Raw genomic sequence first — 72,089 nt, forward strand, 5'->3', positions numbered from 1 at the left:
CATGTCCACAGTATCCAGGGTGACTACACCTTACCAGGTTCACAAGTCCATATTCATCTGGGTGACACCCTCCCAGAGCCTGTATGTGTGGTCACACATCCACAGTCTCCTTGGTGTGACCCCTCCCCAGACCTGGGACCCTGGGTCACATGTCCACTGGCCCCAGGGTAACCCCACTTCCCAGACCCTCTACCTTGGGTTGCATGTCTAGAGTCTAAAGGGTGACTGACCTCCCAGACCCTGCACCTGGGTTCACACATAAACAGTCTCCAGGATGAGACCACCTCCAGACTATGTACCTGGGGTCGCATGACCACAGTGCTCAGTGTGACATCTCCTCCCAGAGCCTGCACCTAAGGTCCCATGTCCATAAGATCCAGGGTGACCCCTTCCCACACCCTGGACCAGGGTCACATTTCTACCGTCTGAAGTGTGACTCCACCTCCCAGAAACTACACGTGGGATCACACATAAAGTCTCTAGGGTAATCCCCTCTTGATCCTGTACTTGGGGTCAAATTTCTGTAGTATCCAGGGTGAATCCCTCCCAGACCACATACATGGGATCACATGTACACAGTCTCTAGTATGAGCCAACATCCAGACTCTGTACCTGAGGTCTCATGACCACAATGTCCTGTGACACCACCTCCCAGTCCCTGCACTTAGGGTAACATGTCCAGAGTCTCCAAGGTAACACCCTCCCAGACCACTCACCTGATGTAACATGTCCACAACCCCCAGAGTGACCCCACGTCCCAGATCCTGCATCTGAGATCACACATCCACAGTATGCAGGGAGAGCACCCCCCAGACCCTGAATTTTGGGTCACACATTCAGTCCTCAGGATGACCCCACCAACTAGACCCAGTAACCAGAAACATTTGCACACAATCTGCACGGTAACCCTACCTCCCAGACCCTATCCCTGGAATTTCACGTCCATAGTCTCCATGATGAACCCCTCTCAGATCATACACCTGGGATCACACACCCACAGTTTCCAGGGTGACCCCCTTTCTCCCCTGCATCGGGGGTTATATGACCACAGTCTCCACGTTCACACCCCACATCAGATCCTTTACCTGGTGTCACATGGCCAAAGTTTCCCTGATGAACCCCTTCATAGACCCGATTCATAGGGTCACATGTTCATAGTCTCCAGGGTGAACACTCTCCCAGACCCTGCACCAGGGTTCACATGTCCACAGTCTCCACAGTGACCCCACCTCCAAGACACTTCACCTGGCTTTACACATCCACAGGCTCCAGGGTCAACCTCTATCCCAGACACTGCATTTTGGGTCACCTGTCCACTTTCTCCAGGGAGAAATCACCTAACAAAACCTTCACCTGGAGTCAAATGTCCAGTCTCCTTGGTGACACCTTGCCCAGACCCTGTACCTGGGGTCACATTTCCAGTTTCCAGGGTAACCGCCTATGCCAGATCCTACACCTGGGGTCACATATCCACATTATCCATGGTGACCCCACCTCAATAGAACTTTTACCTCTGGATAGTCTCCATGGTGACCACCACTCCCAGACTTTGAATCTCTGGTCACATTTCCAGTCACCAGGGTGACACCCTCCCCCTGATCCATACTTGTGGATACAGTCCACAGACTTCAGGGTGACACTACCACATTAGTCCAAGCACTTGGGATGACACAGCCACAGTTTCCATTGTGAGCTCCCTTCCCAGAACATATGCTGGTATTACACGTCTACAGTTTCCAGGGTGACACTGTCCCAGACCCTGTATCTGAGATCGCATGTCTTCAGTCCCCAGGGTGACCTCTCCCAGGCACTATATTTGGGGTCACATATATAGTCTCTCCCATATTGCATTGTCTCAGACCCAGTACCTGGTGACACATGTCCATAGTCTCTGGGGTGCTGTCATTTCCCAGATCTTGTACCTGGGTCACATGTCCACAGTCTCAAATGTGAACCCCCACCCAGACCCTGTACCTGGGGTTAAATGTTTGCCATCTCCAGAGGACACCCTTCATACCCAGTACCTGAGGTCACAGTTACAAAATATCCAGGATGACATCCCCAAAAAGATCCTGAATCTGGTGTAATGCATGCACAGACTCCAGTGTGACCGCCCTTCCAGACCCTGCTCAGTTCAGTTCAGTCGCTCAGTCATGTCCAACTCTCTGCGACCCATGAATTGAAGCACGCCAGGCCTCCCTGTCCATCAGCAACTCCCGGACTTCACTCAAACTCACGTCCATCGAATCAGTGATGCCATCCAGCCATCTCATCCTCTGTTGTCCCCTTCTCCTCCTGCCCCAATCCCTCCCAGCATCAGAGTCTTTTCCGATGAGTCAACTCTTTGCATGAGGTGGCCAAAGTACTGGAGTTTCAGCTTTAGCATCAGTCCTTCCAAAGAAATCCCAGGGCTGATCTTCAGAATGGACTGGTTGGATCTCCTTGCAGTCCAAGTGACTCGCAAGAGTCTTCTCCAACACCACAGTTCAAAAGCATCAATTCTTTGGCGCTCAGCCTTCTTCACAGTCCAACTCACACATCCATACATGACCACAGGAAAAACCATAGCCTTGATTAGATGAACCTTTGTTGGCAAAGTAATGTCTCTACTTTTGAATATGCTACCAAGGTTGGACATAACTTTGCTTCCAAGGAGTAAGCGTCTTTTAATTTCATGGCTACAGTCACCATCTGCAGTGATTTTGGAGACCCAAAAAATAAAGTCTTACACTGTTTCCACTCTTTCCCCATCTATTTCCCATAAAGTGACTGGACCGGGTGCCATAATCTTAGTTTTCTGAATGTTGAGCTTTAAGCCAACTTTTTCACTCTCCACTTTCAATTTCGTCAAGAGGCCTTTGAGTTCCTCTTCACTTTCTGCCATAAGGGTGGTGTCATCTGCATACTTAAGGTTGTTGATATTTCTCCTGACAATCTTGATTCCAGCTTGTGTTTCTTCCATTCCAGCGTTTCTCATGATGTACTCTGTATATAAGTTAAATAAGCAGGGTCACAATATACAGCCTTGACATACTCCTTTTCCTATTTGGAACCAGTCTGTTTTTCCATGCCCAGTTCTAACTGCTGCTTCCTGACCTGCATACAGATTTCTCAAGAGGCAGGTCAGGTGGTCTGGTATTCCTATCTCTTTCAGAATTTTCCACAGTTTATTGTGATCCACACAGTCAAAGGCTTTGGCATAGTCAATACAGCAGAAATAGATGGTTTTCTGGAACTCTCTTGCTTTTTCCATGATCCAGCAGATGTTGGCAATTTGATCTCTCATTCCTCTGCCTTTTCTAAAACCAGCTTGAACATCAGGAAGTTCACAGTTCACATATTGCTGAAGCCTAGCTTGGAGAATTTTGAGCATTACTTTACTAGCGTGTGAGATGAGTGCAATTGTGCAGTAGTTTGAGCATTCTTTGGCATTACCTTTCTTTGGGATGGGAATGAAACCTGACTTTTTCCAGTCCTGTGGCCACTGCTGAGTTTTTCAAATTTGCTGGCATATTGGGTGCAGCACTTTCACGCATCATCTTTCAGGATTTGAAATAGTGCAACTGGAATTCCATCACCTCCACTAGCTTTGTTCGTAGTGATACTTTCTAAGGCCCACTTGACTTCACATTCCAGGATTTCTGGCTCTAGGTTAGTGATCACACCATCGTGATTATCTGGGTTGTGAAGATCTTTTTCGTATAGTTCTTCTGTGTCTTCTCACTACCTCTTCTTGATATCTTCTGCTTCTGTTAGGTCCATACCATTTCTGTCCTTTATTGAGCCCATTTTTGCATGAAATATTCCCTTGGTATCTCTAATTTTCTTGAAGAGACCTCTAGTCTTTCCCATTCTGTTGTTTTCCTTTATTTCTTTGCATTGATCACTGAGGAAGGCTTTCTTATCTCTTCTTGCTATTATTTGGAACTCTGCATTCAGATGCTTATATCTTTCTTTCTTTCTCCATTGCTTTTCACTTCTCTTCTTTTCACAGCTGTTTGTAAGGCCTCCCGAGGCAGCCATTTTGCTTTTTTGCATTTCTTTTCCATGGGGATGGTCTTGATCCCTGTCTCCTGTACAATATCATGAACCTCCGTCCATAGTTCATCAGCCACTCTATCTATCAGATCTGGGCCCTTAAATCTATTTCTCACTTCCACTGTATAATCATAAGGGATTTGATTTAGGTCATACCCGAATGGTCTAGTGGTTTTCCCTACTTCCTTCAATTTAAGTCTGAATTTGGCAATAAGGAGTTCATGTTCTGAGCCACAGTCAGCTCCTGGTCTTGTTTTTGTTGACTCTATAGAGCTTCTCCATCTTTGGCTGCAAAGAATATAATCCATCTGATTTCAGTGTTGACCATCTGGTGATGTCCATATGTAGAATCTTCTCTTGTGTTGTTGGAAATGGGTGTTTGCTGTGACCAGTGCATTTTCTTAGCAAAACTCTATTAGTCTTTCCCTTTCTTCATTCCATATTCCAAAGCCAAATTTGCCTGTTACTTCAGGCAAATTGACTTCCTACTCAATATGCAAGCAAATTTGGAAAACTCAGCAGTGGCCACAGGACTGGAAAAGGTCAGTTTTCATTCCAGTCCCAAAGAAAGGCAATGCCAAAGAATGCTCAAACTACCACACAATAGCTCTCATTTCACATGCTAGTAAAGTAATGCTCAAAATTCTCCAAGCCAGGCTTAAGCAATACGTGAACTGTGAACTTCCTGATGTTCAAGCTGGTTAGAAATGGCAGAGGAACAAGAGATCAAATTGCCAACATCCGCTGGATCATGTAAAAAGCAATGGAGTTTCAGAGAAACATCTATTTCTGCTGTATTGACTATGCCAAAGCCTTTGATTGTGTGGGATCACAATAAACTGTGGAAAATTCTAAAACAGATGGGAATACCAGACCACCTGATCTGCTTCTTGAGAAATCTGTATGCAGGTCAGGAAGCAACAGTTAGAACTGGGCACGGAAAAACAGACTGGTTCCAAATAAGAAAAGGAGTAAGTCAAGGCTGTATATTGTCACCTTACTTATTTAACTTATATGCAGAGTACATTCTGATACATATGTTCAATTTCCTGCTTTTGACAATCTGATTGGCTTAGATCTCTCTGGACACGTTTTAACATCAAAGTCTTTTCTCTAAGATCATCTCTCATGTGATGCAGCTTGATTTTCAGCTTATTGAAGATACTTTCCACCGTAGATAGTTGCCGGGAAAGTGTCTCCTTGTTATCTTTTAGATTAGCCACAGCGTACTTCATTTTGTCCCGCAAGCATAACCACTCGTCTCTTGCTCTCTGGAAGGCAAGTTCCAGATCTCTTTTTGGTGTCTGACCTTGATCATGATCATGTAAGGCAGCAGCCAGTCTAGAACGGTAGGATTTCACTTCCGTTTCCAATCTCTGTTTACTTTCTTTTTTCTTCTCCAGCTTAGAGTTTAGCATCATATTCTCAGCTGTCAGAGCATTAAGCTGGCCTGTATAGTGGGATATAGTTTTTGTTAACATTTCCTCATTCAGTTTTATTGCCTTTTGAATTTTTTATCATCATTCTTTATCATTCGTCTTCATTCTTTACTTTGAGAATTTCAACGTCCTCAAAATAGTTCTCTTCCTTTTCCTGGTGCTGATTTTTCAGTGCATCTATCTCCAGTCTTAGCATGGAAATTTCCTCCTGCAGCATGTGCTTTTTGTGCAACAGGTCTTTTGTTTCTTCACAACTATCATAAACCTAAGTGAAACAAAGGAGATTTTTAGCTAGTACTCAGTAAAGTGACATTCCATGATTTCTTCGGAAATGAAAGACTAACTTGTATGTTTATACAATGAAAAGACTGCACCAAGTGTGTCTCCAACAGGAACAAATAAGGTTCAATTCAATCCTCAGACTTTATACAAGCAGAAATTCCCAAAGGTTCAAAAATTTAATGGAAGACAATGAATCCATGAAAGTAAAAAAAAAAAAAAAAAAAATCCCAAGAGATTTTCAAGAAGCTCAGAACTGGAAAGGCTTCTCTCTGAACTACAACAAACCCAGAAGGCTTAAAATAAAAGATTCATAGATCTGACTACACTTAAAAATTGCATCTGATGTGGAATATTTATATAATGGAAAACTAGTAAGCCATAAAAAAGAATGAAATAATGCTATTTGCATACAGGGACAGACCTAGACATTATCACCCTAAGTGATGTATGTCAGACAAAGACAAGTATTATATCATACTGCTTATATGTTGAATCTAAAATGAACTTATTCACACAACAGAAAGAGACTCATAGACACAGAAAACAAACTTATGGTGACCACAGGGGAAAGCAGGGTAGGGGAAGGGATAAATTAGGATGTTGGGATTAACATATACACACTAGTAGATATAAAATAACCAACAGAGATATATTGTACAACATAAGGAACTACACTTAATATTCTGCAAGAAGAATCTGAAACAGAATATGTGTGTACATGTGAGCATGTGTGTGAGTGAGTGTGTATGTGTATTAGTTACTCAGTCATGTCCAACTCTTTGGGACCCCATAGACTATAGCCTGCCAGGCTTCTATGTCCATGGAATTTCCCAGGCAAGAATACTGCAATGGGTAGCCATTTCCTCCTCCAGGCTGCTGCTGCTACTGCTGCTAAGTCTCTTCAGTCGTGTCCGACTCTGTGCGACCCCATAGACTGCAGCCCACCAGGCTCCCCCATCCCTGGGAATCTCCAGGCAAGAACACTGGAGTGGGTTGCCATTTCCTTCTCCAATGCATGAAAGTGAAAAGTGAAAGTGAAGTCAATCAGTCGTGTCTGACTCTTAGCGACCACACAGACTGCAGCCTACCAGGCTCCTCTGCCCATGTGATTTTCCAGGCAAGAGTACTGGAGTGGGGTGCCATTGCCTTCTCCACCTTTTCTAGGGGATCTTCCCAACCCAAGGACTGAACCCAGGTCTCCTGCATTGCAGGCAGATTCTTTACAGTCTGAAACAGCAGGGAAGCCCCATTTATATAATATACACACACATATACATATATATCTGAATAACTGTGCTGTATATCTGAAACTAACAGAATATTGTTAATCAACTATAATTCAATAAACAACACCACCTGCTAGGTTTATAAACGCTGCATTTGATACCTCCTATACATCTACTTCACAGTAAGAGCCTTAACTCTGCATAAATAGACTAAATTTTGTGCAAAAGTTTTTCCTTGAGAATATGCTACCTTCTAACATTTTAATAGGCAATTACAAGAATTACACCTATTGACAACTGTACTAGGCACTTCTACAAACATTAATTAACTCATTAGCTGTAATGATTCTGGAAAGGAAAAGATTAAAAATATGAGTAAGCTGCAGCCTTTTCGCCAGGTCTTTGGACTCAACTAGTCTTCTTGCATCAAACCACTTGTCTCTAGTACAAACATATCAACACAAATAAGCTTCCTATTTCATTCATGGTACATACACTAATGGTAAATAAGCTAAAATTTAGAAAGCTCTTAGAAAACTATGAGATTATTTGCTGCTGCAATAACTTTCATTATCTCTCCATGTTTAAAATAATAAGATGGGGAAAATACAATGAAAAACACTTACAATCACTAAATATATATTATGCCATATCTATCACTGTTTTCAAAAGTTCCTTGTACTGAAATAGGACACTCACAGAGCAGAGTGCTCATTTTCTCACAAGTAGAAGAATCCCATCCAAAATGTGGTCTCTGAACTGCCTATAGTTTCCTCCTTACCATTAGGGGAAGTGATAAACTAACCTAACAATCAATTGAGGAAGTGAAATCATTACCAAAACCCAGAATATCTTTAATTGGTAGCGAGAGTTTCCCCCCACTCCTTGGTGTGGGGGAGGCACTTTTGTAAGTTTATTCTAAAGAAACAAGTTTTTAAAGTGTTCAAAAGTGTTTTTACAACTGATGCCACAGTTTTTACAAAATGAAAAACAGTAAATGATGTGAAAAGCTCGTTGACAGGGCATTGGTTAAAGAAATGACAGTGGAGCCAAGAATGGACTCTGATTCAGACACTGAAGGTGACAACGTGCATGGAGTGACCAACACATTCACTCCAAAGCAGAGGGACTTGGTCGGGTAACGCAGTCAATGGTGGACCATACATGGTCTTCCTTGCCTAAACCACAATCAGGGTGCCGGCTCCTCTGAGATAGTCAGAAAAGATTTGAGTTTGATTCCTATGGAAAATATTAAAGGCCTCTCCTTGGATGAGGCCATCGTATGTTACTACCTGACTGCTCTAGACAAATGGATTTGAGTTACAAATACTACTTTCCTGAGCTCTTCCCGAGAGCTTTTTGTTGTGGGAATTCTGCTGCTAGGACCTCGGGGATGGGACACAGTCGAAGTTTGAGAGGGACATCGGGTGTGGAAGCAAATTCCTCTGCTGTGAGATGCCATTCGAGAACTCTGCAGAAGGAAGGACAACCAACTTCAAGAGTGTCTGGTTTCTACCAACTGCTAGAAAAAAATTCCTGCACCTCTCAAGGACATCCGTTAACACCTGTCCTTGAGGACTCCACTGTGAGGGAGAACGCAGCTGGGAAAGCTGGAGCCAGCTCTGAGCTGTTCATGGGGCAGGTGGACTGGAGGGCTGATGGGCACAGAGGGAGGTGGGTCCACGACCCTCAGCCGCCTGCCAGATTGAAGGCCAGAGGCAAGTTGATGTAAAATTAGGCACGATCTTCCCTCCCACTGCCCCTTCTCTTCTAGACCTATTCACTCATGAATGGTCCATCAAGGCTGAAGGATTGGTTGCCTGAGGTGAGCTGAGAGCTTAACCTCCAGTTTCTACACCATTCTCAACCCTGTGATTTCTCAGGATCTATTGTGTGAGCTACTGACGTGACCTCTTCCTACCTCTGCTCAAAAAAGTGCATCCAGCATGTCAGGATCATACAATTCTTATTTCTGGCCTTGTTACTTTGGGAACATTGAATTTCTTTTCTTTTGTTTTTAACAATTAACCTAAAATTTCCTATAACACTAAACAAAATGACACTAAATAAATGGTATTTTTTTTAAAGGGGGATATTATAAATAATATTGATTTGGTGAATCTTTGATTCACCAAAGATTACTCTATCCAATTCAGATTATTTCTCTCAGTCTTCACTTTCACTTCTACTGCTTGGAAAGTGAGTTCTAGGTGCTATTTCACTTCAACTTCTTTACTATATTGGTCTTCTTTTCTTCTTAAATGCTCCCTCATTTTTTCATAAAACAACTCAGCATTTCTTCTATTCTCTTCTTCTTGCTTTAAGGTGAATCTGCAAAATTTAAAACTCTTCTTAGAAAATCATGATATTATTCACTGTTTTAATAACTTTTGTTCCCTCTTCACAATTTTTAAAATAGTAAACATGGGGGGAATACAATGAAAAACACTTAATAATGGTCACTGTTTTCAGACAGAGGGTTAAGAATAAAACTGCATAAATTCTGTCCTCATTTTCTCTTGTGAAAAATGGCTACTTCATAAATCTGTCGATGGGAATGTAAAGTAATATAAACCTTCCTAAGAATAGTTTAGAAATATAGATCACAGACCATTTTTAAGTTCTCATACTTTGACCAAATTATACGATATTATTAAAGAAAATGTATTTAAAATAATTAGAAAGGTAGAAATGAATTTATAGAAAAGGTGTTCCTTGCAGTATTAAATAGAGTGCAGAAAAGTGAAAAACAACTGAAAGTCAATTTGGTAAATATTTAATGGGGTTTCCATTATGGTGGACTTCTGTATGCTCATGAAAATGATGATTTGGAAAAATATACATTAAGTTATTGGAAGCATTCACTGTTAAGAAAATGCTATATTATTTCAAAGAATTTCACATTCCACAATACTACTAAAACTTTCTCCTCTGTAAAATCCTAGAGGATATTAGTCCTTATAACATGTCTATGTCTCTGCAGTATTAAAGGAAACAATAATTCAAATATTTCTTTAAAAGCGAGGTGTACAGTACCTCAAGCTGCTGAGCTCTCGTTCCCTCTCCACTTTCTGATGCTCTAACTGTGATTTCACTTCTTTGGTTTCTGACAGCTCTTTTTGTAGCCCATGAACCTTACTTTTCATTCTGTAAAATTCTCCTCTAAGTAGTTCACAGTGGCTTCTTTGAAAATCTACTAATCTTTCATGCAAAAGAATTGTATCCTGAATTTTCAACAAGCCAACAGAACCTGCATGATGAATAAAACAAAGATAGAAACAAACAAAAATTTATATGAGTAATTTTTGAGTATAAAGGACTGTGCAATTCACGTTCACTCATCCACGCACTGAACAAGTATTAAGGGTCTATAATGTGGAAGATATTCTAAAGCTCTGCAAATAAAACAGATGCCCCTGGGTTTTGTTTAGCTTGAAGTCTAGTAGAAGACAAAGACAAATAAAATAATTATGAGCTCAGATAGATACTCTAAGAAAAGAGAGTTCTATGATCACATAACAGAACTGGGTCCAGGAAAGATTTCCCTGGGGAAGAGATGTCACACTGAGAAATGAAGGATGAACAGGAAGTAGTAAGTAGAGTAGGAAGAACAACCCTGTGGACAGTCTCCAGCTGCCATTATGTTTTTACCCAAGACAGAGTGAACAGCTACTGATTTACCTTCCTGAGTGGAGTGAGCAAAAACAACGCCGACAAAATATATTAAACAATGATTTTCATGACAAAGGACTTCAGGGAATGAAAGACAATGATCCTGGAAACACATGAGGTTAGCCTAAGGAATGCCCCAGCTCACTGCCTTGAGAGAATTTCCAGGCCCCAACACAGGGAGAAGGAATGGAAGCTGAGTTAGCCAGACTCCCTGACAGGAGGTGATGAAGCTGACAGTCTGGTGAACCAAAGTGGGCAGAGAACACAGATTAGAACCGCAGAGAGGAGAGAGTGGAAGAGAGAGAAAAAGGACCCTGGAGATCTGAGGAGGAGCCCCTCGGGTATTCAGTAGAGGAACGAACAGAGCCCATCTGGGAGACCTGAGACCCAGGTCTCACCTGAGACCAGGGAGAAACCATCTGAAAAGACTATAGGAACCTGTGACTGGTGCTCACTCAGTCCCAGGAATTCTATCGATTCTCATGAGCTAGGCTGGAAAATTCCTAAGGCAGGAAATAATCAGTCCTAGCCCCAGAGCCCCTCTGGATGCACCTATCGAATCATGAGAAGCAAGAGCCACAGAAGGATCTCTGGAAAACTCTCAATATTTGGAAACTAAATCACATGGATCTAAATAACCCTTGGATCAAAAAGGTAATGAAAAGAGAAAGTACAAAGTATTTTGAACTGAAGGAAAATGAAATCGTTAAGACTAGAAGATATTTTAGGGAACTGACAAGCTGATTCTAGAATTCATGTAGAAAGAAGGGTGAAAACTAAAACCAGATTGAACCACACAATTGTGACCTTTAATCACGCAGCAAAGAGAGGCAACAGTTGGGCTTGAAGCAAGGGGGTAGCATGATGAGACCTGAATGTTTAAAAATAGGCAATAATTACAGTTGCTGTGCAGACCGAGGTTCTGCCAGGTGGAGTGGCACGGAAAGAAGTTCTGAGATTATTTCAGTTACTCTAGGAGGAAAATGATGCTGACCTGACCATGGGTGAAGGCATAGGAAAGAAGAAGAGTCAACAGAAGGTACAGTGAGTGAGAGTATCGTAGGCCTGTGGCTCAGAGTATACACTGACTTTCATGTCCTTTTAATGCAAATCAAACTTATGAGATGCACAGCACTGTAGCATATCCCTGGCTCTAGAGCAGTACTGACAAGGTGTGCATATATCACTACTCTATACACAGACAGGCTTTCCATTAACACTTACACTGCGGTCCTACCTTTACACCCCACGTTGAGAAGTTTTATTTGCAAAGTGGAATTCGTAGAGTAAAGCAAGTCACCATCCTCAGAAACAGTCTCAGACGACTGAGTAAATCATCCAGTTCATTCACATAATTAATTTGTTCTTTGACTTACACAGAGGTGCCTGGTAGGCTGCAGTCCATGAGGTCGCTAAGAGTCGGACACGGCTGAGCGACTTCACTTTGACTTTTCACTTTCATGCATTGGAGAAGGAAATTGCAGCCCACTCCAGTGTTCTTGCCTGTAGAAACCCAGGGACAGGGGAGTCTGATGGGTTGCCATTCATGGGGTCGCACAGAGTCGGACACGACTGAAGTGACTTAGCAGCTTAGCAGACCTACACGTAAACAATACTGTTTTACAATGTCCTTAAAATCTGTATAAATACACCAAGTGTACAGAGGTGATAAATCTCCATATCAAAACAAAATCAGACATTTCTTAAAAGAAGAGATTTTTATCAAAAGGATAACTTTATCAACAGTGTTTCTAAATGACGTGTTCAAAGTAAACTTCTCTACAACAAAGGAAGACTTTCTATTTTACCACTATTCCTTTGACAAAGTATTTTCGACAAGGACAATATTTTTGAAAGTTCTCCTTTTTTTTTTTTTTAATATACCTTCTTCTTTTCATAAAGTGTTTTCCTTGCAGGCCTAAAAGAACAAATGATTCTTTTCAGGCTAATATTAAATATTCAAAAATACAAACAATACCTAAACTTTTCTTTTTTATATAACTGTTTGCTTTGGCAAGTAATTGTCTATAAAGGATGCAGAAATAAATAAGAGCAGCATTAAAGGACACAGAAAATATGTCAGTAATATTAATAAAGTATTAAAGTTAGATCCAAGGAAAAGTAAAAACATAAAGTTACTTGTGTTGTGTGATAGGAAACAGTATACCAGTGTTTTTGGCACCTGTTCTTTTCCGTAAGAACTAACTTTTATGGCAATATGACCTATCTGGGAGGTATTCCTTCAGTCCTTCTAAGAAAGAAATCTATTTGAATAACCAAAATATTAGCTTTTTGAGGACGTCCTATGCTTTGGCCATGCATTATTAGAAGCACCTGACATGTCCTAAAGGCATTTTCATCCCCACAGTCATTCTGGGATATAGGTATAGGAAGAAATGGAGCACACAAAGGCTGAGGAACTTGCCCAAGCCCACTCAGTATGTCACCAACAGACCAAGAATTCAAAGCCAGGAAGTCTGGCTTCAACACTGCTCTTTCAAAATATGCTGATAAAGTAATATTGAAAAGTCTTTCTAAGTAATACGATAGCAAATGAATCTATAGTATTATTTCAGGTCTAGTTATAGCTATAAATAATGATTTCTGAATCTTAAAACATATTTCTCAAAAATTAAAAAGACTTCAGAGGTAGGCAAGCCTGCAAATCTACTGTCAATAAAGTTTTGTTTTCTGTAAAGAAATTTATCAATAGGCATTCATTCACCCATTCTACTGTTTCTTCATGCATCTGACATACATGTATTGACCACACATTATGTGTTAATGACACACTTAGTAAAGGAAGCACGGGTATTGTCATTTAGATCTTTATCATACAAAAGGAATAATTTGTGAAAGATCGTTAATAATGTTTTTCTATTGAATATAAACAAAATCTTTCCCTTTTCCCTGGAATCTATAAACAACTATGAAGTTAATATGATGTGATGTTTCAGAGCACTTTACAAAATCATAGCTACTCATCATGCTACTGTCAACTAGAATCAAGGAATGACCATATCCTTATCAGTATGGCCTAAGTGTTTGTAAATTAACAATTATGTAATTTTTGAAAATCTATATATGATAGAATTAACTTAAGCAACCATCTGCATATTCCATTACATAGAAATATTACACTTCAGAACCAATGAACAAGCCCTTACCATAAAACTACACATGAACAGAAGTAGTATGTACAATTAGTTCACTGTAATTGTTTAAAGATAATGTCATACAGTCAATAAGCTTTCTAGTATTGGAAATGCAAACAAGACTAAACTAAATAAACACGCCCTCTGCTGGCTCATTTCCAATAGCATGTTGCTGCTACTGCTAAGTCACTTCAGTCGTGTCCGACTCTGTGCGACCCCATAGGTGGCAGCCCACCAGGCTCCCTCTTCCCTGGGATTCTCCAGGCAAGAACACTGGAGTGGGTTGCCATTTCCTTCTCCAATGCATGAAAGTGAAAAGTGAAAGTAAAGTCGCTCAGTAGTATCCGACTCCTAGAGACCCCATGGACTGCAGCCTACCAGGCTCCTCTGTCCATGGGATTTGCCAGGCAAGGGTACTGGAGTGGGTTGCCATTGCCTTCTCCCTCCAATACCATACATACTCTAAAATCTCCCTTCTTAGCATAAAACAAGTAACAACTGTGAACTCCACATTCCTCTTCAGTTACCATCCAGTTCTTCATTGCCTGTCCCAATAACATTCCCTACTGAATGTTTACGTGTATTCATTACAGTCCAGCTTCCAAGGGGACTATTTACTGAAATGACTTCCTGGCCAAAGGCACTGGCCCTCACCTTAACCTTTCAGCAGCGTTAGTCCACTAGAGTTGCGCAATCTCTTGTCTAGTCCTGAGCACTGTATAATGCTGCTCTATTTCCAGAAGAAGTATTCAGTGCTAATATTTCTTCCCCTATAAACAAGGAATCTGGAGAATGTACCTGTCATCAACTTGATCCACTTCCCTTAAAATGATGTCATCATTCACGTGCAGCAGAGCACCAGTCATGTCTTTTCAAATATTGGTGCCATCACACGTTCTTCCAGTGTCCATTTGTCATCATTCTTTTTCTTTACTTTCTTCCTGTGCAAACCAGGATCTCTACTTTAAAAAGTCCACAAAAAAGCCAATGTTTTCTAATAATTCAACTGATAAAGAATAAAAAACAACCAATTCTTATAAAATTCCAACTCTTACCCATCTTAAGTCATTGATTAATTCACAAGACAGTTATAGAGTACCAACCATATTCAAGAAAACAAATTCTTCCTTCAAACACAGATATGATTATGATACAATATGATATATAAAACTTGACATATGAAAGTGATAAGTGAAATAAGGAAGGATTTGCAGAAGTGAAGAGAGGAGGTCATGAGAAACAGAAAAGGGAGAAAATGATTCTACTTGGAGATTCGAATGTGAGCACAAACATCAGGCACAGGGCATCTGGGTTTTTTCCGAGGAACCTGGAAGGAAGAGCACAAAATACATGGAAGAAAATAGAGAGATGCATCTGGAAAGACACTGAGAAGAACCTCAAGGGCTACACTGAAAACCTGGAGTCTACTGGCTAAGTGCCTTGACTCTTAGACATGGGAGTCCTAAGTAGATTTACACTATATTTTTCATTTTGCTTCTAAATATAATAATGGTGAATTTAGGGACTTCCCTGGTGGTCCAGTGCTTAGGAGTCCACCTACCAATAAAGGGGGAAGGTGTTCCATTCCTGGTCAGGGAAGATCCCACATGCCATGGTGCAACTAAACTATGCTACACAGCTACTGAAGCTAGTACCCTAGAGCCCACACTCAGCATCAAGAGAAGCCACCACACTGAGAAGCCCAAGCACTGTGGCGGCAAAGACCCAGCAGAGCCAAAAATAAATGAAAAAGAGAATTGACAGAAAAAAGCCACACTTAATTCAGGTGGTATTTTAAATGACATGAGGCACATATACCATGAAAGAAGAAACCAAGGAGATATTTGGCCAGGGGAGGAGAGCTCACTTTTAAACCACCCGCATGATGTGGTGACAGCAGCATCATGGCTGAAAGACTGATGCCTCATTGGTTCTCCCGCCACCAACAGCAATGTGGCCTCCCTCCATGGATATACTCAAAGTGCTAGGAGAGAAAAACCTGTCAGCCAAGAGTACTCTTTCTAGAAAAGTTGTCTTTCAGAAATAAAAGAGAAATAAAAACTGTCCCACACAAAGCAAACCTGATGGAGTTCATCGCCACTAGTCCCGCCTCATGAGAAATGCTGAAAGAAGTCCTCAAACTGAAATGAAAGGATGTTCATTAGTGACAAAACAAATTTAAATATACAACACACTGATTAAGGCAAATATGCAGTCAAATCCAGAATACTCTAATATGTAACATTGTGGTATGTTAACAAAGGAACTCTAGTAATAAGGCTAAACGACAAGAGTATTAAAAATAACTGTATCTCTTGTAAAACATAAAATCTGTACATCACAAACATTAGCTCAAGTTAGAAATTATTTTATAGGAACATAACAAGGGACGTGCTGTTAAATAGTGATATAGGATTACCTATCAGAATGCTCATTCTGCACAGCAGGAAACTACTGGTTGCTGTTTCCTCCACTCTTTCTCTGCTGAAACAATCTACTCTCATCAGCAGCATCACATATGTTCTCTGATATTTCCACTTCACTACTTTTGTGTTTCTTTTCTTCTTCAACCTTTAATGGAAGTTGGACACTAAGAATAATTGCTATGTATTGATTATAAAGACCTTTGTTTCCAATTTTATTATTTGACTCAGTGCTCACCCTGAATTTAAGTGATAAAAACATTTTTGTGTTTATTTTAATTTTATCACTTACAAGTCATTGAAATTTTTGTAAAATCTGCTCCTTTCTGTTTGAGGAAAAGATAAAATTCCCCAAATTTTCAAAAATGGCTTTCTTAATAAGATGCAATTATTCATATTCAGTCTTACCCATCTGGCTGGCAGAGACAGTGAAATAAAAAGACAAGGACACAAAATCTGTCCTCTTTGGTCTTTACTACCTGGATTTTCCATTAAACAGCCGGATATAGATGTGACACCTTCGCACCTCAGAAAGGAAACAATCTTCTCTCTGCATTAAAGCTATTCTTTCCCCTCTGTCTTTTACATTTTTTTTTTCACTTGGATCTGCGAGATAGCAAAAAGTGACGGTGTTCACTAAATTAAATGAACCAGAGTTTACCAAAACACAAGGAGCAGAATGAAACTGAGGATTTGTTAGTTAATGTGGAATTCTGGAATATAAGTAATGCTTCCCAATTCCACATTCAATAACCATCAAACCTTACAGCTAGAGCATATAGAAATAATTACCTAGTATTGTCCCACTATTTACCAAAAACAGCAATAAAAAAAAAAAGTGTTCAAGGTTTTGTTTAAGGCCCTAAACTGGCACTCCCTAGCATTTTATGGCACCAAAAGAGATGATACAATTCTGGAACGTTGAATGTTTTATATTACCAAATGAATTCATCAGATTAATCAGATAAGTTAAAAGCATGACTTTCACACAGTAACTCAATGCCTTAGTTGGGCATAGGGCTCATCTCCTTTTTTTTTTTTAAACAGGAGAATACATAGAGTTTTTTTTGTTTGTTTGTTTGTTTTTGTTTGTTTTGTATTTCTGTCTGTTGTTCAAACTCAGTCAAAGCACCTCTTACACAAAACAGCAAACAAATAGTTTTAAAAACTTATTACTGAAGAAAGAAAAATCTCACAGCATCTCAGAACTCAGTCTTCTCCTTTGTAGATAAACAGTTATTTTTTTTTCTTTTTTGCTCAGGGTTTATATTACCTATTGGCTTCCCTGGTGGCTCAAATATTAAAGAATCCACCTGCAATGGGGAAAACCTGAGTTCGATCCCTGGGTTAGGACGATCCTCTGGAGAAGGGAACAGCTAGCTGCTCTGGTATTCTTTCTGGCCTGGGGAATTCCACGGGCAGAGGAGCCTGGCAGGCTATAGTCCAAGGGTTTGAAAAAAGTTGGACATGACTGAGCTACTATCACACACACACACGCACACTTGTACACACTATCTATGTAACAAAATCACACATGTCAAAACTTTCTACATTTTAGTAAACAACATAATGGAAAGGTCTGTCTCAAAAGAAACATCTGCGAGTGCTGATTAAGGCATATGTGGGAGCACATGTGTTTGTTATTAAAAAGATCCTGAAGCAGCCATGCTGGAAATCTAAGTTCCCAGCAATTGTGGAAAGCAGAGAAGATCACACATATTCAACCACAATGAAGAGATTAGAGGGAACACATGTTCATGTCCCATCTATCAGTCAATGCTTTCTTCCCATCCTATGGAAATATAACTTATATTTAACCCAACAGCTTTAAAGGGGAAAAAAAAAAGACACAAAACCTTAGCTGATTATTCTTCTTAAGCAATATCCTTGGTGCTTATTCTAGCTCAGAAGACCACATGGTACATAGCTAAATGAGTTTCCCAGTCCATATGAAGACTGACAGAGAAGAATTAGGTATGAGAATTGATTGAGGACAAAAGCCATGAAAATAGTTTCCTGAATTCCTGTTATTGAGATAATAATCAATTTCTACATAATTACTGTTGGGAAGCATAGTACAAAATAGCCGTATTAGGAGAAAGTCCTTGGGAAAATGGTGAAGGGCCAGAAGTACCCAGCTTTATGTACTGCAGACAGAAAAACATCTCCTGCCTTTGGTTATTCTTGGCACCAGGATTTAATAATAAATAGAGATGTTACTTGAGAAAACAGGTTGTGGGATAAGCACATGAGTCACTTAGAGTGCGCTGTCCTTGAAATGTTTTTACTGATTATGTGTTAACCCCGTATGCACTCTGCTGGCCATATATTTTAAGCTCTTTGTTCCTGCTTCTATAAAAAGGCTTGACTGGGGAAATAAACTTGTCAGTCCTTGCAAGAGACTGTCCAAGTGTCATTCTTTCAGGTTCATCATTTCCAAGTCCGGGGAGAAAATCCCCAACAAGTGGTGCCATGAACAGGGACTTGAAAGGAAGGCTGAACAAAGAGACAAGCCCCTGCAGAAAGAGGTAAGCAGGATGGGACACATAGCAGTAAAATTCCTTTCATTTCTATAATGCATCATTTTTTGAAACAAAACAGTGTTAATGTTTCAAGAGATCAGTTGAATGACTGCTATATTTTACTGGAACAATTCATGGTTCCCAGAAGAGGGGACACTCAATCTAGACATATAGAAAAGGGTTAAAAATAATGTTTTGCGAGCATATCAGCAAGGGTTACATGGTCACTTATACAGGCTATCATAAAACAAATTAAGGGCATAATGTTGATTTGGAAGTAAAAACTATTCAACCTTTACATGAATATGAGCTTAAAGAACAAGATATACAAGGTGCTTTGAAATATAAGAATGTTATGCTCAATCAGACACAATCCTTAGAAAAACAACTTAGAGACATATATATACAGGATGTGTCAAAACTGAAGCCACTTAGAACGGAGATCATTTAATTCAACGGAAAGCCCAAATCTGAGGTTTTTCCTTCTGCTCCGCCTGTAACAGCAATTGCGAACTTTGCTCATACTAACCGCTTCACTCCTCCTCGGGAGATGCCTGCTTGTGCTTTTGATTTCCCAATACAATTTGATCAACCCATCCAAGGTCAAAATTCTTGGGATGGTATAGATTTTGGCATGTTGTCTAATTTTAAGAAAGCATGTACTCTGTATGGACCTATTTCTCCTTACTGTATAGAATTTCTCAGAGGATGGGCTGACCATTGGATGCCATATGATTTTTTTCAAGTAGCAAAGATGGCTTTAAATCCTCAACAATTACTGCAATGGAAAATATGGATTAGTGATGAGGCCCAACAGCTGATGATTGACCAGCACTCTCATGGTAACCCTGCCAATTTAACTTATGATATACTGACTAGAACAAGGACTATGACTGATGTAATGGTGCAATTAGCTAATATTACCCTTGAGATGTTGCATTTCATTAAAGAAACTGCCTGCAGGGCATGGGCAAAGGTTGATAGCGCTAACTCTGATGGTTCATTTGTTAAGATTATTCAAGGACATGAGGAGGAATATTCTCAATTTATAGGAAAATTAAAGGATGCAATTGAAAAATCTATTAAGGATGTGACTTTACAAAATATTATTTTAAAACAACTTGCTTTTTTTTTTTTTTTAACAACTTGCTTTTGAAAACGCTAATGAGGAATGTCAATCCATGCTTAGACCAATTCGAGAGACTAACTCTTTTATGGAATATTTGAAAGCATGTAGGGATATCAGATATATGTCCCATAGAGCAAAATTGGTGGCATTGGAAACCTTTAATGTACAAAAAGCTGCTAATGCCAAATGTTTTAACTGTGGGAAGCCCAACCATATGAAAAAACAATGCCACATACCAACACAGACCAGAAAAAAAATAATAATACTTCTAATAAGAAGAAACCCCCAAGAATATGTCCAAGATGTAAAAAGGGGTTCCACTGGCTGAATGAATGTCATTCTAAATTTGATAAGGATGGAAACACCTTGAACCCCAGTGCACAACAAAAACAACAGGGAAACTAATAAAGGGACCATCCTCTAGCCCCACTACAAAAGGAGGACCTAATGTTATGACACTACAAGCAGCTATAACTAAGAGTGCTTGCATTGATATACCTAGTCCCTATGATATGGAACTAATAGAATTATACAACCCCCAGAAAATTCCCACTGGATATAACAGCCCAATTCCACCCAGGACAATGGGACTGATTTGGGGACGTTATAGCTGCACAATGAGAGGTTTAATGGTATTGACCAGTGTTATGGACGAAGATTATGAAGGGGAATACATGCTACAGTAAATGTTATGAAAATGGGAAATATATACTTATAAAAAGGGGAAAGTTTTGCACAATTATTACTTTTACCATATGTCAAACCAATGAAGGCATCTGATAAAGTTCGGCAGGGAGGCTTTGGCAGTACCAACCTTACTGCTGCACTATCCGCCTTATTAAAGGAACATCAGAAACTCATGCTTACTTTACCATACAGGGAAAGAATTTCACAGGCATATTAGATACCGGAGCTAACATTTCAATCATTAGAGCTGCAGAATGGCCCCTTGATTGGGGTAAGGTTATGGCTCCTTCTAGACTATTAGGAGTGGGTGAAACTGATGCCACACAAACTTTTCTCAGTGCATCCTATTTACAAGTGTATGGCCCTAATCAAATTGTAACTTATCTTAAACCATATATTACTAATATCCCAATCAATTTATGGGGATGGGATTTTCTTGAACAAACGAAAGCCACAATTTCTTTAAATGAACCTTTTAATGGGGGCCATTGAGTTAACACTGCTGCCTCTCGATTGGGAATCTGATACCCCAGTATGGACACCTCAATGGCCCCTAACTAAAGAAAAATTGGCAACTCTTATGCAATTAGTTAATGAATAATTACAAAAAGCTCATATAGAACCTTCATTTCCCCCATGGAATTCCCCTGTATTTGTAATAAAAAAGAAATCAGGAAAATGGCGAATGTTGATAGATTTAAGACATGTTAATAATACCATGTTACCTAGGGAGCCCTTACAACCCGGATCGCCCTCCCCTTCTATGGTACCAAAAGGATGGTCTGTAGTTATTATTGACTTACAAGACTGCTTTTTTACTATACCTTTGCACCCTAAAGATAGAAAATGTTTTGCCTTTTCAGTTCCTTCTATAAATCACATGGCTCCTATTAAAAGATTTCAATGGAATGTGCTACCTCAGGGAATGATGAACTCCCCTACCATTTGCCAATATCTCATATCTGTTTTATTACAACCCATTAGAAATAAGTATCCTACTGCATTTATAATTCATTATATGGATGATATACTTCTCTCTATGGAATCTGAACTCTGTTTACAACAGCTATACAATGAAGTTACTACTACTCTTCAAAATCATGGCCTGCTTGTAGCACCAGATAAAATTCAATGGAAAGCACCCTTTAATTATTTAGGACATGTTATGGAAGAATCTAAAATCAAACCTCAAAAAGCTCAAATTTCTGTGCAATCTCTATGCACGCTGAATGATTTTCAAAAATTGCTAGGAGATATTAATTGGCTGTGGCCATCTGTCGGCATCCCCACCTATGCCTTACCAAATCTATTAAAATTTTAGAGGGATCCCCTGACCCTAATAGCCCTAGGCAGCTAACAAAAGAGGCCAAAGAAGAACTGGCCTTAATGGAGAAACACATTCGACAATCTTTTTCAACTTGGCTAGATTACGATCAACCAGTTTCTTTATATATATATTCCCCACTGAACATTCGCCCACTGCAATTATAGCTCAACATAGCCCAATAGAATGCGTATATTTACACACTAGTCTAAAAAAATTGTATCATATATTGAGAAAATAGGGCACTTAATTGTCAGAAAGAACCCATGTACAAACTTTGATTGGATTTGATCCATATGCAATACATGTCCCCTTGACAAAAAAAGAATTGCAAATTGCCTTACAATATAACTTGACCATGCAAATGGCATTAAATGATTTTCAGAATGTTATCTCATTTCATTTACCGAAAGGAAAATTATGGGACTTTCTACAATGTACTAAATTCATTATAACTAATATCATTGCATCCCAGCCTATTTCCAATGCACCCACCTATTTCATTGATGACAACAAGAAAGGCATAATAGGGATTGTCGGCCCTGATATCAAAGAGAAATTACCCACTACCTATTCTTCAATACAAAAAGTTGAGTTATATGCTTTATATGCTCTTTTGTCACTTCAACCATTATCCTTCAACGTATATACTGATTCCAAATACCTTGCTTCCCTTTTTCCTGATTTTGCTACAGCCTTTTTATACAACCTAGATGAAGAATTATATACTCTCTTTTCACAGACTCAAGCTTTAATTCGCTCATGTACGGAACCCTTCTTTATTGCACATATACATGCTCATTCAGGTTTACCTGGCCCTCTGGTCGCAGGAAATGGTGCTGTTGACAGGCTCATAGCTCCTATTTTCACATCTGCCAATGGTGAACATGCTAATCTTCATACCAATGCTAACAGATTGCACTCTAAATACCATATTCCTCTCACTGAAGCACGGCATATTATTAAAACCTGTGATGTCTGTGCCCCTCTGCACTTATGAACTACGATTTCAGGAGTTAAACCCCAGGGGCAACAGCCTAATTCCCTTTGGCAATCTGATTTCACTCACTGCTCCTTAGGAAACTTTTCTTTACTTTTTGTCTCAGTTGATACATTTTCAGGCTTTATCTGGGCAGTTCCTGTCTCTTCAGAATCCAGCAAACACGCCATTTCCACACTCTTACTCAACTTTCCCATTATGGGGATTCCTTCTGTCTTGAAAACAGACAATGGACCTACATTCACCTCACATTCATTTCGTTCATTTTTATCAGAATGGAACATAATACACATTACAGGAATACCCTATAATCCTCAGGGTCAAACTATTATTGAAAGAGCCCACCACACCCTAAAAACTCATTTATTAAAACAGAAAGGGGGAATATGGAAGAGGAGATACACTTCTTATCCCATGAACCCTCAATTACTATTATCTTTAACCCTTTATTCCCTAAATTTTTTAAACTTAACAAAAAATAATTATGATACTCATGCAGATAGACATTTTGCAGAAGACAAAAACAGCAAATTAGACATCAATACACCAATATGGTATAAGCAATTTAATCAATGGCTGCCAGGAATCTTACGACTCCTAGGTAAGGGTTATGGTCTTGTCATTGCAGATGGAGAGGAAATCTGGGTTCCCCTTCACCATGTCCATTACCGAGAGGGACCCCCAAGACTGGACTCCCTTGGGAAGTGACAAAGTTGATGCGAAGGTTCTCATCAATGACCCTGGAGGAGCCAATGAGGAAACGCCATGATCTGAATCCTTACCCAACATGGGCTCAAGTGAAAAACATGACTCGTCAGGCTGAGCAGACACTGAAGAGCAAGAGGAACATCATAACTGCTCCTGGTTTAATAGATCAAGCATTGGAGGCTTTCATAAATCTAAGACAAGTTTGTGGACTGATAAGGACATATTGCTGAATTGGTATAATGGGGGCTTATCACCCCCACGACCCAGGATTATCATCCCCATTGTGGGGCCAAAGCAATGGCACATTTGGAAAATCCCAGCAGCTTTAGAGCACTTCGCTAATGTTTATGGGACTATGAGTGTGTTTCGTCCTTCTAATTATATCTTCCTATATAATAGTACTGGCTATATTCAATAATGTGTTCACTTTCCATACTTGTTTATTGTAGGGCATTTTGATATTGACTTATTGGCCAAGATTGTCAATTGTACTGCATGTGCATTGTATACCTGCCTTAATCACACCATTTCATATCACAATGTTAGCATTGTGCTAGTTAAACAAAGATCTGAGTTATGGCTTCCTGTAAACTTAACTGAACCTTGGCCTGATTCTGTATTTCTTTCTGTATTGTTGAAAACTGGGCTTAGGTGATGTAAGCGCATCATTGGGTGGATTATTGCAGGCATCTTAAGCCTTATCTCCATTGTGACTGTAGGAACTTTGTCTGGTATGGCTTTACATAATTCTATACAAAATCATGATTTTATCACTGCTTGGCACAAGGACTCACATGATCTATGGACTCGACAAGCTTAAATAGATCAGCAATTACAAACATGAATTAATGAGTTACGAACTGTGATTATCTACTTAGGAGATCAAATGCAGCAACTGACTTTCCAAACACGTATACATTGTCACTGGAATTTTACTTCTTTTTGTCTGACTAACATGCCCTATAATACCACTGAATATCCTTGGGATAAAGTTAAGGCGCATTTGCGGGATCTCACAGATAACTCAAGTTTAGACATCAATTTGTTGAAACAACAAGTTGCTAATTTTCAGGTTAGGGTACCTAGGGAATTGTATAGCACTCAATTCTATGATACTTTAACCAAAACCCTATTGTCTCTAGACCCTAGAGCTTGGCTTTCAGGAAGCAATATTTTTATATATGTATTAATCACCCTGCTCTTTTTGTCATTGCTTATAGGATACAGACATCTTTACTCAAGACTCCATGCCTCCCACAATGGAGTCCACCTAGCAGCTGCCGTGCTTAAATTAAAAACAAAAGGAGGATATGTTGGGAAGTGTAGTCAAAATAGCCGTATTAGGAGAAAGTCCTTGGGAAAATGGTGAAAGGCCAGAAGTACCCGGCTTTGTGTACTGCGGACAGAAAAACATCTCCTGCCTTTGGTTATGCTCGGTGCCAAGATTTAATAATAAATAGAGATGTTACTTGAGACAACGGGTTGTGGGATAAGCACATGAGTCACTTAGAGTGTGCTGTCCTTGAATGTTTTTACTGATTATGTGTTAACCTCATATGTGCTCTGCTGGCCGTATACTTTAAGCTCTTTGTTCCTGCTTCTATAAAAAGGCTTGACTGCAGAAATAAACTTGTCAGTCCTTGCAACAGACTGTCTGAGTGTCATTCTTTCAGGTTCGTCGCTTCCAAGTCCCAGGGAGAAAATCCCCAACAATTACCTCTTTGGATGACACCACTTTATTCATAAATGGAAAATCAAAACAGACCACATCATCAAGAAAGAGAAAAACTGAAGCAAGAGAAAATGAGAAACTCTTTTGGAAGTTTAATTTTCTTTTTCCAGAGCCAGCAACTCTACTTGAAACATGTCTATTTCATTCTTAAACCTCTGCATATCCTTCTCTAATTCTTCATTTACATACACTTCAGATGCACTGTGACTATTAGGTGGAAAAGAATCCCCATTTTCTAATTCAGGTCCCATGCTTCTATTGTCACTAGTGCTGCAATTATCTGCATGCAGTGGCTTCTGGAACCAGTCCTGTATTGCTTTATTTTTCAGATCAGTATTTTAACAACAGCAAGGGGAACATGAATTTTTATTTGAATTCTATGTTTCATCTTACCAGAGTAGACAAGCCACAGACTAGAATGACATGCCTGTCCCGTATCTAATTTCTGACTAGTGGGATCTTGCCTCATATTTTGTGACATTTGCATATCAATCTCTTGGTCTTTCACTTCAAATATAACTACCGGCTCCCCTACTTTTTTATTTTCTGTATCATTATAAAAACTCTCCTCAATTTTCATAAACACATGTTCAATGTCTAGTTGATAATTTTCAAAGTCTACTTTATTTTCAGAGAAACAAAGCTTTGAAGATGACCGACAAGTCTATCCAAGGGACCCAGAGTTTACAGACCATGGAAAAACATTTTTGAGACTGGGTTCTTTTTGTTCAGGAAATGCTTGGAATACTAGAGAGACAGATACTCCAAATGCATCTTTTCCTCACAATCAGGTATATTATTTGTGAGATTAGGAGATATTTCCTTTTGGTTTGCTCCTTATTTAGGGTTATCACATAGTCGGTATTTTGGTATTCCTCACAAAATTTCACTGAACTTCTGCTTTAACTCATTTGTGATGGGTGTTAACTTATCTTTCCATTCTAATTTGCCTTGTTTGACACACATTTTTTCATACAGTACTACACCAGATATTGAAATTTACAGTTTTACATACCTGTGCATGGTTATTCTCATCTTCATCAAATTTTCCTTGTTCTTCCTCTGTTATCATTTCCAAGTCTAGTTCTCTTGACAAATCTGCATGTTTCGTTAAAATTACTTAGAATGTTTAGTTAGATCTCATTTAAAACAGAGATCTAAAACATTGTATAAAACAACAGATTAAATCAATCTTAATCTCCAGCTGAATATTTACTTCTTTAAGAACTACTTCCAATGACCTGAAAACTTCAACAAACCATTTAGGAAATACCAAATGTCACCAGGTTACAGGCACACAAACAGCTCAAAGATTCAGTCACAGATTGATCAAAACAGCAGTGAACAAAATAATCAGAAACCAAACAAAATACAAGATAGACATATAAAGTCACCATATATTCTCTTCTCTACTTCCTAACAGGACCTTTTAACAACATGCCAAGCATCAACTGCAACATTATTCATGGTTTACAAAATTCCTCTTCCTTTTTAGCTTTTATCAGTTCCTTCATCTGAAATGCTTCCCTATACTCTTCCGACAAATTACTTTTCATCTTTCAAGGCTCAACCTGCTTTGTGAAGTTGTCTTTGATTACTGCCATCTTTCCCCTGATAAAGAGGTACACCTTTCCTTGTAGCTCCCTTAGTACTTTAAAGATTTTCCTAGTGTACCTTTCTAGATTTTCCTAGTGATAGATATAGATCTGAACTGTAAATTATTTCTTTACATGTCTATCCTCTTGGCTCCTAGACTGCAGGGGACAAGCTCTTACAAGTCACCTTGGTATATATAGCATTTTTGTTTGTTTGTTTTTTAATTTATTTTTTTTTTATTGAAGGAGAACTACTTTACAGAATTTTGTTGTTTTCTGTCAAACCTCAACATGAATCAGCCATAGGTACAGATAGATCGCCCCTTTTGAACCTCCTTCTCATCTCCCTCCCCATCCCAACCCTCTAGGTTGATACAGAGCCCCGGTGTCTCTTATTCAATAATTATTTCTCAGGATTCTGCTCAGTACTAGACATTGGAGTTTAATGAAAAATGTAGGAAAAGGTGTCAGGGATGGCTTTTCTAGAGATAATGCCTGAGTACAGACTTACACAGTTCAAGGGAACAGAGGGCAGGAAAGGGACAGCATTTCAGGCTGTAGCAAGATTGGGAGAGGAGCACACACACCACAGGGTAGATATTTGTCCAAAGTGAAGGGATGGGACTGACGAAGGTCATGGCATCCAGTCCCATCACTTCGTGGCAAAGAAATGGGGAAACAATGAGAACAGAAACAGATTTTATTTTCTTGGGCTCCAAAATCAATGCAGATGGTGACTGCAGTCATGGAATTAAAGGACACCTGCTCCTTGGAAGAAAAGATATGACAAACTTAGTGTATTAAAAAGCAGAGACGTTACTTTGCTGACAAAGGTCCATCTAGTCAAAGCAAAGGCTTTTCCAGTAGTGATGTATGGATATGAGAGTTGGACCAAAAAGAAGATTGAGCACCAAAGAACTGATGCTTTTCAACTGTGGTGTTCAGAAAGACTCATGACAGTCCCTTGGACTGCAAGGAGATCCAACCAGTCAATCCTAAACAAAATCAGTTCTGAACATTCATTGGAAAGACTGACACTGGTGCTGAAGCTCCAGTACTTTGGCCACCAGATTCGAAGAGCTGACTCATTAGAAAAGACCCTGATGCTGGGAAAGGTTGAAGTCGGGAGGAGAAGGGAATGACAGAGGATTAGATGGTTGGATGGCATCACCGACTCCATGAACGTGAGTTGAGCAAGCACCAGGAGATGGTGAAGGACAGGGAAGCCTGGTGTGCTGCGGTCCATGGGGCCATATAGAATCAGACACGACTGAGCGACTGAATAACAGCAACAGGGACAAGCGACGAGGGCACCAGCAGCAGTTCAGAATTCTAGAGCAAAGGACTGAAAGGGCTAGAGATAGAGGGTCAGGCAGAAGTCAAATTATGAGAGCATCAACGGTGCTTTAAGAGGTCTAGACATTAATGTGACTCAGAGTGCCTCATGGTCACGTGTGCTTTTGAGATTGGTGACTCTGAAGACCACGGGAGGGAGGAACCTGAAGGACATACGAATAACCAGAGGAAGGTGAATCTGAAGGCATTAATACTGGGAATAACAAGGTGATGCAGGCCTGAACTGAGGGAGTGTTTACAGAAATATTTAGGATATAAAACTTTCAGGGTACAGTATAGAATAAATCTTTAAGAAACCAATAAATGTACAAATCCAAGGGCCCTGAAGGATAAAATAACTGCTAGCTATTTTATAAAATGTACTGACTGAGAAGAAAATGATCAACATGAATTGACTGAAGCAGCTTCTATCTATTTTTCTATTTTGTAGTTTTCCTATCTCACATCATCCAGTGTTGAAGGGACTCATGTAGGCATTTTTTTTTTAATTTGTTTTTCCTGGACCTACCAAGTTCATGGAGAGACAAGAGCAAATGACTCAGTTGTATAGATTAAAAGAAAAAAAGACAAACACGTTGAGTTTAGAGCCTGTGGTCACTATTCTAGGAGATAACTGAGAATATTCTGTAAATGCAAGGTGAAGATAGAAAAGAATAACTTACCATAGTCCTGACCATATGACTGATTAAGGGTGCTAAATTAGTTAGTATTTATGGACAACACTTTCTTAGACGTGGTTACTCAATAGACTGGGCATCCTAATAGAATCAGAATTGACTTTCTATATACTGCTTTTAAGTGATACACCACTCCTTTATACCAACTTTTCTTGTGAACTCTTAATTCATTACAAATACTAAAACAAGTTGACATACTATGTGGACACAGCTGAGAAGGAGGTACTATGTAGCAAATTTCCCATGACTCCCACTCCCACTGGGAAAGCTAATTCTAAAAAATATGAAGTCACAGAAAACACAAAAAATATTTTAGTATTTGGTATCAGAGTTGCTTTTGCAGTTATACTGAATATAATCATGACTAATTCTTATGAATTGACAGCCATATAAAAACACTGGTATGAAGTCCCATTTTGAGAAGGCAGTCTCTAGATGGCTACCTAGTCTCCCAACTAGTCCCAGAGTTCTAAATGTAATCCTGCTACCCACTCTCAGGTGTATGCTAAACACCAGCCTGAATGAACTTACATTTTCCTAACTCTCTTTGTTATTTATTGTATTACTTTGGTCAGATGGAGAACGCAAACACCTTGCTAAGAGGTATTGATTGGCTGTAGGCTGCATAAAAGGAGTCAGCACAAGGTAAACTTTGCCACAGAATCTAATTTGGAACCATCAGAAGGATGGTAAGGCCATGCCCAGGTGGCCCACAGCTGAGTGCTCTGGGCTTCTGTATTACCTTCTTTGCTTCCTCTGTTTCCTGGCAGCTCCAACTTGCATAGCTGACAGAGAGAGTAATTCCCTACCAGGAACACTGTTACAGTCTTCATCTTCATTTTATCTATTATGGTCTTCTGTCCAAATTCTGTGGATGCTGACTGACTTTTGGTCATTGAATGGGACACAAATGCACACTGACCATCAACTTTCAAATGCCTGGCTCTTTGACAAGTCTCATTATTGAGGCTCAAAGCAGCAGAAGCCCCATTTGAAAAATGTGAAAACAAAGTCTCCACTTATTAGAATGTGAGAATACAACTCTGACTAACTTGTACAAAGTCTTTCTTCAGAGAATCAGTTCCATGCCCTCCTCTCCCCTGAAACTCACTAGTCCTTCACAGCTTACAGTATCTCACAGGTCACCATCATTCATGAAGAGATGTAAACTAGTGTGTCTCATTTCTTCTACTTTTTAATTGCCTAGTATTACTGATTTTGATTCACTAAACTTCTATTACATATTCTGTATTCCATAAGAACTTTACCAATAATTATTTTTTCAACATCAGTTCAGTTCAGTTCAGTCAATCAGTCATGTCTGACTCTTTGCGACCTCATGAACTGCAGCATGCCAGGCCTCCCTGTACATCACCAACTCCTGGAGTCTACCCAAACTCATGTCCATTGTGTCAGTGATGCCATCCAACCATCTCATCCTCTGTCGTCCCCTTCTCTTCCTGCCCTCAATCTTTCCCAATATCAGGGTCTTTTCAAATGAGTCAGCTCTTTGCATTAGGTGGCCAAAATATTGGAGTTTCAGCTTCAACATCAGTCCTTCCAATGAACACCCAGGACTGATTTCTTTTAGGATGGACTGAATGGATCTCATTGTAGTCCAAGGGACTCTCAAGAGTCTTCTCCAACACTACAGTTCAAAAGCATCAATTCTTCTGCATTCAGCTTTCTTTATAGTCTAACTCTCACATCCATACATGACTATTTTTCAACATACAAATATATTATTAAGAAAATGTACATCTACCTTATTTTACACTTAATTGTGCCTTATAATACTGTGTGCTCTAGAGACCATGGTTTTAAAAACACTTTTAATGAATGTTACTACTTTAATTAATGTTACAAACCTAGACAACATTAAAAAGCAAAGACATCACTTTGCTGACAAAGGTCCATACAGCCAAAGCCATGGTCTTCAGTAGTCATGTACAGATGTGAGAGTTGGACCATAAAGAAGGCTGAGCACTGAAGAATTGATGCTTTCAAAGAGTGGTGCTAGAGAAGACATCTGAGAGTCCCTTGGACAGCAAAGAGATCAAACCAGTCAATCCTAAGAGAAATAAATGCTGAATATTCACTGGAAGGACTGATGCTGAAACTAAAGCTCCAATACTTTGGGCAACTGATGTGAAGAGCTGAATCACTGGAAATCACTGGAAAATCCCCTGATGCTGGGAAAGATTGAGGGCAGGAGGAGAAGGGGATGGCAGAGGATGAGATGGTGGGATAGCATCACTGATGCAATGGATATGAACTTGGGCAAACTCTGGGAGATGGTGAGGCACAGGGAGGCCTAGCGTGCTGCAGCCCATGGGCTCACAAAGAATTGGACTCGACTTAGCGACTGAACACTACCACCAATGACAACTTCTTTAATTACAATGAGATGGTCTTTCCTCAGATTATCAATATCTTCAGGACTGATTTTTAAGTCCTGGATAGATATCATAAACTTATATAAGACCTGATAGTCTTGTGGGTGACCAATTGTTTCCATGTGAAAATAGGATAAGTCTAGGACAACACTAGATCCAAAGAGCACAGAGCACCATGAGGGAAGAATGAACGCAATACAGAAATATTTGCTTAAAAAAAAGGAACTCTCAGGTCTAAATTTCTTCAGAGAAATCAAAGAGACAAACAAGAAATGTAAAAGTTAAACTTTAAACCCCGTGTCAACACAAGGCTTCCTTTATCATTTCACATCCAACCATGCCAATGGTTTTAAATGGTGGTTCTGTAGTGTGCCCTGAGAATCCCTGAAGTCCAAAGACGCACTGGGCCAGGGGATCCAAGAGGTCAAAACTCTTTTCACAACAACTCTAAACGTAATTGCATGCTCAATTATGTTCTGAGTGTACACAGAAGTTCTCCAGAGACAGGATATGTGATATAAGAACTCTAGTGACGAATGGAATTAGCTATTATGATTGTGTGTGCCTTTTTTAGTTTTATTTCTAGGAGTCTCTGGCTGAGGCGAGGGTTGGAGGTGGCCTGATGCACGGTCAGGATAACTGAGTGCTGCAGTGCATGCATGGGACCTGTTGAAGGAGGTGCCATTATCTTCATTACCTCCACCATAGTTTGGCCTCAGGTCAAACAACAGGGAGGGAACACAGCCCCACCCATCAACAGAAAATTGGATTAAAGATTTACAGAGCATGGCCCCGCCCATCAGAACAGGATCCAGTTTCCCTCTCAATCAGTATTTCCCATCAGGAAGTTTCAGGGCTTCCCTATAGCTCAGTTGGTAAAGAATCCATAAGCTTCTTATCCTTATCCATCAGAGGGCAAGCAGACTGAAAACTTCAATCACAGAAAACAAACCAAACTGATCACATGGACCACAGACTTGTCTAACTCAATGAAATTATGAGCAAGCCATGCCGTGATGGGCCATCTAAGAGAGTCGGGCTATGCTGGAACATTCTGACAAAACATGGTCCACTGGAGAAGGGAATGTCAAACCACTTCAGTATTCTTGCCTTGAGAACCCCATGAACAGAATGAAAAGACAAAAAGATAGGACACTGAAAGATGAACTCCCCATCAGCAGGTCAGTAGGTGTCCAATATGCTACTAGAGATTGGTGGAGAAATAAATCCAGAAAGAATGAAGAGATGGAGCCAAATCAAAAACAACACCTAGCTGTGGATGTGACTGGTGATGGGAGTCAAGTCCAAGGCTGTAAAGAGCAATACTGCATAGGAACCTGGAATGTCAGGTCCATGAATCAAGGGAAATTGAAGTGGTCAAGCAGGAGATGACAAGAGTGAACATCGACATTTTAGGAATCAGTGAGCTAAAAGGAACTGGTTTGTGGTTTAGGCAGTAAGTCGTGTCTGATGCTTCTGACCCCATGGGCTATTTGTAGCTCGCCAGACTCCTCTGGAGATAGGATTTTCCAAGCAAGAATGCTGGGATGGGTTGCCATTTCTTTCCTCAGGAGATCTTCCTGACCCAGGCATTGAACTCGGGTCTCCTGCATGGCAGGTAGATTCTTTACCAACTGAGCTACCAGGGAAGCCCCCAAATGGACTGGAATGGGTGAACTTAACTCAGATGAACATTATGTCCACTACTGTGGGCAAGAATCCCTTAGAGCAAATGGTGTAGCCATCACAGTCAACAAGAGTCCCAAATGCAGTACTTGGATGCAATCTCAAAAATGACAGAATGATCTCTGTTCATTTCCAAGGCAAACCATACAATATCACAATAATGCAAGTATATGCTCTGACCAGTAACACTGAACAAGCTGAGGTTGAACAGTTCTATGATGACCTACAAGACCTTCTAGAACTAACACCGAAAAAAGATGTTCTTTTCAATATAGGGGACTGGAATGTACAAGAAGGAATTCATGAGATACCTGGAGTAACAGTTAAATTTGGCCTTGGAGTACAAAATGAAGCAGGACAAAGGCAAACAGAGCTTTGCCAAGAGAATGTACTGGTCATAGCAAACATCCTCTTCCAACAACACAAGAGAAGACTCTACACACGGACATCACCAGACAGTCAATGATGAAATCAGACTGATTCTATTCTTTGCAGCCAAAGATGGAGACGCTCTATACAGTCAGCAAAAACAAGACCGGGAGCTGACTGTGGCTCAGATCATGAACTCCTTATTGCAAAATTCAGACTTAAATTGAAGAAAGTAGGGAAAACCATTAGACCATCCAGGTATGACCTAAATCAAATCCCTTAGGGTTATACAGTAGACATGACAAATAGATTCAAGGATTAGTTTTGATAGACAGAGTGCCTGAAGAACTATGGATGGAGATTTGTAACATTGTACAGGAGGCATTGATCAAGAACATCCCAGAGAAAAAGAAATGCAAAAAGGAAAAATGGTTGTCTGACAAGGCCTTACAAATAGCTGAGAAAAGAAGAGAAGCTAAAGGCAAGGGAGAACAGGAAAAATATACCCATTTGAATGCAGAGTTCCAAAGAATAGCAAGGAGAGATAAGAAAGCCTTTCTCAGTGGTTGATGCAAAGAAATAGAGGAAAACAACAGAATGGGAAAGACTAGAGGTCTCTTCAAGAAAATTAGAGATACCAGGGGACCATTTCATGCAAAAATGGGCACAATAAAGGAGAGAAGTAGTATGGACCTAATAGATGCAGAAGATATTAAGAAGAGGTGGTAAGAACACACACATAAAAACAATATAGAAAAGATCTTCATGATCCAGATAAGCACAATGGTGTGATCCTTTACTTAGAGCCAGACATCCTGGAATGCGAAGTCAAGTGGGCCTTACGAAGCATCACTACGAACAAAGCTAGTGGAGGTGAAGGAATTGCAGTTGAGCTACTTCAAATCCTAACAGATGATGCTATGAAAGGGCTGCACTCAATATGCCAGCAAATCTGGAAATCTCAGCAGTGCCTACAGGACTGGAAATGGTCAATTTTCATTCCAATCCCAACAAAAGGCAATGCCAAAGAATGCTCAAACTACTGCATAATTGCACTCATCTCACACGCTAGCAAAGTAATACTCAAAATTCTCCCAGCCAGGTCTCAACAGAACATGAAATGTGAACTTCCAAACTTTCAAGCTGGATTTAGAAAATGCAGAGGAACCAGAGATCAAACTGACAACATCCACTGGGTCATGGAAAAAGCAAGAGAGTTCCAGAAAAACATCTACTTCTGCTTTATTGACTACCCAAAAGCTTTTAATTGTGTGGATCACAACAAACTGGAAAATACTTAAAGAGATGGGAATACCAGACCACCTGACCTACCTCCTGAGAAATCTGTATGCAGGTCAAGAAGCAACACTTAGAACTGGACATGGAACAACAGACTGATTCCAAATAGGGAAAGGAGTATGTCGAGGCTGTATATTGTCACCCTGCTTATTTAACTTATACACAGAGTACATCATGCAAAATTCTGGGCTGGATGAAGCACAAGCTGAAATCAAGATATCCAGAAGAAATATCAATAACCATAGATATGCAGATGACACCACCTTTATAGCAGAAATCGAAGAAGAACTAAAGAGCCTTTGGATGAAAGTGAAAGAGGAGAGTGGAAAGATTGGTTTAAAACTCAACATTCAGAAAACTCAGATCATGGCATCCGGTCCCATCCCTTCATGCAAATAGATGGGGAAAGAATGGAAACAGTGACAGACTTTATTTGGGGGGGCTCCAAAATCATTGCAGATGGTGACTGCACCCATGAAATTAAAAGATGTTTGCTGCTTGGAAGAAAAGCTATGACCATCCTTGACAGCATATTAAAAAGCAGAGACATTACTTAGCCAACATCAGTCTGTCTCGTCCAAACTATGGTTTTTCCAGTAGTCATGTATGAATGTGAGAGTTGGACTGTACAGAAAGCTGCACACCTAAGAATTGATGGTTTTGAATTGTAGTGTTGGAGAAGGCTCTTGAGAGTCCCTTGGACTGCAAGGATCTCCAACCACTCCATCCGAAGGGAACTCAGTCCTGAATATTAATTGAAAGGACTGATGCTGAAGCTGAAACTCCAATACTTTGGGCACCTGATGTGAAGAACTGACTCACTGGAAAAGACCCTGATGCTGGCAAAGACTGAAGGCGGGAGAAGAAGGGGAAGACAGAGGATGAGATGATTGGATGACATCACCAACTCGATGAGCTTGAGTCTGAGTAAACTCTGGGAGTTCTGATGGACAGTGAAGCCTGGTGTGCTGCAGTCCATAAGGTCGCAAAGAGTCGGACACGACTGAGCAACTGAACTCAACTGAATTCCCATATAGTAAACATCAATAGACATAAACAAAAGTTCCTTGGAATTCTCAATAATTTTTAAGAGTATCAGATCAGATCAGATCAGTCACTCAGTCGTATCCGACTCTTTGCAACCCCATGAATCACAGCACGCCAGGCCTCCCTGTCCATCACCAACTCCCGGAGTTCACTGAGACTCACGTCCATCGAGTCAGTGATGCCATCCAGCCATCTCATCCTCTGTCGTCCCCTTCTCCTCCTGCCCCCAACCCCTCCTAGCATCAGAGTCTTTTCCAATGAGTCAACACTTCGCATGAGGTGGCCAAAGTACTGGACTTTCAGCTTCAGCATCATTCCTTCCAAAGAAATCCCAGGGCTGATCTCCTTCAGAATGGACTGGTTGGATCTCCTTGCAGTCCAAGGGACTCTCAAGAGTCTTCTCCAACACCACAGTTCAAAAGCATCAATTCTTCGGCGCTCAGCCTTCTTCACAGTCCAACTCTCACATCCATACATGACCACAGGAAAAACCATAGCCTTGACTAGATGAATCTTTGTTGGCAAAGTAATATCTCTGCTTTTGAATATGCTATCTAAGTTGGTCATAACTCCTTCCAAGGAGCAAGCTTTCTTAAAGCCAACAACTTTCAGAATCACTGTTTCAAAAGATTATGTCTATCCAATAGTCATTAAATTATGATTACTTCCCCTACTTCTAATAATCAAAGATGCCACAAACTCACACACACACACAAACACATGCACATACAAACACAGACACACACAGCCTGCTCATCAAAACATCTGATTGTCCTACATTCATCTGTGTAATAATACTATAATGAAACAATTATAAGCTGAAGTACAACTGACATATTAACAAGTGAAGTTTTACTCTAGGGAAAGGTTCGAGTTCAAACAAGCACTTTTGGACACTGGAAAAAACTTAGAGTCTAAAATTTAATCTCGGAGAGTTCCTGAGAAGTATAGAGATTCCAAATTGAGAACTTCAGAGTGTTGAAGCATATACAGAAACATGTTGAGTTGAAGCTTACAATTTAAAAATTTCTTGTTCTTATCCTTGTAAATATCTTTTATTTCAAGACACAAGTATCAACAATAACATTTGCTTTGTGTATGTCCAATTCTTCAATTAAATTTGCAAAGAAAATATTAGAAGTATGAAGACTGAGCATTTCAAATAGTTCAGTGTCCCTCTTTCCAGACTTAACTGTGTACTGCAAAATTTACCTGAACTGGATATTTGTAAATCCTTCATTCTGACTGTTTTATTAGCTGCAGACTCTTTCATTCTGACTGCTGGCTGAATGGGGTTTGGAAACAAGTTGATTACTAAATAATGTACATAGGAGACGATCCACAGTTCAGAATTCAAGACAAAATCATAAACCTTTTTACCTTCACATTAGGATATTTCCCAGGAGAATCTAAAAGGAAAAAGGGACACAAAGTTAATTACATGTAAATATGAAATCCAGCTGTACATTCATGCAGAGTTAGTACCAAGCAGAATCCTCACACTCAGCCTTGGCACTGAATACATTCAGTTTTAGTGTCTTGTTTTTAGGGGGATCTTAGGACGCTGGTAAGACAGACACCGGAATCCACCAAAGATAATGAAAAGGAAATAATACATTTAATTGCCACAGAATTATTAGAAATTAAAAATCTTGCACATTTCAAAATCAGCGTAGTATTTATTAAAAATATTTCTAGCATTTAGGGAATGAACCCTATTAATCTGTTTGGCTTCAAAATTTAGTTTGGCTTGGTACATCATACTAATGCTTCAAAGGATTTCTATGAAACAACTTTCAAAGAATCAGCTATCTTAAAAAAAAAAAAAAAGTCAATGCCTCCTTTTTCAAATTAATCTAATTTGAATAACAAATACCAGCACAACATATATCTTTGATGCCTAAGAGTTACTCGGAGGGTCTGTGGTTTCCCCCACTTCTAGCACTCCCTCCCACCTCCAGGATTCTCTGGAGCAATAATGATCTTATCTCTTTTCAGGGCAAATACACTGAAGTCATCTAGAAGGAGTTCTATCAAGTGTCCTCATGAACTCCAAACTCACCTCCCTAAGGCCCTCTTTTCCTCCCTTTGTCCTTTCACTAGACTCTCTCCTATCCAAAGGGTAGTAATATCTGGATCTGTGGACTTAAATCTTCCTCCTTGACATCCTTTCTATGGATCATCCCTACCTGTGATCTTCTTTATAGACTGGGGCCTGGTGGATCGGAGTCAATGAAAAGAAAGCAAAAGAGAGAGACTAATATTCCCTGGGTTAGGTGGTAAACCAATAAGGCCCTAGAATAGGGCTTGTACTGCTCACTAGGGCACAGGGCGTCTTCTCAAGGTCTTGGTAGCCTGGGCAGGAAAGTGAGCTCGGCAGGCCTCCATGCTCCAAAGAACTAGCCAGAAAAACAAAGAAGGACACAGGAGACCCAAGTCTCCAGTGGAACAAGGGTGCATTATTCATGTTTGTGTGAGTTTATATATTGTTATACAAGGAAGCTTTAGGCAAAAAAATAAAGTTAAGAAAATAACAAAAGCCAGATGTAAAACAATGGTTACCAAGGGAATAACAAGGAATAACAATCGCCACAAGGCCAGAAGACAATCCATATCTTGAGTAAGAGGGTCGTGACTAAACAGTTTTACTGTAGGGTAAAAGTTACTGAAGGAAATCCACGTATGCATTCCGTTCCGTGACCTCAGTCCTGGGAATAGCGTGCCGCTCCACTTGTTCCTGTATACCAGGAACTGATAAGGAACAGAGGGTTCATGAAAAACAGAAAACAACATACAGGAGTCCTAACGTTAAACATTACCTGACACCTACCATTTCTTTCTCCTCTTTGCTTAGCAATGGTATCTTACACCTATAACTGCTACTTCAACTCTTTGCTTCCCTCTGGCTATAAACACACTCAGAAAGAAACACAAAATAATGCTTTTCCTTGATCCTGTTATGTCCTTCATTATCCAATGCTCTTCTTCCAGATTTCTCTATATGCAAGGCTACACCCTTGCTACTCGGAGAGCTTATTAGAAACACAGAATCTCAGACCTCCTGCTCAGCATGTGCACTTCACACATGGTCCCCAAGTGACTAATTAAAATTTGAGAAGCTCTGGTCTACACGAAGTCTGCTTCTACATGACTTCAACTTAATTCATTCTCCAGAAATCTCAACCTCTGTTTCCTCACGTGAACACGTCCCCTCAAACTGAAATGGCATTAGAAGTTGGAAACCTTCCAGTGGACTCTCTATGAGGCTGTGGGTTCCTTGGTCTCCCCCATCACGCATCCTGTTCTCTCCTTCTTCCCAGCTCTCTTGTTTTGTCCCATGTGACACAATGCTGGAAAGCAGCACATTTTGTATGACACCAATTTGTACACATTACAGCTGAGCACCTATGCCCACGCTCCCCCAGAGGATGACACACCACTCTGCACGCCCAGGGACCACAGTTCTGAACGTCTTCCTAATAACGAGTAAACAGGAAGAGGCGAGAACTTTGCTGTTCTTCTCTGACAAGTTTTGGTGCCAGAAGCTCACTTCCAATTCACTGTCCATGTCAAATACTCTCCCTTTATCTAAAGACCTTCATTACTTATTGCCCCCTTCCCCCACAGACCTGTGCTTCCTTTTCTTCATTTCCTCCGTGTACCCTCTGCCTCTCTCATCCTTCATTCCCTCTTGCCTCTTATTTCTTGACTTTCTTTAGGTCATAAAGTATCTTGAAACAGAACTAATAATTTGTTTTTGGTCATGTGTCACATGGAATGTTAATTCCCTGAGCAGGGATCGAAACTGAACCACCTGCATTGGAGAATCTTAACCGGACAAAGTCTTAAACAGTGGACTGCAAAGTAAGCCTAAGAACTAATAATTTAGCTCCTTAAACCGGATTCTCAATGTAATCTGTGGTAGACACCTGATAAGATACATAATTGCCCTCCTTTTCTCATCTTTTTTTCTCACTACCCATCTGACAGGTGATTTTCTTTGCCTATTAGAATGAATCAGCATTCCCATTTTCAATCAATGTTCTGTCAAATGATTTTTCTGTAAAATACAGTTCTTACCTTCTACTTGTTCAATTAATGTCTTTTTTCCTCTTTGACCAGCAGTTCCAGGTAAATGATCCACATACTTCTGTGGAAGGCTCTCAGAGATACTCTGCTAGAATGGATGATAACAATGAGTTGCATGAAGTTTTCCTAATCACTTTTGAAGAAATACCCTACCTTTAACCTGGTTAACACAGGTTTTGCCAAGATCCCACAGTTGCTATATGACAGAACCAGGATGCTGAATTCAAACACGGTGCTGCATCACCAAGCAGTGGCTGCCACATCTAGGAGATCAGGCCCTTATTATCTCCTTCCATAGCTGCCACCTTCAAACAGGGCACCGTTACTTTATGTTACTTCAAGTACGGCTGTCATAAAGGTACTCTGCACGTGCTACTTAAGCTATGCAAAATGGCTTGCACTTACTAAAACATCACTAAAGCTAACTACTATTATTGTAGCCCCACATATTTATTACTATTTCCCATGCTTTTGCATCTCTTGAAACGTTCCTTGCAGATCAACTTGACAATCCAAATGTAGCAATACTTTCAAGCCTCAAGCACTATCTTGTCAACGTCGATTTGGTAAATAACCACAGTAGAAATAAAAATCAAAACTACACTGAGATACCATCTTACACCAGGCAGAATGGCCATCAACCAAAAGTCTGTTACCTCTGCTGCTGCTTAGTTGCTTCAGTAATGTCTGACTCTGTGCCACCTTAGGACTGAAACCTTCCAGGCTCCCCTGTCCATTGGATCCTCCAGGCAAAAATACTGGAGTGGGTTGTCATGCCCTCCTTTCCGACTCAGGGATCAAACCTAGGTCTCCCACTGAAGGCAGATTCTTTACTGCTCAGCCACAATGAGATACCACTTCACACCAGCCAAAATGGCCATCATAAAAAAAGGCTACAAACAATGAATGCCGGAGAGGGTATGGGGGGAAAGGGAACATTCTTGCACTGCTGATGGCAAGATAAGTTGATAACAACCACTATGGAAGATGGTATGCAGGTTCCTTAAGAAACTAGGAATAAAATCACCATATGTCCCAGCAATTCCACTCCTAGGAGTATACCCTAAAGAAATCAAAATGGAAAGAGACACATGCACCCCAATGTTCATTGCAGTGCTGTTCATGATAGCTAGAACGTGGAAGTAACTTAGATGGCCATCGACACATGAATGGATGAAGATGTGGTGGTACATATATACAAACGAACATTACTCAGCTGTAAAGAGGAATGCATTTGAGTCATTTCTATTGAAGTGGATGAACCTAGACCCTATTATACATAGTGAAGTAAGCCAGAAAGAGAAATATAAATATCTGATACTAACACATATGTATGGAGTCTAGAAAGATGGTACTGACAAATTTATTTGCAGGGCAGCAATGGAGAAACAGACAGAGAGAATGGACTTAGAGACACGGGTGAAGGGAAAGAGGGGAGAGGGTGAGATGGATGGAAAGAGTAACATGGAAACTAACAATTCCATATATAAAATAGATGGCCAATGGGAATTTGCCCTATCACTCGGGGAACTCAAAGAGGGGCTCTTCAACAATTCAGAAGGGTTGGATGGAGAGGGAGATTGGAGGGGGGTTTGGGAGGGATTGGACATGGGTGTACCTAAGACTGATTCTTGTTGATGTCTGACAGCAAACAACAAAATTCTGGAAAGCAATTATCCTTCATTTAAGAATAAATGAATTTTTTACAACCCTATTTGAACATTCAGATGGTTTACTGCCTCTTTCCCTGTAAACAGCACATTAACGACTGTAACTTCTTATCTATGTCTTCTGGAATGGCAGGTAAAGATTAAAGGAATGACCTAGATATAAAAAAAGGAGTAGAACTATGATTATCCAAATTGAAGGTTTAAAAGTTTTCAAATACATTTATGATGATCAATAAGGACTCAATATTCACATTGGGAAAGAAAAAAACAACTAAAAAAATCAAGTAACCACAAGGACTAACTTTTCTATATGGAAGAATTTACATGTTAGTTTCACAAAACACAGAAATGACCTGGTAATTTCACATCTATGAACACTGAAATTAATAGTTTCTTAAAAATAATACGGGGGGCTGGGGCATGGTCCTAAGATGGCAGAGGAATAGGATGAGCAGACCACTTTCTCCCTCACAAGTTCATTGAAAGAACATTTGAACGTTGAGCAAATTCCACAAAACAACTTCTGAATGCTGGCAGAGGACATCAGGCACCCAGAAAGGCAGCCCATTGTCTTCGAAAGGAGGTAGGACAAAATATAAAAGATAGAAAGAGAGACAAAAGAGGTAGGGACAGAGATCCATCCCAGGGAGGGAGTCTTAAAAGGGGAGAAGTCTCCAAACATCAGGAAAAACTCTCACCGGTGGGTCTGTGGGGAGTTTTGGAATCTCAGAGGGCAACATAACTGGGAGGAAAAATAAATACATAAATAAATAAACCCCATGGAACACGTGCCTAACTGGAACTCCCTGTGCTTGCATCCACCACCAGCAAGTGGGGGCTGAACAGGGAGGCACGGGCTGCACTGCTTAGGGTAAGGACTGGGCCTGAATGTCCTGAGGGGGCAATCTGAGGGAACTAACATGAGACAGCAACCCAAACTGTGGGATAGCCAGAGAGAGAGAGAGAGAGGAAAAAAGAGAGAGAGAGACAGAGAGAGAACTATCCTGCAAAAAGCCCTAACCTAAGGCACTGCCAGGCCCGCTCAAAAAACAAAGGAATGATAAGGTGTCCATATGTGCGTGGATTTATCTCTGGGCTTTCTATTTTGTTCCATTGATCTATATTTCTGTCTTTGTGCCAGTACCATATTGTCTTGATAACTGTGGCTTTGTAGTAGAGCCGGAAGTCAGGTAGGTTGATTCCTCCAGTTCCATTCTTCTTTCTCAAGATCGCTTTGGCTATTCAAGGTTTTTTGTATTTCCATACAAATTGTGAAATTATTTGTTCTAGCTCTGTGAAGAATACTGTTGGTAGCTTGATAGGGATTGCATTGAATCTATAAATTGCTTTGGGTAGTATACTCATTTTCACTATATTGATTCTTCCAATCCATGAACATGGTATATTTCTCCATCTATTAGTGTCCTCTTTGATTTCTTTCACCAGTGTTTTATATTTTTCTATATCTAGGTCTTTAGTTTCTTCAAGTGCTGCTGGGAAATCTCGTCAACCACTTGTAAAAGAATGAAACTAGAACACTTTCTAACACCATACACAAAAATAAACTCAAAATGGATTAAAGATCTAAACATAAGACCAGAAACTATAAAACTCCTAGAGGAGAACATAGGCAAAACACTCTCTGACATACATCACAGCAGGATCCTCTATGACCCACCTCCCAGAATATTGGAAATAAAAGCAAAAATAAACAAATGGGACCTAATTAACCTTAAAAGCTTCTGCACATCAAAGGAAACTATCAGCAAGGTGAAAAGACAACCTTCAGAATGGGAGAAAACAATAGCAAATGAAGCAACTGACAAACAACTAATCTCAAAAATATACAAGCAACTCCTACAGCTCAACTCCAGAAAAATAAATGACCCAATCAAAAAAATGGGCCAAAGAACTAAATAGACATTTCTCCAAAGAAGACATACAGATGGCTAACAAACACATGAAAAGATGCTCAACATCACTTATTATCAGAGAAATGCAAATCAAGACCACTATGAGGTACCATTTCACACCAGTCAGAATGGCTGCGATCCAAAAGTCTACAAATAATAAATGCTGGAGAGGATGTGGAGAAAAGGGAACCCTCTTCCATTGTTGGTGGGAATGCAAACTAGTACAGCCACTATGGAGAACAGTGTGGAGATTCCTTAAAAAACTGGAAATAGAACTGCCTTATGATCCAGCAATCCCACTGCTGGGCATACACACTGAGGAAACCAGAAGGGAAAGAGACACAAGTACCCCAGTGTTCATCGCAGCACTGTTTATAATAGCCAGGACATGGAAGCAACCTAGATGTCCATCAGCAGATGAATGAATAAGAAAGCTGTGGTACATATACACAATGGAGTATTACTCAGCCATTAAAAAGAATTCATTTGAATCAGTTCTAATGAGGTGGATGAAACTGGAGCCTATTATACAGAGTGAAGAAAGCCAGAAGGAAAAACACCAATACAGTATACTAACGCATATATATGGAATTTAGAAAGATGATAACAATAACCCTGTGTACAAGACAGCAAAAGAGACACTGATGTATAGAACAGTCTTATGGACTCTGTGGGAGAGGGAGAGGGTAGGAAGATTTGGGAGAATGGCATTGAAACATGTAAAATATCATGTATGAAACGAGATGCCAGTCCAGGTTCGATGCACAATACTGGATGCTTGGGGCTAGTGCACTGGGACGACCCAGAGGGATGGTATGGGGAGGGAGGAGGGTTCAGGATGGGGAACACATGTATACCTGTGATGGATTCATTTTGATATTTGGCAAAACTAACACAATTATGTAAAGTTTAAAAATAAAATAAAATTAAAAAATAAATAAATATGATTTTCACTAAAAAAAAAAAAAAAAAAACAAAGGAATGAGTGAATACCAGAGGAGAGCTAGATGGCTGTGTATCGGCCCATCCCCCACTGGAGACAGGGAAGCAGGAGGGGGACAGCCAGAGCTGGAAAGAGGCAAACTCGGCTCCAGAGAGGCAGCCTCTAGCAAGCAGGCACCCAGTCGCTAACCAAAACCCCTTGGGATTCTGGATGGTTGACTTCTGCCAGGAGGGTCGCAGCCAGAGATCAGCTCCCCAGAAGAGACATAGGGCACACTGGAGACGGGCGCACCCGCTGCCCCCCAGGAAACTGAGTGGCTGGGACCAGGGAGGTGATAAGACAAACTCCCCACCTAGGGAGACAGAGCTCGCCAAGCTCCTGGTCGCCTGAGCTGCTCAGACCTGGGAAGGGCAAAAAACGCAGGCCCAACGGAGTCTGCCCCTTTGTGGACTACCTGAGAAACTGAACCTGAGTGGCTTAGACCTCAGAAGTGCACACAACCCAGGGCCCGCTTCAGATAGTTCCCTGGCAGAGCAACCTAGAGCCTGAGAAGTGTAGAGTGGGAAAGCACATGAGCCATGAGCAGAGGCAAACCCAGTGTGGCTGAGACACTGTAAGCACTCCCCACACATGCCAGTAATATTTGTTTGCAGTGTCCCTCTGTCCCCACAGCAGTACTGAACAAGTGAGCCTAAATAAGTGACCACCTTTGCCCCTTTGTATCAGGACAGAAATTAGACACTGAAGAGAACAGCAAACGGAAGAAGCTAAAATAAACAGTGGGAACTGCTTTGGAAGTGACAGGTGCAACAGATTAAAACCCTGTAGTTAGCAGCGACTTCATTGGAAGGGGCCTATAAATCTTGAGAAGTATAAGCTGGATCAAGGAACTATCTGAAACTGAACTGACCCCACACTGCCCACAACAGCTCCAGAGAAATTCCTAGATATATTTTTACTATTATCATTATTTAAATATATAAATATATATATATATATAATTTTTAAGTTCTCTATTACTTTGTCATGGTCTTTGTAGATGAGGACCTGGGGACTGGAGTCAATGAGAAGAGGTACACAGGGGACCCAAGTCTCGAGTGAAACAAGGGTGCTTTGTTTGCAGAAAAGCATGTTTATATATCTTTATACAAGGCAGCTTTAGGCAGTTAAAAAAAAAAAAAACTGAGCAAAAACAAAGCCAAGCAAATAACCATCTTCGAAGGGCCAGAAAGCATTGCATGTCTGCATAACTGAGCAGATTACGTTTCAGTGAGATCACTGGAGGGAGTCACTGAAGGGACCAAGCAGATCACCCTTTCTCAGGATCTCAGTCCCGGGAAATGCATGCAGCTCTGCTCATTCCTGCAGCAACTGATGAGGAATAGAGAATCCTTGAGAAATGGCACACAAAAGAAAAGAATAACATATTGGATTCCTTAAAGCTGAATGTCCCCTGACATCACTCCTTTAATTTTCATTTTTATAACCTACTATTACCTTGCAAAAAAAGACCCTATTTTTAAAGCAAACTTCATATATATATTTCATAATTTTTGTGACTTTGTTTTGTTTTTCTAATATTGTATTTTTTAGAGTCTAACCTCTACTCTAGATTTTTAATCTTTGCTTTTTGGTATTTGTTATCAATTTTGTGTCTTTAAGAACCCAATCTTCGGTACCCATTTTTACTTTGGAGTGTGACTACTGGCTTGATTGCTCTCTGGCTTGATTGCTCTCTTCCCTTTTTGACTCTGCTTTGTCTCCACCAACCAGGTCGCCTCTATCTCCTCCCTCTCCCTTCTTTTTCTACCCAACTCTGTGAATCTCTTTGTGTGTTCCAGACTGTGGAGAATACTTAGGGACCTGATTAGTGCCTTGATCTGTCTCTCTCCTTTTCATTCACCCTTTTCTCCTCCTGGTCACCTCTGTCTCCTTCCTCCCTCTTCTCTTCTCTTTGTAACTCTGTGAACCTCTACAAGGGGTCCAGACTGTGGAGAGCACATAGGGAATTGATTACTGGCTAGCTTGCTCTCTCCCCTTTTGATTCCCCCTCCCCTACTCCTGGTCACCTCTATCTCCCTTCTCCGTCTTCTCTTCTCCATGTAACTCTGTGAACCTCTCCAAGTGCTCCTCACTGTGGAGGAGCTTTTCATCATTAACCTAGATGTTTTATCATTTGTGCTGTATAGATGGAGAAGTCTTGAAGCTACTCTAAGAATAAGACTGAAGACCAGAGACAGGAGGCTTAAGTCCAAAACCTGAGAATACCAGAGAGCTCCTGACTCCTGGGAACATTAATCAATGAGAACTCATCCAAAGGCCTCCATACCTACACTGAAACCAAGCACCACCCAAGAGCCAACAAGTTCCAGAGCAAGACAAGCCACACAAATTCTCTGGCAATCTAGGAACATAGCCCTGAACTTTAATATACAGGCTGCCCAAAGTCACACCAAACCCATAGACATCCCAAAACTCACTGCTGGACACTTTATTGCACTCCAGACAGAAGAAATCCAGCTCCATACACCAGAAAACTGACACAAGCTTCCCTAACCAGGAAATCTTGACAAGCCAACCGTCCAACCCCACCCACAGCGAGGAACCTCCACAATAAAGAGGAAACACAAACTGCCAGAGTACTGAAGGGCCACCCCAAACACAGAAATCTACACAAGATGAAAAAGCAGAGAAATACTCAGCAGGTAAAGGAACATGATAAATGTCCATGAAACCAAACAAAAGAGGAGGAGATAGGGAGTCTACCTGAAAAAGAATTCAGAATAATAATAGTAAAAATGATCCAAAATCTTGAAAACAAAATGGAGTTACAGATAAATAGCCTGGAGCCAAGGATTGAGAAAATGCAAGACATGTTAAACAAGGACCTAGAAGAAATAAAAAAGAGTCAATCAATAATGAATAATGCAATAAATGAGATAAAAAATACTCTGGAGGGAACCAACAGTTGAATAGCGGAGGCAGAAGATAGGATAAGTGAGGTAGAAGATAGAATGGTAGAAATAAATGAAGCAGAGAGGAAAAAAGAAAAAAGAATTAAAAGAAATGAGGGCAACCCCAGAGACCTCTGGGACAATGCTAAATGCCCCAACATTCGAGTCAGAGGAGCCCCAGAAGAAGAGGACAAAAAGAAAGGCCATGAGAAAATACTTGAGGTGATAATAGTTGAAAACTTCCCTAAAATGGAGGAGGAAATAGTCCTCCAAGTCCAAGAAACCCACAGAGTCCCAAACAGGATAAACCCAAGGCAAAACACCCCAAGACGCATATTAATCAAATTAACAAAGATCAAACACAAAGAACAATATTAAAAGCAGTAAGGGAAAAACAACAAATAATACACAAGAGGATTCCCATAAGGATAACAGCTGATCTTTCGATAGAAACTCTTCAGGCCAGAAGGGAATGGCATGACATACTTGAAGTGATCAAAGAGAAAAACCTACAACCCAGATTAAGCTTTACAAATAAGCGAAAGCTGAGAGAATTCAGCACCACCAAACCAGCTCTCCAACAAATGCTAAAGGATCTTCTCTAGACAGGAAACACAGAAAGGGTGTATAAACTCAAACCCAAAACAACAAAGTAAATGGCAACAGGATCATACTTATCAATAATTAACTTAAATGTAAGGAGGTTGAGTGCCCCCACCAAAAGACAAAGACTGGCTGAATGGATACAAAAACTAGACCCCTATATATGTTGTCTACAAAAGACCACTTCAAAACAGGGGACACATACAGACTGAAAGTGAAGGGCTGGAAAAAGTTATTTGATGCAAATGGAGACCAAAAGAAAGCAGGAGTAGCAATACTCGTATCAGATAAAATAGAGTTTAAAATAAAGCCTGTGAAAAGAGACAAAGAAGGAAACTACATAATGACCAATGGATCAATCCAAGAAGAAGAAATAACAATTATAAATATATATGCACCAACATAGGAGCACCACAATATGTAAGGCAAATGCTAACAAGTATGAAAGCTGAAATTAACAATAACACAATAATAGTGGGAGACTTTAATACCCCACTCACACCTATGGATAGATCATCTAAACAGAAAATTAACAAGGAAGCACAAACTTTAAATGATACAATGGACTCGTTAGACCTAAATGATATCTATAGGACATTTCACCCCAAAACAATGAATTTCACCTTTTTCTTCCAAGTGCACATGGAACCTTCTCCAGGATAGATCACATCCTGGGTCATAAAGCTAGCTTTGGTAAATTCAAAAAAATTGAAATCATTCCAAACCTCTTTTCTAACCACAAAGCAGTAAGATTAGACGTCAATTACAGGAGAAAAACTATTAAAAATGCCAACATAAGGAGGCTGAAGAACATGGTTCTGAATAACCAACAAATCACAGAAGAAATCAAAAAAGAAATCAAAATATGCATAGAAACGAAGGAAAATGAAAACCAAACAACCCAAAATCTATGGGACACTGTAAAAGCAGTGTTAAGGGAAAACTCATAGCAATACAGGCTTACCTCAAGAAACAAGAAAAAAGCCAAATAAATAACCTAACTCTACACCTAAAGCAACTAGATAATGAAGAAATGAAGAACCCCAGGGTTAGTAGAAGGAAATAAATCTTAAAAATTAGGGCAGAAAGAAATGCAAAAGAAACAAAAGAAACCATAATAAACAAAGCTAAAAGCTGCTTCTTTGAGAAGATAACTAAAATTGACAAACCACTAGCCAGACTCATCAAGAAACAAAGGAAGAAAAATCAAATCAACAAACTTAGAAATGAAAATGGAGAAATCACAACAGATAGCACAGAAATACAAATGATTATAAGAGACTACTATCAGCAACTATATGCCAATAAAATGGACAACTTGGAAAAAATGGACAAATTCTTAGAAAAGTATAACCTTCCAAAATTGAACCAGGAAGGAATAGAAAATCTTAACAGACCCATCACAAGCATGGAAATTGAAACTGTAATCAGAAATCTTCCAGCAAACAAAAGCCCATGTCCAGACAGATTCACAGCTGAATTCTACCAAAAATTTAGAGAAGAGCTAACACCTATCCTATTGAAACTCTTCCAGAAAATTGCAGAGGAAAGTAAACTTCCAAACTCATTCTAGGAGGCCACCATCACCCTAATACCAAAATCAGACAAAGATGCCACACACACACACACACACACACACACACACACACACACAAAGAAAACTACAGGCCAATATCACTGATGAACATAGATGCAAGGATCCTTACCAAAATTATAGCAAACAGAATCCAACAACATAGTAAAAAGATCATACATCATGACCAAGTGGGCTTTATCCCAGGGATGCAAGGATTTTTCAATATCCACAAATCAATCAATGTAATACACCACATTAACAAATTGAAAGATAAAAACCATATGATTATCTCAACAGATGCAGAGAAAGCCTTTAACAAAATGCAACATCCATTTACGATAAAAACTTTCCAGGAAGCAGAACAGAAGGAACATACCTCAACATAATAAAAGCTATATATGACAAACTTACAGCAAACATTATCCTCAGTGGTGAAAAATTGAAAGCATTTCCCCTCAAGTCAGGAACAAGAAAAGGGTGCCCACTCTCACCACTACTAATCAACATAGTTTTGGAAGTTTTGGCCACAGCAATCAGAGCAGAAAAAGAAATAAAAGGAATCCAGATTGGAAGAGAAGAAGAAAACTTTCACTGTTTGCAGATGACATGATCTTCTACATAGAAAACCCTAGAGATTCCACCAGAAAATTACTAGGCTAATCAATGAATATAGTAAAGTTGCAGGATATCAAATTAACACACAGAAATCCCTTGCATTCCTATACATGAACAATGAGAAAACAGAAAAGAAATTAAGGAAACAATTCCATTCATCATTGCAACGAAAAGAATAAAATACTTAGAATATACCTACCTAAAGAAACAAAAGACCTATAGATAGATAGATAGATAGAAAACTATAAAACACTGGTGAAAGAAATCAAAGAGGACACAAATAGATGGAGAAATATACCATGTTCATGGATTGGAAGACTCAATAAAGTGAAAATGAGTATACTACCCAAAGCAATCTCTAGATTCAATGCAATCGCTATCAAGCTACTGACGGTATTTTCACAGAACTAGAACAAATAATATTACAATTTGTATGGAAATAAAAAAATCTTCGAATAGCCAAAGCAATCTTGTGAAAGAAGAATGGAACTGGAGGAATCAATCTGCCTGACTTCAGGCTATACTACAAAGCTACAGTCATCAAGGCAATGTGGTACGGGCACAAAGACAGAAATATAGATCAATTGAACAAAATAGAAAGCCCAGAGATAAATCCATGCACATATGGACACCTTATCAATGATAAAGGAGGCAAGAATATACAATGGACAAAAGACAGTCTCTTTAACAAGTGGTGCTGGGAAAACCGGTCAACCACTTGTAAAAGAATGAAACGAGAACACTTTCTAACACCATACACAAAAATAAACTCAAAATGGATTAAAGATCTAAACATAAAACCAGAAACTATAAAACTCCTAGAGGAAAACATAGGTAAAACACTCTCTGACATAAATCACAGCAGGGTCCTCTATGACCCACCTCCCAGAGTAATGGAAATAAAAGCAAGAATAAACAAATGGGACCTAATTAAATTTAACGGCTTTTTCACAAAGAAGGAAACTCTAAGGATGGTGAAGAGATAGCCTTCAGAATGGGAAAAAATAATATCAAATGAAGCAACTGACAAAGAATTAATCTCAAAAATATACAAGCAGCTCCTGCACCTCATTCCAGAAAATTAAACAACCCAATCAAAAAGTGGGCCAAAGAACTAAACAGACATTTCTCCAAAGAAAACATACAGATGGCTAACAAACACATGAAAAGATGCTCAACATCACTCATTATGAGGAAAATGCAAATCAAAACCACCATGAGGTACCATCTCACGTAGGTAAGAATGGCTACTATCCAAAAGTCTACAAACAATAAATGCCGGAGAGAGTGTGAAGAAAAGGGAACCCTCTTCCATTGTTGGTGGGAATGCAAACTAGTACAGCCACTATGGAGAACAGTGTGGAGATTCCTTAAAAAACTGGAAATAGAACTGCCATACGACCCAGCAATCCCACCGCTGGGCATTCACACTGAGAAAACCAGAAGTGAAAGAGACACGTGTACCCCAATGTTCATCGCAGCACTGTTTATAATAGCCAGGACATGGAAGCAACCTAGATGTCCATCAGCAGATGAATGGATAAGAAAGCTGTGGTACAGATACACAATGGAATATTACACAGCCATTAAAAAGAATACATTTAAATCAGTGCCAATGATGTGAATGAAACTAGAGTCTATTACACAGAGTGAAGTAAGCCAGAAAGAAAACCACCAATACAGTATACTAATGCATATACATGGAATTTAGAAAGATGGTAACGATAACCCTATATGTGAGATAGCAAAAGAGACACAGATATAAAGAACAGTGTTTTGGACTCTATGGGAGAAGGCAAGGGTGGAATGACTTGAGAGAATAGCACTGAAACATGTATATTATCATATGTGAGACAGATCGCCAGTCCAGGTTTGATGCATGAGACAGGGTGCTCAGGGCTGGTGCATTGGGATGACCCAGAGGGATGGGATGGGGAGGGAGGTGGGAGGGGAGTTCAGGATGGGGAATATATGTACATCCATGGCTGATTCATGTCCGTGTATGGGAAAACCACTACAATATTGTAAAGTAACTAGCCTCCAATTAAAATAAAAATAAATAAATAAAAATAACGTGGAATGTACATGTTGTTAGAGATATTTTTAAAAGGAAAATTATCTTCCACAGATAATTTTATAAACTCTGCTGGTAATTTTTCTTTCTTTATGATTTAATAATAACAAGTAGTCTATATAAAAAAAAAGCATAAATCATGATTTCATTCATTTACTGTATGTAATTACCCATTATTTGCTGACATTCAGAAAAAAGAAATCAGAATCTCTCCAGAGGAAAAAAATATACTTCTACATTTCTTCTTTCAGACTATTGCAGCTGAAAATTTTCTCATTTAATGAAGAGAGATTTAGAATCTCATTTATAAAATTATAAATTATAATTTTAGTAAAAAGAATAGATAAAATGCTTATGTATTTCCTCTTTATTTTCAGAAAGATCTAAAACATCCACCAAGGTTATAGCAAACAGTAAGATAAATTAAATAAGTGCATTAAGTATTTAGCATTGGACATGACTGAGCGACTGAACTGAAGTTAGAAACCATAAGAAACAGAAGGGCCAGAAATTCTTAATTCATAATACGTATCCAAAGGCCTAAAACACGGCTCATCTTGAATTATCTCTAAACAAAAGTTTTGCTAGGATAAGTAGAAGACATCACTTCATTTCAAAGTGAGAATTTTTTTTTAAAAGAGAAATCACTTCAAATTTAAGTAAACTTCCAGAGGGAACTAAATTAAATATATATATATATATATATATATATATACACACACACACACACACACACACACACACAAATACACAAGTATAAACAAATCACATTGCTGTACACCTGAAACTTACACAGTATTTTAAACTGACTACACTTCAATTCAATGAAAAAACAAGAATCACCACCAACCTCGAAAACAACCACCAAAAAAAATAATGAACACATTTTTTTAAGTTCTTCATAAAAATCAGCTATATGTCTTTCAAAAGAGTATGAGCATTGTTTTTCTACAACCTCACTTTCTCTTCTTAAGTTGAATTTGAAATAATTTCTTGCATATTTATAATATAGAGTTCCTGGTCTGACTGACCCCACTATTTCTGTTAGGTTTGTATAATATCTGTCTCATCTTCACCCTCATTCCATCTTATATTCATCTTGTCCTTCTTAAAGGAATTCTTCCCCTTCATCCTCCTCCCCAACTTCATATTCATCTAGTTGTTTTTCCTTAGTGCTTTGTAATTCTTTTCTTTCATAATGGCATACTTATTATACCAATATTTATAAATCTGAATCATGTACATGTATGGCTTTTATTATCACGCCATTTCATATCGTGACTTTGAGGGCTTCTATTTCTGCGGTGGGATCTTTTTTGCCACCATAAGGATCAGGGGACTGTTATGTGAACAAATACAGGGAAAGAAGAGTTACAAACAGAACAACTTACCTTTGTACGACCAAGGCCTGCTACAGACTTGAGAAGTTTTGAAACAGGCTCAGGCGATGGGAAGGCAGGATGACAGATGCCCTCAAACCAGGGTGATGGTTTGGGAACTGTTTCAACTACATCTTCAACATTACTATCAGAATTACTGTCCTGAGAGAAAGTTGTACTCTCTGGTCTCAAAATGCCACATTTTTCTTCTAGTACAGTGAAAACAGGAGAGAGTACATGAGAACATGTGTCATTTCAAATCAAGGAATAACACCAGGAGGACAGTCTTCAAATAACTTACTGTTTCTCTTGGATTGCTGAGAAGCCTTCATTAGCCTCGTTAACTTTGATTTCAAGACATGCTGGAGAAGAAAATAAGAGTTTGAAGAATATAACAAGTATCAACCTGAATAAAAGAATTATAATATCCCCCATTCCTCTATGATCTAACACAAAGAGCACAGGCTCTGGAGTCATTCAGATGTGGATTCAAATCCCAGTTCTGTCACTGACCTGCTCGTGGGGAAAGGATTATGATAGATAACATCAGAAGCCCCAGATGTTCCTCTCCTTACCCCTAATTGACTGCTATACAAATACTAGGACACCCACTAGATTACTTTCTCTACCAAAATGTTCTAGAGTAATAATTTATCCCCAGTAGTTTAGCTGCTGTTGCTGCTAAGTCGCTTCAGTCGTGTCTGACTCTGTGCGACCCCATAGACAGCAGCCCAGCAGGCCCCGCCGTCCCTGGGATTCTCCAGGCAAGAACACTGGAGTGGGTTGCCATTTCCATCTCCAATGCATGAAAGTGAATAGTGAAAGTGAAGTTGCTCAGTTGTGTCCGACTTTTAGCAACCCCATGGACTGCAGCCTACCAGGCTCCTCAGTCCATGGAATTTTCCAGGCAAGAGTACTGGAGTGGGTTGCCATGCCTTCTCTGCCAGTAGTTTAGAGCACTATGGAAAAACTAAGACATTTAAATTAATTGCTATATTTTGAAATTTGCTTCCATTATTAATATATACATGGATTATCACTTGTGGAGGGAAATATGAAAGTTTAGGTTTTAACAGAACCTTATTTAGATGGGCTAGAACTGCAAACACGATAAGCTACTTCTGTTTGTCAAACAGCTAGAGACCAATGAAACAGGGAAAGAAATTCAGCTGCTTCCATGAAACAGGGAAAAAACAAGGTTAAACCCATAGGGCAATGATCATGAATGAAAGCCACACTCTAAATAGAAAGCCATAAGCAAACATGTTCACAATAGAGACAGAGAGAGATGAACTGAAATAACAGACACTGAAGAAATGTGTTCTGCAAGGAAAATTAGGTTAACAGTAAATATTTAAAAAAAAATTTTTTTTAAGGTAGAAGAGGAAGAAGAAAGGAAAAAGTGAGACATTCCTAGTCAAGAACAAACTTTACAGGAAAAAAAAAGTATAATAAGGTATGTGGAGAAACATATATTTAGAATTTATATACAATAGATCAGTAACATATCAGTATTCTTAAGGATATACTATGAGCAAAGCCTCCATTTCATATGATTTTATTAATATTTTGTATGCATCTACACTGTTCTTCAAATTTGATGAAAATATCAACATCAGTTCAGCTCAGTTCAGTTGCTCAGTTGTGTGCAACTCTCTGTGATCCCATGGACTGCAGCACACCAGGCTTCCCTGTTCGTCACCAACTCCCAGAGGTTTTACAAACTCTTGTCCATTGTGTTGGTGATGCCATCCAACCATCTTATCCTCTGTCATCCCCTTCTCCTCCAGCCTTCAAACTTTCCCAGAACCGGTATTTTCCAATGAGTCAGTTCTTCGCATCAGATGACAAAACTATTGGAGTTTCAGCTTCAGCCTCAATCCTTACAATGAATATTCAGGACTGATTTCCTTTAGAATGGACTAATTGGATCTCCTTGCAGTCCAAGGGACTCTGAAGAGTCTTCTCCAATACCACAGTTCAAAAGCAGAAATTATTCAGTGCTCAGCCTGCTTTATAGTCCAACTGTCACATCCATACATGACTACTATAAAAACCATAGCTTAGACTAGACAGAACTATGTTGGCAAAGCAATGCCCCTGCTTTTCAATCTACTGTCTAGGTTGGGCATAGCTTTTCTTCCAAGGAGCAAGCGTCTTTTAATTTCATGGCTGCAGTCACCATCTGCAGTGATTTTGGAGCCCAAAAAAAGATGTCTGTCACTGTTTTCATTGTTTCCCTATCTATTTGCCATGAAGTGATGGGACCAGATACCATGATCTTAGTTTTCTGAATGTTTTGTTGTAAGTCAAATTTTTCACTCTCCTCTTTCACTTTCATCAAGAGGTTCTTTAGTTCTTCAATTTCTGCCATCATGGTGGTGTCATCTGCGTATCTGAGTTTATTTATATTTCTTCTAGCTATCTTGATTCCATCTTGTGCTTCATCCAGCCTGGCATTTTGCATGATGTACTCTGCATATAAGTTAAATAAGCAGGGTGACAATGTATATCCTTGATGTACTCCTTTCCTGATTTTGAACCAGTTTATTGTTCCATATCCAGTTCTAATTGTTGCTTCTTGTCCTGTATACAGATTTCTCTGGAAGCAGGTCAGATGGTCTGGTATTCCCATCTCTGGTTCCTCTGCCTTTTCTAAATCCAGCTTGACCATCTGAAGTTCATGGTTCACATACTCTTGAAGCCTGGCTTAGAAAATTTTGAACATTACTTTGCTAGCATGTGAGATGTGTGCCATTATGTGGTAGTTTGAACATTCTTTGGAATTGCCTTTCTTTGGGATTGGAAGGAAAACTGACCTTTTCCAGTCCTGTGGCCACTGATGAGTTTTCCAGATTTACTGGCATATTGAGTGCAGCACTTTCACAGCATCATCTTTGAGGATTTGAAATAGCTCAACTGCAATTCCATCACCTCCACTAGCTTTGATCATAGTGATGCTTCTTAAGGCCTACTTGACTTCACATTCCAGGATGTTTGGCTCTAGGTGAGTGATCACACCATCCTGGTTATCTGGCTCATAAAGATCTTTTTTGTAGGGTTCTGTGTATTCTTGCCACCTCATCTTAATATCTTCTGCTTCTCTTAGGCCCACACCATTTCATCTTTTATGGTGTCCGTCTTGGCATGAAATGTTCCCATGGTATCTCTAATTTTCTTGAAGAGATCTCTAGTCCTTCCCCTTCTATTGTTTCCTCTATTTCTTTGCAGTCATCACTGAGAAAGGCCTTCTTATCTCTCTTTGCTATTCTTTGGAACTCTGCATTCAAATGGGTATATCTTTCCATTTCTCCTTTGCCTTTTGCTTCTCTTCTTTCCTCAGGTATTTGAAAGGCCTCCTCAGACAACCATTTTGCCTTTTTGCTTTTCTTTTTCTTGGGGATGGTCTTGATAACTGCCTCTTGTACAACGTCATGAATCTCCATCCATAGTTCTTCAGGCACTCTGTTTATCAGATCTAATCCCTTGAATCTATTTGTCACTTCCATGTCTAATCATAAGAGTAAATACTACATGAAACTAATTTCAGAGTAGGAAAACTAATTTCACAACAGAACACTTTACCTTGGTTTTAAAATCTAAGACTTCATCATTTGATGTAGGCCCTAAATCAATGCCAGGTTTGTTGGGAAACCTTTAAAGCAAAAACATACAATAAAAATGAGTGACCTCATGTCCTTGAATAAAAGAAGAAAAAAAAAAAGCAAGTGAAAGTTTGTCGATATATTAAATGAACTTTCTTGACATTAATAAAATTTGGCCTGTTTTAAAACAGCTTTTTTTTAAATTTTTTTAAAGATTTCTTGATGTGGACCTGGAGAAGGAAATGGCAACCCACTCCAGTATTCTTGCCTGGAAACTTCCATGGACTGAGGAGCCTGGTAGGCTACAGTCCATGGGGCTGCAAAGAGTTGGACACAACTGAGCGACTTCTCTCTCTCTCTGTCTGATGTGGACCACTTTTAAAATCTTTACTGAATTAGTTCCAATGGTGCTTCTATTTTATCTTTTGTCTGTCTGACCCTGGGTCATGTGAGATCTTAGCTTCTCTGACCGAGTATCGAACCCACACTGCCTACATTGGAAGATGTCTTACTAACCATCTTAATCACTGCACCCCCAGGTGCAGTTTTTCATTACCTATTTCTGAATCCATCTCTCCCAACTTATGAAATATCTAGTTAACACTCATTCTTAGTTTCCATAACAGAGAGTGATAGCCAGTGTATCGGCAGAGCCTAAAAATAATTTTTCACTAAAAGTTCTAATTGCTGAACTGAAAATCCAACTGATGGATTGAAATAATTCTTGTTTGCCCAAACTGGAATAAACCTGATGACTTAAAACAAAGTGGAAGAATAGGCTTTTCCTTCTCCATTGTCTGTTCAAGGTTCAGAGACGAATCTGAGTCCATCCAAAATGGGAGTCTTGGTCCGTCAGCAGGGATACCACTTACTGAGATGGCACTTCTCTCCTTTACTCTAAGGGAGTACAGGGAATTTCCCCACAATGTCGAAAACTAAAATGTACACATGTCAAAGAACTAATTTATATCTTTAACTTATATGCTACATAGGTACTTCTGAGTCTCTGCTGAGGGCCATGGGAGTGGACGTGGGAGCCAGGAAGGCCAATTGTCAAATCACAGGTCAGCTCATTTTAACCAGGGTCAATTCATTAACCTCCTGAAACCACAGTTGCCTAATTAAAAGTAGAACACAGCTACTTTACAAAGCTGCTGTGATGACTCTATGAGGTCACAAATGTTAAGCACGTAATGCAGTGTCTAACCCAGAGTAGAACACTCAACAACCATTAGTTTCTCTTCTCCATGTTCCCTTATTTAAACATATAATTTAAAACATCCATAAAATCCTACCTCCTTGAAGAGTCCTCTTCAGAACTCTCATCCACTATTAAAGAAAAAAGCAAGATACATTTTAAATCAATGGAAGAAAAATACAGAGTATTAAAACCTCAAGACTGAGGCTTTGTTTAAAAGTATTCATTTCAAACCACACATGGAGGCCACACTAGAGGAAGAGAACAGTGGTTGTACTATACTCATAGGTTACTAATACCTAAGAACCACTCCTCCCCTTTATAGTCATCAAATGCCAAACAAAACATCAAAGAAAAGAACTGCTGTTTACAATGACCATAATCCTAACCAAACTCCAGGAAACTGACAGAAAATGATACTATACCATTAATACAATAAGTACTATAAGCTGACAATAGCATGCTTAAACAGCATAGTATTTCTGGATTTCTATTGCCTGGAGCACTGAATAGAGACTATAGACGTCTTGCTGGGACATGACTACTTCTCTGGCTCTTCAGTTCACAATGAAAACGCCCTATCACAGGGAAGCTTGGTCAAAGGCACTGAACCTCACAGCAAGGTAAAATATCAGAAACAAAACTCTTCTCTTCCTGGCCCTCTTTCCAAAGGCAAGAGAAGTATGAAAGATGTAGTGATTCCAGGTTTATAAAGGATAATCTCTTGAAAGGCAGGTGGGGGAGGGCAAACGAGTAAAAGGGCTCAATTCAATGGTGAGAATAGGGACTAGACTTGTAGTGGTGAGCATGAAGTAGGGTACACAGACGCTGAACTTTTTAAAAAACTTTTTAAAATCTTTTTTTAAAAGTTCAGCTTCTGTGTGTATATATATATATATATATATATATATATATATATATACACATACATAAATATACACTAACATGTTTAAAAAGAATCTGTTGAGACTATCTCCTTCCATTGCTCAGGAGTATCTGGACCACACAGATCAGGATTGCCCAAAGAGTGCTGTGTACTAGTGAGGGATATCATTATATCAGTCCTTCCCATTATATGGCAAATGTTTATAGAAATCATGCTTTTTCAGCTTGGAAGGCATACATCATCACATCCTAAGCTGATGAACAAAGGGAGTTAGGGAAGGATGGAGGGAACCACGGACTCTGGTGCTGTTGGACAACATTTTCCAGGGTCGTCATGATCTGATGCTGGAGGGATGACTCACATGCAGTGACTCCACGGGGAGAGGAGCACTGCAAGCTTAAGCAAGGAGGGCAGGGGCAGTGATTTGTAAACGTTTTCACCCTGTGACATCAGAACAATGCTTAGTACATAAAAGACACTTGAAATGTATCTGTTTAGTGAACAAATGAACAAATAAATAAGCATGTTTTCTTTGAGAAATTTCTTTAGAAAAATACAGAAATTAACCAGAGAAAAACTCTATTCTGAGCATATTGAAGACCAAGACACTGTCATCACTGTATCTCCTCTGACTAGTGTAATAAACCAAACTACAGCTCTTTGATAGATGTTTTTGTGGTTCAGTCACCAAATCTTGTCTGACTCTTGTGATCCCATGGACTACAGCTCACCAGGCCCTTCTGTCCATGGAATTTCCCAGGCAAGAGTATGGGAGTGGGTTGCCATTTTCTTCTCCAGGGGATCTTCCCGACACAGTGATCAAGCCATATCTCCTGCATTGGCAGGTGGATACTTTACTACTGAGTTACCTGGGAAGCCCCCTTTGATTAGATAGAGGTCTACTCAGTTAAAGGTATCCTTGGACACCCTGTACAATGTGCTAGATGCCACATCCAGTGGACCTAATGCTGTTTTTGTTAATGCAAAGTATTTTTGTGCTTTTATTAGAACCTGCAGAGTCCCAAGTTGTTCTATTTGAATATCTATTATGATAATCTTTTAACTGATGGCAAGAGAACATCTTATTCTTACAAAACTATACTCTCATGACAATTGTCCAACACACAAAAGAAAATATCTGAGCCTAATGAAGTCAACCTATCTCACTCTCTCTGGATCTGTAAGGAATGAAGTTGGTAATCTAGACCTGCTTGGTACAATAGGCAAAATAACTGGTTCTCAACCAGGCATTGCTTTTCTGCCTTCTGTACAATCGGTAGGTATCTTTCAGAAATAATCTCTCTCTCTACTATGCTGCACACTGCCTCAGCTTTGCAGTTATTGTTTATCATTTCTTATCCTACCAGGAAGGGATTATTCAAGTTCCCAGTTTTAATGATGGTAACTATTTTAGTGAGACTAATCACTACACAGTGAAACTGAAAGTGAAAGTGAAGTTGCTCAGTCCTGTCCGACTCTTTGCGACCCCATGGACTGTAGCCTACCAGGCTCCTCTGTCCATGGGATTTTCCAGGCAATAGTACTGGAGTGGATTGCCATTTCCTTCTCCAGGGGATCTTCCCAACCCAGGGATCGAACCCGGGTCTCCTGCATTGTAGACAGATGCTTTACCATCTAAGCCATCACTCACTAAATGCAAACCATTTTTAAAAATGAAAGTTCACTTTCATAAGACATCCAATCTGCTGTACTATGACTATAGATGAAATATACATCATACTCACTTAATTTTTTTTTTTCTGATTTACACAAAGATCTAATATAGGACTTTAGGGGCCATATTCAAGAGATAGATTTCTTTTCAGACAATACTGTCTTTGATGTTAAATCACCTACAATTAACTTCTTAAAGAATTCTGAATACTAGAATATAAAGAAATTAATTAAAAATAAAATACACATGCAATTTACACTACTTTTTTCATAGTTCTTTCATTATTGAAACTTCCTCATTCCTACTTTATCTATGGTAGAATCACCAAGAGTAATTCAGTATCAGATGACGTACCTGGGTTGCTATTTTCAGGAGAAGTTTTAGATCTCTTTTCTTTATATTCAGAAATCAGTTGGCGAAAGCTATGTATTAAAAATGCGATAAATAATATTTTAGCACCGATACAAAAAACTACCAAATTCTTAGATCGTTTCAGACAATGTCAGAAATAATATCAAAACTTCAATTGTCATATACATTTCAAGTTTCTAAGTTCTATAAACTTTTATTTAGCATGTAGTAAAGGAGAAAGTAATGGTATAAATTCACCCTGCTTATTTAACTTATATGCAGAGTACATTATGAGAAATACTGGGGTGGATGAAGCACAAGCTGGAATCAAGACTGCCTGGAGAAATATCAATAACCTTAGATATGCAGATTACACAACCCTTATGGCAGAAAGTGAAGAAGAACTAAAAAGCCTCTTGATGAAGGTGAAAGAAGAGAGTGAACAAGTTGGCTTAAAGCTCAACATTCAGAAAACTAAGATCATGGCATCCAGTCCCATCACTTCATGGCAAATAGATGGGGAAACAGTGACTGACTTTGTGTTTTTGGGCTCCAAAATCACTGCAGATGGTGATTGCAGCCAAGAAATGAAAAGACGCTTACTCCTTGGAAGGAAAGTTAGACCAACTTAGCATATTAAAAAGCAGAGACATTACTTTCTCATCATAGGTCCAACTAGTCAAGGTTATGGTTTTCCAGTAGTCATGTATGGATGTGAGAGTTGGACTATACAGAAAGCTGAGCACAGAAGAATTGATGCTTCTGAACTGCAGTCTTGGAAAAGACTCTTGAGAGTCCCTTGGACTGCAAGGAGATCCAACCAGTCCATCCTAAAGGAAATCAGTTCTGGGTGTTCAATGGAAGAACTGATGTTGAAGGTACTGATGTTGAAGGTGAAACTCCAATATTTTGGCCACCTGATGCGAAGAGCAGACTAATTTGAAAAGACCCTGATGCTGGGAAAGATTGAAGGCAGGAGGAGAAGGGGACAACAGAGGATGAGATGGTTGGATGGCATCACCGACTCTGTGGACATGATTTTGGGTAAACCCTGTGAGTTGGTGATGGACAGGGAGGCTTGGCGTGCTGTGGTTCATGGGGTCCCAAAGAGTCAAACACGACTGAGCAACTGAACTGAACTGAAAGGAAAAAGAAAAGGAAGATGATATAGTCATGAACTCAGGGCAGTACAGCTCCAATAATTAACTAGATTTAGCTTGGCATACGAAAAATCTCTCGAGCTTGTAAATCCTACCTCTATAACCAACTGCTCTTTGTTTCTGGAGGAGTTGTTTCTCTTCAGTTCAAAGTCTTCCTCTACACAACTGGGATAATACTACCTTATTTCAAAAGAGGATTAATAGGATGTAATGAGATAATATATGCCCAAAATGCTTGCAGAAACAAAGAGTGGAATAATTTCATCTTCAACTTTATTGCTGTAACTACTTTGGAATTCCAAGTAAATCCCAATGTGTGCTTTTTCATACGTTTATCATTCAAGTGTTGCATGAAACTGTTATTAATTCTGGTGATTAGCTGTTCTTTGTGGTTTGTAATTTAGGGAATCTCAGCTTTTAGATAATGTATACCTAAATTTATTTATAACATATGAATTCACTACATTAGAGAACATAATGATCCCCCATTATTGCAGCTAATTACACCAAGAACAGAAAACTAATCACAATCAAGACCTGGGCTGGACCACTACTCTTTCTTATCTACCTACTCAAACTCTGAACCAGCAGATCTTTCTGACAATGCTGTTTAATCTCCATGTTCCTCTCCAATTCACTTGGAAGACATATCCCTACTCTTACAGTGGGTACTGGCAAGTTCTAGATAGGGCTTACCTCTCTGAATTCCAACTATCTTACTTGAGATTTAGGGATTTCTGCTGAATGGGTTCCTTATGGGGCAGATTCTGAAAACATTTAAGGTGGAGGCAGACAGAAATCCTTTGGAAGATTTTCATTATTACAGGAAAGAGATCCCATGAGGGGCCAAGCATAATTAGGGAATCTCAGGCAAGCTGGCACCCACTACTCTGGGAAGGATGACAGGGAACCTGTGACCTAAGAAAAGGTGCCCCTACAGGACAGAAAGCTGCCTTGAGGTTCAAGTCTAGATACAAAGGAGAAAGGGAAGTCTGCTCAATCCCTGCACGAGCACTTGACCCTCTCTGACAGCCTAAAATGGTCCCCCCTGACATCTGCTAGAATAAAAGATAAATAAGAGCCTCAAGGGCACCTCATTGTGAAGATCTAGGCTTCCATGTGGGCTCCACATAAGGTGTCTGAGTGAGGGGGGAAGCTAGGTGGCCCAGCTGCCCAAACTGGGTGCTGTAGCTTTGTTTGCAGCAGTGACTGAGCGACAAGCATACATATGAGAACAAAGGAGCTCTCACTCTGAAGTCGACGTGTGCATCACCTTAAAGGCTGGGGAACCTGGACCCAGAGGGGCAGCCTGGGAGCAAAGGTCAATCATGAGCCCACTGAAGGATGAGTTTTGTTTTTTGTTTTTTTTTCTTTTAAAATGATTTTATTAAAGGTCTTTATAAAGCCACATCCAGACTCCAGATCCAGCTGCCAAGCAGACCCTGTCAAGACCAGCTGTAGCAGCAGTGCTGCAGCAGTAGAATCAATGCAAGGAACAGAATGATGAGAAGGAATTATTTTCTCCCCTCCAAATGACTTGTGGAAGAGGACTGTTTTGTTGATCTTAGGGAATCCTCCGGGTTCTTGGAAAATTCAAGTGGAAGTGTATAGAGAGGAAAGCCCTCAAGGGAAAACAGGATTTGCTGCTGAAATAAATATTGCAAGACCCAAAGAACTACTTAGAAATATTACAACTGTGACACTGTTCATATGCCATACCAAGAGGTCACACTTGGAATGAAATAGCTAATGTCAGGCTTTCTAAGGATCAAGGTCTACATGTCCTGAGATAAAGCACCCTGAGCCCATAGTGAAGAGTATCTAATTGGCCTATGCTTGGCTTTCAGCTCTTGAGGGGGAACATCTCACCACCATTCTCCAAACTGCCTGCACCAAACTGGAACTCTCACTGGTCATGTAGCAAGTAACAGATAAAATTATTTTTGGCTGCAGTTTAGTGAGAACTGGCATTTTATTTTATTTATTTTTATTTTTTTTTTACAGAATAGTTCAAATTTTATTTTTTTTAAAAAGACTAGTGTATGTAGATAGTAAAATGTCTGGAAGGTGTATAAATATATACCAAGATCTTACTGTGTTTATTTCTGCATGATGGAATTACAAATGATAGTTTTCTTCTATATAATAAGAAGAAACTATTATATAAGAAACTTTTATATTATATAAGAAACTATTATATAAGAAACTTCTATATAAACTATTCTAACTATTCTATATAATGGTTTACATTTACAAAGCCATATTTCCTCTCCTCTAGCTCTCACACCCCAACCCTGATGCCTGGAGAATAGGATATATGCAGTTCTTTGTTTCTTTTTACCACTTGATATAATTATAGGTACACACTAGACACAATAAAATTTATCATCATCATTTTATCAGTTATATTTCTTTTTTTATTTTTTATTTTTTTTAAATTTTATTTTTTAACTTTACAATATTGTATTGGTTTTGCCATATATCAACATGAATCCGCCACAGGTATACACGTGTTCCCCATCCTGAACCCTCCTCCCTCCTCAGTTATATGTCTAAGTCATTAAGCAAAGAGTTCAGGTACTGTAATGAAGTGACTTGACCAGAATTACACAACTAAGGGTAAATCAGAATAGGATGTAGGGCTCATACCCCTAATCTATATTTCTTTTAAAAATCCTTTTTTATTATAAAAGTGTTCAAACATACATAAAAGAGGGAATATAATATACTCTCATGTACCACCACCACCACCCAGCTTCAACAGTTATCATTTTGCCATTCTTATTTCATCAGCTTCCAATCATTGTCCATCTTCATCTGACTGGAGGATTTTTTTTTTTTTCCAGAAAAACATCTACTTCTCCTTTATTGACTACGCCAAAGCCTTTGACTGTGTGGATCACAACAAACTGTGGAAAATTCTTTTTTTTTTTTTTTTTGCAGAGCTGGTGATATTATTTTTTATTTTATTTTTTAAATTTTATTTTATTTTTAAACTTTACAATATTGTATTAGTTTTGCCAAAAATCGAAATGAATCCACCACAGGTATACCTGTGTTCCCCATCCTGAACCCTCCTCCGTCCTCCCTCCCCATACCCTCCCTCTGGGTCGTCCCAGTGCACCAGCCCCAAACATCCAGTATCGTGCATCGAACCTGGACTGGCGACTCGTTTCATACATGACATTATACATGTTTCAATGCCATTCTCCCAAATCTCCCCACCTTCTCCCTCTCCCTCTCCCACAGAGTCCATAAGACTGATCTATACATCAGTGTAGTATCTGTTCTTATCAGAACTGGCATTTTAATGTGAACACTTACATATTAAAACCACTAATAACAGCATATTCTTCTGCAGTCCACCTAAAAAACATCTTGAGAAAAGATGTCAGCACCTTGCTGAAGAAGTCTGACGACATTTGTTGATTCATACTTGACAGCAAGCATGAGGGCTGTTCTAAAACAACAGAGAGATGACTTCAGCCTCAGGAAGTTGAGTTGATTTACTTAAACAGTTAATTTGATATGGTTTACCAAGTGAACGCCTTGCCCTTTCATGAAGAACTGACCATTTACAAGCTCAAGTGTGCATCTTTGCAAATTACCTCCAAGACCAAAATAAAGGGACAGAAAAGAAGCCTCCTGTCCCACTGGGAATCCAGGTAGCAGCACTTACTATTTCAAAAGTCCCTGATGGGGACTTTCCTGGTGGGCCAGTGGATAAGATTCCAGGCTCCCAGTGCAGGAGGCCTAGGTTCCATCCCTGGTCAAGGAACTTGATCCCATATGCTGCAACTAAGAGTTCCCACAACTAGGACCCCACATAGCCAAATAAATAAATGTTTTTTAAAAATAATAATGAAGTCCTTGATGGACAAGAAACGATGCTGAGGTCACTTATCTGAGGCAGATGACTATCTAAGGGATAAATTCCCTATTTCCTCCTTAGTCTGATATATTTGGCTTCAAAGTCAGCTAAAGGTTGGGCTAAGGAAAGGCTACTGGCAAGTTTAAATCAAAAATATTGATAATAATGGGAATAAAAATAGTCATGGTGGCAGTTAATGATGTAGACAAGCATGTGCTAGGCGCTAAAAATGAAATACTATATATAAAATCTTTCTCACACACAGGCACCTTTGAAAGATGCATTACTATTTGCCTTTTGTATCAGGAAACTTATTTGCTGATGATAACCCTAATCGGTAGGAAACCTAGGAATTGAACCTAGCCTGAATCTAAAGCCCATCATTTTCATCTGTATCATTCACCTCTGACTTGTCTTGGTTAAAGGAACTGTTTATCCAATAAAAGCTATCTTTCTTGCTTCTACCTGCATTAAAAATGCAAATATAAAAATGTACTAAAATGAGAAAGGATAAAAACTATGAGACCGCAGGATCAGGTGACCGTAAGTAATAATCACCTTTTTGTGGCTGTTGTTATTTAGTTGCTATGTTGTATCTGAGTCTTTTGTAACCTAGTAACATCAGCATTTTTCAATCAGAGTAATTTAAAACAAAGAGTTATCCAAAAGACAAAATCACGTCTTTTAGGTTTACTATGCATCTTATAAAAATATATACATACAAAGCAGAGGTTAAAGAATTCTTTTAAAAGAATTAAGAAACTCGATACTGTCATGAGGTAAACTAAAAAGCAGAATCCATATTTCACAAAGCTAATAAAACTAATTTGAAATACCTCAGCTATTATAAGATCAACCAACCAAACAAAAAGAGGTTGCATAGGACATCGGTCAATACTTTAAAGGAATATGAATCCTGATATACATTCCTGCTATATATTGTTCATGATTCTCAGTCAGAATAATTGATATTCTACCTAAGTAGATCACAAATGAATTCTCTTATTCATTTAATCTTGATATTATCATCCTAGAATAGCACTAAGGGTTTTAAAAAGAAAAAGAACAATGGTACCTTTTCATCTTATCAACCGCATGTATATTTGCTTCTTTCTTTACTAAAAACTCCACCATTTACCCTCTCCTTTCACATATAGCAAGTAACAGTGGTGTCAGGTCATCCTGTAAAACAGGATGTTTCCAATGTACACAGTTAACCTATTTCTAAACTGAAATTAAAATCGTGCAACCGATTTTCTGAACTTAAAAATAAAAGTCAGAAAGTAAATGAAAGAGAGCCCCCTCCTAATTGCCCTGTGTATCTTCTTTCTCTTTAATATGTTCCTCATCTGGGCCTTCCCTGGTTGTCCAGTGGCTAAGTGTCAAGCTCCCAATGCAGGGGGTGGGGTTATCATTTAGCTACTGTATCAACTGCATATTTTAGGGACAATGCTGAGGCAGAAATATATAATACTATCTATAGCATGCATAACCTATCCAAGGATGACCATGAGTAAACTCAAAAGGTTTACAGACATTCCAGTGGGAATATTATTCTCTATATGAACATGCAAAGAGAGAAACTTTTGTTTTTCTTTTTCAAAAAGCCAACTGTGGGAACCCTGTTTTACTGCTTTCTCAGAAATGTCTCCTGGAATTTAATCTTACTCATTCTCTCTTCCTTGCTTGCTCTTTCCACCGCCCTTCCTTAAGTTAGACGTTCTGGCGGAGAGGTCAGCATTAGCTAGATGCTAACTGCATGCAGAATGAGCACCCTCCCCACCTTATCTTCAAAGACCCTTCTTGATGACTCTCATGTGATTAACTCCAGACCACCAGGAGGAAGCTTCCAAAATCCTAGAGTTCTGGTGTCTGTCTTGCTTTACTGCTCTTAGTTCAAGATTGCAACATAAAATTACCAATATATACATGCTCAACATTTTCTCAGGGAGTTGCTCTTCCACCAGCTCTCCCTGCACTGTATCTTATAATCTTGTGTGTTTGTGAGAGTTATTCAGTGTGAAACTGCCACAACCAACTTAAAAATTCTAATTTGAAAAAATTAATTCCATTCTTAAGAGATTTTTTAAAATATGAAATCAATTATAGATTAATTATACTGTCTTTAAAAACCTTCAAATATTTATCAAAATAAACTATCAAAAATTGGAAACTCAAATGCTTATGGATGGAAAGCTGATGACCTAAGTAAGTGAAAAAGCCAGGTGAGACCGGTAACCCAGAAAACACCCATCCCACACAGAAGGGGTGGCCTCTGCACGCAGACCAAACAGTAGGATGGGCTCAAGGGGGTCCAGATTTGGTCCTTGGAGAAGCCTGAACTTCCGCATGAGCCTCCTAAATTTGAAATGTTGACTCAGTGTATGGAGGTAAACTAAACATATCCAAGGGTCATGTTTGGTTTATGGCCCACTCTTGGTTTTATGTTTGCTGTTTCCAAACAGGTGGGTATAAAGCAAATATTTGTATGTGAAACCTTTCCTTTCTTTAGTATCACACAAAAAAAGTTTTTTTTTGTAAAAAATGTTTCACAAAAAAAAGTGGGTCCCAATATGTAATAAATACAGCTATTAAGACTCATCATTCAATTAAACATAAATTCTTTTAAAAAGACTCAAAATTCACAGTCAAGAATGTTTCCACTGCCTGTTGAAACTACAATCTATCTCTAGAATTCTTCTAGATTGTTAATAAAATGGATCATGAGTTTCCAAGCCAGCTGAAAATAAATGCTTACAACAATTCCCCTCTGTACTATTACTAACTTCATGGGTTTTAAAGCTCTCATCTGCTTATGCCAGGGATCAGCAATTCTAACAGACACCCTGCAAGAGTCTGTCCTGAAGCTGACACCAAAAAAGGCTCATGAGTTACTATTACTGCAGTCAGGAAAACCCTGCTGGTAACAAACATCTGTTGACCTAATGACCTGGATGATAAGTGAAGGTGCAAAATCCTTAAAGGGTCAGACTCTACAGATGAAGTGACTTCACCATGAGCAAATTGCTAAAGACTCTTGGAGTGTCACTGAATGATGAGTGGTTGGAAGGAAAAGGAGTTATCGTTCAAGCCCATAGATATTGCCAAAGATACTCCTTTTAGTATCTCAAGCACAGGGGCAGAGAAAAAGTCAGGCTAATATTGTTGAAAAGGAGGGAGCTGATGGAAGTAGCTAGCATTTATCAAACTCCAATGCTTCAGGAGACTACTTTCTTTTGTGAAGGGTGCATTTAGAAATTAGATGTATTCACTCCATAGTTATTCATCAAGGATTGGTTCAGAATCTCAAGGGAATAGTTCTAAATACACACGTCCAAGAGTTCCTCGATTTACTCAGTCAAAATCTACAGCGAACAGCCTAGGCTTATACATTTTTAAAATAAGTTTTCCCAAATAATTGTGGTTCACCAGCAGAATATAGCTGAGAATTAGTGCAGCAACCACTTTAGTCTCATCTCTTACTCACATGGCCAATTCCTTCTCTTACATGAAGGTTTGAATAAAAAAGAAAAGTGTAAGAGGCAAGAGTCATCAAAACTGCAATTTTTAAAATTTTCCTGGGTAAACAGTGGTAGAACAGGGAATAGTAAACCCAAAAGGCAACCTGATCTCATTTATTTATAAACCCCTTACTTCCTTCCCATTGAGACATTCTAGATGGGAGAGCAGAGTCTAGACTCTTATCTAAGTGGATGGTTCTGCCAGAATAGGATAATATCAGGTAGTTATTTGTTCTTCTCTCTTAATTCCCACTTAATCATCACCTGCTCACTGTCAGTCTGTTTTGATCAGAGTCTTCTTAAAACTGGCACCTAGGCAAATTTATAATTCACTCACACTCTTTTTCAAAATAACAACTATTATCCCTGAAAACTGAAAAGCATATAAGAAATATATAAACTGAAGGGAATAAAAAGCACAAACCAAAACCTCAGGACTTCCGTGGTGGTCCCGTGGCTGGATCTCAGTTGTCCCAGGAAAGAGGGCCTGTGTTCGACCCCTGGTCAGGAAACTAGATCCTACATGCTGAAACTAAGCCCAGCTCAGCCAAATAAATATTAAAATAAATAAATCCTCTTCTTGGCATTTCCCAACTGCCAAAATTCCAGCTTGACTTGCACTTTTCACTAGCTTCCTCCTTTTCATTTCCTTTTCCCCTCTTAAGACTTGGGCAGTGAAAGAGAAACTGTGTTTATATAAACCATTTTTCATAAAATGGCAATTTGTGAACAGCACCAAGATTTCTAATATGTTGTAAAATGCTTTTGTTATGTCTGAATTTTAAGACAAAGTCTACTGAGACCAATTTTGCTTTACTCTGCTATTTTAGACTGATTCAAAAAAAAAAAAAAACCTTAAGTGGGGGAAAATATTTGCAAAATGTTTTACCTTTAACAAGTGCAGTGTTATCATGAATACCAGCCATAAACGCATAAAGGAATGCTTTACTCTCTAATGCTTTGGGAATATAATTTAAATTGAAATCTTAGACAATTTAGTTCCTTCAAAATACTTTTACTCAGGGAAGGCTGGAGCTTCCAAAGAAGGAAAACTGAGCCCACCTGTTAGAGTAGAGGGAGTTCCTGGTGGGGCTGCAGCTGCAGGACGTCACGTGTGTCCTGCAGAAAGCAGGAGAGGCGGCTTCACCGTCACCAGCTCCACACTCACACAGCTGCAACCCCACTGAGCAGCTCCCTGGGGCTGATTGCGGGAGACCCTGAAGTGTACATCGCAAACCAAGCAGTCATCAGCACAAGTGAACGCCCTTGCTGGGAGTCAAACATGACCTGACCCTATTGGCCAGATCTCGGAACCGGGGTCCTGAAGGGCTCAGGGCTCCAGGCCTGCTGCCTCCCAGACCCACTTGTACTCACCCAGATCCCCCTCATGGGCACTGGGTCTCCTTCCTCCTTCCACCCACCCCCAGGGGCACCCATTCTTTGAGCCCCTGGAAGCAGCCACTCTTCACATCACTTCACTTCCCCCAGGTCTTCATCATTTGTGGGCTCTCAGTCTACCACCCACTCCAGGCATGTTATGATGGGAAATCTTCCTTCTGGGGTAGATGGCTGGCTGGGAGACAGAGCTTTGCCCTCTCTGTGGGCTCCAACATGTTTCCCACTGCAGTGGCTTTGGAGTTGTTTCCATTGTAACAGGGCTTGATGGACACTATTCAGTTTACCTATTTACATAGTTAGAAATAAAACACTTCTACTCTTTCCTGGAAAATCCCATGGACGGAGGAGCCTGGTAGGCTGAAGTCCATGGGGTTGCAAAGAGTCAGACACGACTGAGTGACTTCACTTTCACTTTCCACTTTCATGCATTGGAGAAGGAAATGGCAACCCACTCCAATGTTCCTGCCTGGAGAATCCCAGGGACAGGGGAGCCTGGTGGGCAGCCGTCTATGGGGTCACACAGTGTCGGATATGACTCAAGCGACTTAGCAGCAGCAGCAGTTTAAAAAAAAAATGCTTTGCAAATATTTTGTAAATAAAGTTAGTTGAGATACACCTTGTTCCTGGCTTCTATATTGGCATCGCAGGAAAGCAGCTTTGTTGCGAGTGATATATTCTGGCAAAAGACAGCGTAGTGGAAAGCAGTGTTCCCACAGACATCCAAGACATTTGGGTCGGCACCATGCTCCAGCAGAAGAGTTGCACACTCCTCTTCTTGGCATTCTATGGCCTTGTCAGTGTTGTGCCAAGAAACAGAGTGTAAATTCTAGGAATTCAAAGTAAATA

The 72,089-nt window shown here is 39.5% G+C and overlaps 3 long non-coding RNA genes across 4 annotated transcripts; all 3 read right to left on the reverse strand.

The window, feature by feature from the left end:
* Positions 1 to 14,616: 14,616 nt before the first annotated feature.
* On the reverse strand, positions 14,617 to 39,062 carry LOC113888550. Its single transcript, XR_003510006.1, has 3 exons — positions 36,975 to 39,062; positions 26,353 to 26,435; positions 14,617 to 16,383 (listed from the first exon to the last, which is right to left on the reverse strand). It is a non-coding gene; the product is annotated as an uncharacterized LOC113888550 (long non-coding RNA).
* Positions 39,063 to 39,865: 803 nt separating this feature from the next.
* On the reverse strand, positions 39,866 to 53,758 carry LOC113888548. Its single transcript, XR_003510003.1, has 2 exons — positions 53,591 to 53,758; positions 39,866 to 39,939 (listed from the first exon to the last, which is right to left on the reverse strand). It is a non-coding gene; the product is annotated as an uncharacterized LOC113888548 (long non-coding RNA).
* Positions 53,759 to 57,167: 3,409 nt separating this feature from the next.
* On the reverse strand, positions 57,168 to 66,182 carry LOC113888549. 2 transcript variants are annotated; one of them, XR_003510005.1, is made up of 3 exons: positions 65,778 to 66,182; positions 58,479 to 58,512; positions 57,168 to 57,233 (listed from the first exon to the last, which is right to left on the reverse strand). It is a non-coding gene; the product is annotated as an uncharacterized LOC113888549 (long non-coding RNA). The 2 variants fall into 2 exon arrangements; XR_003510004.1 differs by lacking the exon at positions 65,778 to 66,182 and adding an exon at positions 61,297 to 61,369.
* Positions 66,183 to 72,089: the final 5,907 nt, after the last annotated feature.

This window comes from Bos indicus x Bos taurus, unplaced genomic scaffold, assembly GCF_003369695.1.
Source record: "Bos indicus x Bos taurus breed Angus x Brahman F1 hybrid unplaced genomic scaffold, Bos_hybrid_MaternalHap_v2.0 SuperScaffold_100441, whole genome shotgun sequence".
Lineage (NCBI taxonomy): Eukaryota > Metazoa > Chordata > Mammalia > Artiodactyla > Bovidae > Bos > Bos indicus x Bos taurus.